Source organism: Gossypium hirsutum, chromosome D13, assembly GCF_007990345.1.
Source record: "Gossypium hirsutum isolate 1008001.06 chromosome D13, Gossypium_hirsutum_v2.1, whole genome shotgun sequence".
Taxonomy (NCBI): domain Eukaryota; kingdom Viridiplantae; phylum Streptophyta; class Magnoliopsida; order Malvales; family Malvaceae; genus Gossypium; species Gossypium hirsutum.
In genome coordinates this window covers 24,267,026-24,339,114 of record NC_053449.1, presented here as the reverse complement: position 1 = coordinate 24,339,114, position 72,089 = coordinate 24,267,026, and the positions used below count along the sequence as shown (strand labels likewise).

General features: G+C 34.2%; 1 protein-coding gene across 1 annotated transcript; it reads left to right on the top strand.

The window, feature by feature from the left end:
- Nucleotides 1-40,524: 40,524 nt before the first annotated feature.
- LOC107918655 (polyprenol reductase 2) lies at nucleotides 40,525-50,675 on the top strand. Its single transcript, XM_016848239.2, has 6 exons — nucleotides 40,525-40,822; nucleotides 40,908-41,185; nucleotides 41,283-41,499; nucleotides 50,114-50,203; nucleotides 50,284-50,355; nucleotides 50,457-50,675. Exons 1-6 carry the CDS (start codon nucleotides 40,676-40,678, stop codon nucleotides 50,559-50,561), a joined length of 909 nt encoding a protein of 302 aa, XP_016703728.1. The 5' UTR covers nucleotides 40,525-40,675; the 3' UTR covers nucleotides 50,562-50,675.
- Nucleotides 50,676-72,089: the final 21,414 nt, after the last annotated feature.

Sequence of the window (72,089 nt, the reverse complement as noted above, 5' to 3'; positions counted from 1 at the left end):
GATTTGTATCCTATTTATATGCCACACAGCCTGGACACACGCCCATGTCCTCTGCTCGTGTGGTTTTAAAACATAAATAGTGAGTTACACGGCCTAGACACACACCCGTGTCCTTGCTCATGTGACTTACATGGCTTGGGCACACACCCATATCCCCGGTCGTGTGGTCTTAAGTCACAAACAAAGAGTTACATAGCCTAGACACACGCCCGTGTCCTTGCCTGTGTGAACCTTGTACTAACATGGCCACACATGGCTTGGACACACGTCCGTTTTGCTCAAAATGGATGAATAGTGAGTTACACGACCACCCACATGGCTTGGGCACACGCCATGTGCCTGGCCGTGTGGGGTCAACTGCCTTATTTTTCGGCGTCCAAAATTCACAAAATTTAAGGTTTTCGGTACGCAATTGAAGAGATTTTGAAGGGAAAATAGCGTGGAGAGTCTCCGAAGCCTAAAACAACCATACAATCACTCAATCAACCAAAATTAATGACAAAGAAGTACAATTACAGATAGAAATTTATGTCGAAAACTTTGACATGAAAACCTCCAATGGAATCGACACTTACCGAAAGCTTAACTGAAATTACTCGAATTGTCCTACCGAGGCTCGTTACTTCCAACTCTTATTCCTAAAATAAGGAACCAACATTGCTTAATAACTAGAACTCATCCATTATCGTAACTATCGACAATACCACACCATTGTTTCTTAGAACTTTAACAAATTAACACAATTAACATCACAGAGGGCGTACTTACCCAACCTGTACAACAAATCAAAATGAGAAGTTCAAAAATTGAAAACGGTACGGTCAAACGATGTAAAAAAATGAAAACGAAAAGGAAAAAGAAAAAGAAAGAAAAAGAAAGAAAAGAGAAAGAAGGAAAAGAAAAAAAACAGAACGTTTAAAAATCTTGTTTTAAGAACAAGCATATTTTTGACAACAAGCAAAATATTTCCTAGTACATACGATGGGACTCGAACTCGAGACTAGATAGAATACAAATGCCTAACCAATGAACTAGCAAGCTCATTCTTGTCATAGATTTACACAGAATTGCACATAACTATATAACGCATGGATAGGGATTGTTTCAAAAATATTAAAACTTTAAATGGTGCAACTCGAACGCCAGACCTTAAAAACAATAGCAGAACACAGGGCCACAGATACAAAATTTTAATTACTGCAGATTCTCACAATCAAATTCTCAAGATTTTGGGGCGTTACATTAACTAATTCCCCATCATACCAATTTGCACACATATACACAATTTTCCAAACACTAAAATTATCCAACTTTTTGAATTAATTTTTTTATTACTATTTTCTAATAACCAATTTTTATAATCTAATTGCTTTAGATCAAATAAATTTTACATGTGACACACCAAATTTTTCTTTTAACAATAATTTCCTAACAGGAAAATTAGGGAACTAAAAAAAAGTTAATCTTAACATCATTAATTGAGCCTGATTTAGTGAACCAATCTGCTACCATATTACCCTCTCTTGGAACAAACTGGAACTTAACTTCTTGTAACTTTCTTCTGACCTCATTAATCCTTTGTATAAGTGTCATCGAAGGAATATTCATAGAAATTTCCAATATCATCTCAATTGTATACAAACAGTCGCTTTCAACAATAAGCTTAATATAGTTCCTTAATCGAGCCACTTGAAGTCCAATTAAAATATCACATATCTCAAACTTAAGAGCAGAGCCCCTTTTGGTATATTTCTTGAAACCTTCTAACCAACTCCCCACAGAATCTTGCACCACTCCACCAACCATCAACTAGTGTCCATTCATGTTTGAAGACTCATCAACATTGACCTTAACCCATCCCAGACTTGGACACCATTTTACCTTTACACCTTGATTCACTCCCAAGGACCTTGAACTCTTTAATGACTCGCAAATATTAGAAACAAAGTGATCTACCCTGCAAACAATCTCTTTAGACCTGCTTGCTATTGTTGGAAAATCGGGTTTGGAAAATGCATCGGAAAATAAATTTAAGTAAAAACCAAAGTTTTAATTTTTTTTTCCAAAACAAGAACCTGGTTGTGATATCTAAAGTAATAAACCCTTAATCAAAATTTTACCTTTTTGATTTTTAGGATGAATTCTTTGACCGAGTAGTCTTCTCCGCTATCCTCAAGCTTATGCTTACCGAGTGTGGGCTCTCTTCGAATCAGAAATTTTTTCACAAAAATTACTAGTGGAGTAATTTCGTAATTTTTTTAAACTTTTGGGCCAAGTTGTAGATAAGAAAAATATCTTTAGAAATTTTCTGAAATAATCTCCTTAGAGAATTTTCTCTCTTCAACTCTTTTTTGAATTCAAGTTTATGAAAAATAGTGACCCAATACTCTCTTTATATAGGGAGAGTTTAGAGAGTTCAACTATGATTAAACTTAATCACCTTAATACTAAAGTTAATCTAACATTTATCTTGATAAGTATTATATTAATTAAATATTAAGATAACCACTTTAATATTAAATTAATAAAATACTATTAAGATAAGTATTACATTAAATTTAATATTAAATCATACTAAAATAATATTATTTTTGGAATAGTTAATATGAAATCAAATTCTCTAGTAGAGTCTTAGTAGCAGTGTGATTCTTCCATTGCTCAACCACCGAACACCCGCCACCGTCGACCATTTGTTAGCCATCGGAATGCCGCCGTCACTCTGAGCTGGTTTAATTTTTACCAGTTCAGTCCAGGCTAGTGATGGCCCGACTGATCCGATCTAGCCACTGGTTAAACCCTTTTGTAACACCCCAAATCTGGCCTAGACGTTATGGTTGAATTAGGCGATGTCACATGGAATGGGATTTGAAGACAAGATTTTCGAGTTAAAACCGTTACAGTTAGTTAGCTTTTATTTAATTTGGAAAAATAAGTACTAGTTGATTTGCTTTAAAACATGTCTCTTAGCGAAAGCTTTTGTAACCAATTAATTTAGGGAAAATCGTTTCTATTTACGAAAACCTTAGTTTTTAGAAAAACTGTGTTTTCTTGAGTTGCGGTTTAAAAAAAATCCATAAAAATAGTATAAAGTCCCATATTTAAAGCTAATCAGTCCATAGTCCAAAAGTTATATCAAAAACCCCAAATAAGTAATAAATTCTGGACATTAACGGAAAATTGTCGAGTCCTCCGCTGCACCAACCCGTCAAGTTTGGGGATTACCTATACAGATTAAACAGAAAAAGAGTGAGTTTTCACAAACTTAGTGTGTAATCCCCACAGAAAACATGCATACAGTTCAGCTAGATATTTTCTGGGGCTGGGCCCATCACAGAATCAGTTTGGGCCTTAGCCCGTTTAAATACAGTCTCAGAAATACATTAGGGCCTTGATCTATATTAGATACAAAATACAGATACAATAAATCAGAATCCTACCCACTAGCCTCTACACACCATCGTTTTCCAACTTTACACACCATGTGGGTATTAAATCAACCCACCCATCCCTACACACCATGCTATATCGAAATGCGGCACATAATCAGAAGGTTGCAGCTGAACTACCAGATAATAGGCTTAATAGCCTTTTAGACACTTCCTCCAAATATCATCAACCCACTCCGATGCAATGCAACATACAAAATATGTCATGCCATTATGCAATTAATAGTGCATACGTTCAGATATCATAAGTCATGCTCAGTATAGAATCAGTCAGATAGATCACACAGATAGGGGTCTAAGTAAAGCTTACCAACCCTACAGTAGGTCCACAGTCGACTTGGGTGACCCGTGCAACCTTACAGAACTCTTTAGAAAAATGGGCTCACACGCCCATATGGCCCACTCGGCCCAAATTGGCCTTGGCCGCGTGATCCATTTTTAATGTAACCCATGCTAGTTAATTATCCATATATGTTTTCACTATTTACTTATATGTTCCTTCAAAGCTGTCTACTTGAGTTACTGTTACTAAATTATTTATATATTGAGCTACAAAATTCTGAATTAAGATCCGCTTGATGTCTTTGAAACTAGACTTAAATAAATTTCTACCATAAAATATTTAGAATTTTTTGTTAAGTCAATTAGTACAGTAAAATCTTCAAACTTACCCCTGTTCTGCTGTTTGATAGCTTCGACCCTTTTTTTTCTAAAAATTCATTATTTCTTAGTACAAAATTTGGATGAATTTTCTATTTGTTTCTAATAAAAATAGACTCATTAATAATTTAAACATGTAAATTTTAATGCCTAATTATTTTTCTCCATTTTTTTTATGATTTTTCAAATTCAAAACAGGGGAACCCGAATTCATTCTGACCTTGTGTCACAAAGTTCATTATATCTCATGATTTCCAATTTCATTACTTACACTGTTTATTATATGAGAAACTAGACTCAATAAGATTTAATTCCATATTTTTTCTCATCCTCTAATTCGATTTACACAATTTATGGCGATTTTTCAAAATTAGCCTAGTACTGCTGTCCAAACAGTAAGCAATTTTGGCTTTTCACCGAATCCCTTTTTTTGCTTTTCGGGTACACACCTGATTTTGTTTTTTGTTAAAACAGTCCCCGAGCACTCTAAAGCCTATAATCAAGATACTTAACATCAATTTAATGGATTTACAAGCGAATTGACAACCAAGAACAAACAGAAACCCAACTTACCACCAATGATGACCCTCCATTTAACTATTGTTAAGACGAGAACACTGAATCCACCAGTCTGAGCCTCCCCCTACGCCCAAATCACAGAGAAAAAATTATCACTTTAGTCGCTAAGAGATTCATGACAGAAACGAAGAGAAACACTTACCGAAACTTAGCGAGCACTAACCGTGTGTGAAAACGAAGGAAAATAAATGGATTAGGGAAAAATCAAGAAGAAGAAAAAGAAAAGAATGATGGAAAACTCAGAGAATTTCAGCAAGAGCAAAAGGGAGAAGAATATACGACAAAATTTTTTTGGAAAAGAGAGTCAAAATTTGGTTATGGGAAAAAAAATAAAATAAAATTCCGATAACCCTCAAAATCCCTTAATCTTCTCCCCTAATTCCCACTACAGATCCACTACTCAGAATCCCCCTATTACGTAACTCTATCCCAAAATTTGAGCAAAAAAATAATACCCTTGCCTGCATAGGGATTCGAACACAAGACCTCCACCATAGTAACACACAATTTAACCACCAAACAAGCAAGCCCATTCTAATATAATTTACCCAACAATCAAATAAAAGCCTAATGAACAAGAGTAAGACCTAATTCATTAAAAATACCAAAATTTGCCCAAGCGAAGGCTTGAACTTGGGACCTCCTAAACACTCCCAGAACACATAACCACTAAACCTGACAAATATTTGTGTTATATTTTTAGAATAACAAAATTAGAAATTTTGGGGTGTTACACCATTGGACCAATTTCACATACTTAGCCTGGTTTAATCAGTTTTTTGGTCTTGGTCTCAATTTTGGGCTCCCGGACCCAATTTACGATCTCAGGTCCAACTTTCAAGTTCAATTAGCCATTGGGCCAATTGCCTAACTTGAAAGTTTAATTTGAAAAATATCATATTAATTTTAATTAATTTAATTTTACTTGATCAAAATTAATTTTCCCAAAAATCACTTAGATTTTTCAAATTAATTTTTCAAGAAAATTCTGTAATCAAATTCTCTAGTTGAACAATTCTTACGACTGCCCAATTTAATTCCACATCGAACAAATCAACTCAACTAAATTATTTCCAAAGTTATAGAATTTCCTTCTGATTCAAATACAGTTCGATCGAGCTTTTTTTGAGTTAGTAGAGGGACCAGTCGGACATATACAATTAAGCTCTAGTAATTGCAATTATATCCAGAAGTATCGTTTTGTTAATTCACAATTACATAATCATAGAGTCAGTCCTCAAGAAGTACCATGTTTTAAAACTCCTTATCGTATACTCTTTATGAAAGCAATTCATCCACCTTTCATGCAAAAACTGATTCTAAAGGAGAAAGAAGAGTGAACGCTTGGCTTTAAGGTTTTTGAATTTCAAGTTTAAATTTGGTTAATTTAATTTAGTTTTTTTCCTTTTAATTTTGATGTTTTTAGAATTTTGGAAGCTTAGGCTAGCTGACTCATGTTGTAATTTTTGGTACTGTTTAAGGTTGAGGATGTTACCATTGTTGAATATGAATTTCGATGTGTTATTTTGTTAGGTTTTAAGTTTAGTATTGAAAAAAAAAGACTAAATTGTAAAGTCAATTGATGATTTTGTGTAATAGGGACTAAATTGCATAAATTTAAAAATTTGTGGTAGAAATGAAAAATAGGAAGTTAAATTAGGACTATAGTGAAATAAAAATAAAAATTTGAGGCTTAATTTGAAAGTTATGTTAGTTTTGGTTTTAGGGTCTAAATTGAATAAAATGAAAATTTTGCATAAATTAGCAATTAAATGTGAAAATGATTATGTATTGATGATGATTTGGTGTATTTGTTTTATTCCATAGCTAACGTCGACTCAGATTTCTCAAAAAAGGAAAGGAAAAGATAAAGTCATCGACAAATTGCTTGGAGTTTACGATTTGTATTTTTATAACCCGAATCTTTTCAATTGCTGTATTTATGAACTATGTTGCATGATAATAACTTAAGGTAAGCTGGAAATAATAGAATGATCAGAATTAAATCGATTCGAATGAGTTTTCATGATAAAGATTAAATTGAATAGATTTGAAAATATGATATATTGTTATAATCATGCAATTGAATTGGATTTGTGATGAATTGTGTTGGAACTTATGTGATTTGATGATTGGTTGTTGAAATTATGTTGTGGAATTTATAAATTGATTATTAAAAATTAAAATGAGGATGGATGGTGGATATCAGATTATAGATTCGAAATTGTAAAACTTGACTATATAAACTAGTTATATATATTTATACATGTAGATAGTCATATTAATTGCATTTGAACTCTCATTTGTTGATTCATGCATTACATGATTTATATTATGATTTAAAATTCTAATATAGAAATACCACTGAGTTATACTCAGAGTACGATTTTGTTCCTTGTGCGCATGTTAGGTACTTTTTGATTTGATCTTCAATTTTAGCATCCAGCGACAATCCCGAACTCAAGTGTTGGTGATATTTTTTGTTTTGGTCATGGCATGTACCTAAGGTGTCATTGGTTAAACAATGTCTATTTGGATTTGTTGGCATTTTGAAGATCAAGTATATAAAAGAATATGTATGTGTTGGAAATGGTTATGTTAATATTATCTTGTTGAAATAGTTGAACATATATGCATAATGATTTAATGGTTGAGAAGATAATATGCTAGGTGTGTATTTGGTTGGTGCATATATGTGAAAATGATGGTTGGTACATTTGTTTTGGTTTCTCAGTGAATGAAAAGTTTGGTACATGTTTTATAGTTGAATTTAAATATTTTATTATGTATTTAAAAGGTTAGAAGATGCATGCTTAGTTGAACATGTTGAGGTGCCTTGATGGCATATTGGTATGGTTCGGTTGAATTGTGTATAGAGGTGTCAATTGTGGCATATTGGTTAGACACTTAGGATGGTTGTTGTAAATGATGTTTTGGCATGATTATAATGTATTTGGAATTGATTGTGACATGGTATATTTGGTTGCTAGTGGAATAAATGAATTAGGATTATAAAGTTTGTTTTAGAAGGTATTTTTTAGGTACACACGGCCTAGCAGACGGTCGTGTCCCCTACACGACTTAAGACACGATCGTGTGGTCTGTAAGTTTTTAGGTGATTTTGTGCACATGTCCACAGTTTGTTACATGCTCCAGTGATACGACTGTGTGACCCACCTCACATGGGCTTAGCTTTCGCATACAATCAAGGAACACGACCATGTGACCACTGTTTTCAGATTTTTCTCAACTTTTTGTTTAAGCTTCAAATTGCTCTGTGTTCGTTACCGAGTCGATTTTAAATTTTCGTAAGCTCAATATTTATCCGATATTTATTGAAACACATGTTAATTTGATTATTTATGAATTGTATGATAATTAATTGAGATTTTGATATATTATTTGTGTGTAAATGGTTTATAATTGTTTGTAACATTCTATTACTCTGGTTTGACAACCGAACTGGGTATAGAATGTTACATTTATTGGTATCAGAGCTATAGGTTTAGTTGATTCTCGGACTAAATTGAGTTTAGAATTGAGTTTAAAGGTACATGCCATTGTTGATTCGAGTCTGAGTTGGGATTTGGATGTTGATGAGTAAATTCTTTTGTTTTATAGTTGAAACTATTAGGGGAACTGAGAAACGCTGATAATGATGACATGAATAATAGTGGTCACTCTATTGAGAGCGAAAACATGATTGGAGTCGATGCAATTTAGCTAGTGCTCGACAAAATAAAACGATGAGATCTCGACAAGAAGATCGAGGTAATGAGGGATTACCTCACAAGATAACAAAAATCTTTCAGAGAATAACGAGAACTGCTCCACAAAATACTATAGCATCCATTAGTAAATGATCCCCAATAAAAGAACTAAAAAAGTTCGATGCCATAAAGTTTATGGGAGTAAAATGGGTCGATCCCTTGACGGTTGAGATATGTTTAGAGGCAACGAACCGAGTACTTCAACAGTTAGAATGCACGCCCCATTAATGTGTTATATGCGTCGTTTCTCTTTTGTAAGGGGAACCATATAATTTGTAGCAAATTGTTAATCGTCATGTGGTCGCTCATTGGATTGACTGAGATTTCTTTCAATCCGAATTCCAGAAAAAGTATGTTGGTGAACTATACTTAGAGTACAGAAGGCAAGAGTTCCTATAACTGAAGCAAGGCGAGATAACAATAATTGATTACAAACGCGAATTTTTGTGACTTAGTAACTACACTTTAGAACTTGTTTCATCTGAAAAACAAAGTTGTAAGCGATATCTCTGGAAATGTGAGATGAGCTTTAAGTTTAGTTGGTCTCGCACAAAATTAAAGAGTTTGCTGATCTAGTTGAATGAGTGAAAATGGTCGAATAAGCCTTGGGTTTAGATAAGAAAGACAAGTTTCTTTGAGTATTTGAGAAAAGAGTAGAGACTATAGGCTCACAACCTCTGCTTAAATGAAATAGAGAGTCTCAAGGTTTTGAGAAATCAGTTCCACTGAATCTAGAGTCTGAGAAAGATCAGGTTAAACAACCATTAATATCTATTGGAAATATTAAGAAGTCGAAAAAGGACATAACTATTCCAAACTATGAACTTTGTGGCAAAAAAAAAATATATAAGTGAATGTTGGAGGAACACGAGAGCATATTTTCGATGTGGATCTTTAGAGCATATCGCTTGAAATTGTCCAAGAAATGTTAATAATACTCCTGGTGCTACCCAGAAAATTATTTTGACAGAAAGAGGTCGGGGAACCATTATGAGTGAATCATTAGCACAAAGATTGGGTATGTGTTTTAAAGGTTTAAAATCAAGTTTACCTATTTATAAAATTATGTTATTCGTATGATGGTGAATTAAATTAGTTCATAATTATTGTATAAATTGAATATTGACTAGGGGTACTAAATATAGAGAATTAGACTGAATTGAATAAAATAGAAAATAATACGATTTAATTGATATGAGGTACATAGTGTTAAACCGAGTTGAAATATGCTACATTTAACTATATCGGAGTGTGAATTAAATTTCTATGGGGATTGAAAAGTTGTAGCATATTAAATGTTACGATTAGGCTTCGGTTTATCCGATGATGCACTATATGTGCTAGTATATATATTTTGGTTTATCCGATAATGCACTGTGTCTGCTAGTTAGATACTTCGGTTTATCCGATGATGCACTATGCGTGCCAGTATAGATACTTCGGTTTAGTCGATGATGCACTGTATGTGCTAGTATAGATACTTCAGTTTATCCGATGATGCACTATGTGCGCCAATATTTTTCAAGTCCATTTTTAAGGCATTGTATTTTTTTTCAAATCCTTTTTGTTAGAATGAACTGAATCCTTATTTAAATAAAATAAAGTGGTAAAATAAAATAAAATTAAAATCCCTGTAGAACTACACTTCTTTTATTTTATTTTAGAATAAGATTTTTTAAACCTTATTAAACTGCATCCATTTGATATTGATTAGAATAAGGTGTTTCAATCTTACTACACTCCTATTAGAATATAGTTTTACAAGCCTATAAATAGACATAATCTACTCCTCTTGTAATTATTCAAATTCGACATAGTGAATTTTCTTCTCCTTTACTCGTGGCTTTTCCTGAAAGGGTTTTCATGTAAAAATTTGTGTGTTCTTTATTTTTATTTCTCTTTTCTTTGTGATATATTGTCATTACCGACATTCTATTTTTACAAATTATTATCTGAGCTTCTGGGTTGTTTATCTTAATCACAGTAATAGCGTCTTTGAAGTATGAAATTCCGCTGTTGGATCGCAACACCAGATTCGCGTTGTGGCAGATAAAGATACAAATAGTTCTTGCATAGATGGACTTAGAGGAAGCCCTGCTAGGGGTAGATAAGATGCCTTCGATATTGACGGAGGAAGAGAAGAAGCACAAGGATCGAAAGGTGTTAACACAATTATATCTGCATTTTTCTAATGAAATTTTGCAAGATGTGATGAAGGAGAAGACCGCCGCTGGATTATGGAAGAGGCTGGAACAAATACGTATGTCGAAAACTCTAACCAGCAAGCTGCATATGAAGCAGCGTCTTTATGCTCATCGTTTGGAGGAAGGTGCGTCTGTTTACGAACACTTAATAGTGTTTAAAGAAATTCTCTCAAACTTGGAGGCCATGAAGGTGCAGTATGATAAGGAAGATCTAGGGTTGATTCTACTTTATTCATTGCCCTCGTCTTATTCAACCTTTATAGACACAATTTTATATAGCCGCGAGTCTCTCACAGTTGATGAGGTTTATAATTCTTTGACCTCATATGATAAGATGAAGCATCTTGTGGTTAAAATCGACTCTCAATAAGAGGGTCTTATTGTTCATGGAAGACAGGATCAGAATGATGATGATGATTGTGGAAGGACACAGGAACAGAATCCTCGTGGTAAATCTAAGGGTAGATCGAAGTCTTCAAACAGAGGTAAATGTTGTAACTTCTACAAGAAGAAAGGGCATATTAAATATGAGTTCTATAAGCTATAGAATAAGATCAAAAGGGAGGCTGCGAATCAAAAGGGAAAACAACCAAAAAATTTATGTAAAGCTGATGTTGTAGAAGACTACATCGATGGTGAACTTCTAGTCGCTTCTGTCAACAATTCTAAAGTGAGCGAGGAGTGGGTCCTTGATTCGGGCTGTACCTTCCACATGAGTCTTAATCAGGATTGGTTTACAACTTACGAAATAGTGTCTGAAGGTGTTGTTTTGATGGGCAACGCTTCGTGTAAAATCGCAGGTGTTGGAACAATTAAAGTTAAGATGTTTGATGGAGTTGTCAAAATACTTAGTGACGTACGACATGTTCCAGAATTGAAGAGAAATATAATTTCGTTGAGTACTCTTGATTAAAAAGGGTACAAATACACAACTGAAAGTGAGGTTTTGAAGCTTTTCAAAGGTTCCCTCGTTGTGATGAAAGGGCAGAGAAAGACTGCCAAGTTATATGTTTTACAGGGTTCTATTGTTACTAGTGATGCAACTGTCACTTCTTTTTCCTTGTCAGGTGATGATATTACTAAACTTTGGCATATTTGCCTAGGGCATATGAATGAGAATGGCATGACAGAATTGAACAAAAGAGGACTTCTTGATGGGCAAGGAATTTGCAAACTGAAGTTCTGTGAGCACTGCGTTTTTGGGAAGCAAAAGAGAGTTTGACTCATCAGTGGAATCCGTAACATGAAGGGAATGTTAGAGCATATTCATTTTGATCTGTAGGGGCCATTCAGAGTGCCTTCGAGAGGTGGAACTAATTACATGCTAACTCTTATTGATGATTTTTCCAAAAAAGTTTGGGCGTTCTTCTTGAAGCAGAAAAGTGATGTGTTTTCTGTATTTAAGTCTTGGAAAACTATAATTAAAAAACAGATAGGAAAAAAATAAAGCACATCCGCATAGATAATGGCTTAGAGTTCTATTCTGATGAGTTTAATAAATTGTGCAAGTCAGAAGGGATCGTGAGACACTTGATAGTTCGTCATACTCCACAGCAAAATGGTGTTGCAGAATGAATAAACAGAACGATCATTGCGAAGGTTCGATTTATGTTGTCAAATGCCAACTTACCAAAGTTATTTTGGGCCGTAACAACCTCTACTACATGTTTTTTGATCAACCGATCTCCATCCATTGCCATTGAGAAAAAGACTCCGCAAGAGGTATGGTTTGATAATTCTACTGACTATTCTGATTTAAAGATCTTTGGGTGTCCTGTGTATGGTCATGATGATAATGGAAAATTGGAACCGAGATCCATTAAATGTGTTTTTCTTAGTTATAAAACTGGTGTAAAAAGGTATAAATTATGGTGTCCTGAAAATAGAAAAGTTGTGATTAGTAGAGATGTTGTTTTTGATGAAACTGCTATGCTACCTAACTTATCTCTTAAAGCTCTTCCAATAAAGAAAATCAAAAGCAGGTGGAACATCAGATTAATCCAGAATCTACAACAGAGTCGACTCCTCAAGCCAGTACAAAAATTCAGAATAGAGTTGTTTCTTCACCATAATACTCTATCGCCAAAAAGAGAACTAGAAGAGAAATTAAACCTCCAAAGAAGTATGCCGAGACTGATCTAGTTGCTTATGCTTTAAATGTGGCTGAAGATATAGATGCAAACCAAGAGCCATCTAATTATTCTGAGGTAGTTAGCTGTGAAGACTCAGAAAAGTAGATGTTTGCTATGCAATAGGAGATGGAATCACACCATAAAAACAAAACATGGGATCTTGTGAAACTTCCTAAAGGTAAAAAGGTTGTTCGTTGTAAATGGGTGTTTAAAAAGAAGGAGGGGACTCTAGGAGTTGAAGAACCCAAATATAAAGCAGGACTTGTTGCAAAGGGTTACAGTCAAATTCTAAGAATGGACTTCACATTTGCGTTCTCCCCAGTTGTGAAGCATAGTTTGATTCGGGCTTTGCTTGGTATTGTAGCCATGCATGATTTGGAGCTTGAGTAGTTAGATGTAAAAACTACATTTTTGCATGGAGAACTTGAGGAGGATATTTACATGCAACAACCAGAGGGTTTTAAAGTCTTAGAAAAAGAGGACTATGTTTGGTTGTTGAAAAAGTCCCTTTACGGTTTGAAACAGTCAGTAAGACAGTGGTACAAGAGGTTTGATTCCTTTATGACTTATGATTTCAAAAGAAGTAGCTTTGACAGTTGTGTTTGCGTTAAGAAAAACAATGATTGTTTTTTTGTGTATCTACTATTTTATGTTGATGACATGTTGATAGCAGCGAAAGATAAATGAAAGATAAGAAAGGTCAAAGCCCAACTAAGTGAAGAATTTAAGATGAAAGATTTGAAACCAGCAAAGAAGATACTTTTTATGGAAATTCTCAGAGATAGAAAAACAAATAAATTGTACCTAAGTTAGAAGGGGTACATTGAGAAAGTTCTTTGCAGGTTTAATATGCAGAGTGCTAAGCCTATTAGTACTCCTTTAGCAGCCCATTTTAAACTTTCATTGACTTTGTCTCTACAATCAAATAATGAGATTAAGTACATGTCACATGTTTCATACTCTAGTGCAACGGGATCTCTCATGTATGCTATGGTTTGTTCACGTCCAGATTTATCATATGCAGTTAGTGCAATTAGCAAATACATGGCGAATCCGGTAAAGAACATTGGAAAGGAATTTAGTGGATTTTAAGATACTTACGAGGTACTACTGATGTTTGCTTACAGTTTGGAAGAACTAGAGATGGAGTCATTGGGTATGTTGGTGCTGATTTTGCTCGAGACCTTGATAGAAGAAGATCTCTTACAGGTTATGTCTTTACAATCGGAGGTTGTGCAATCAGTTGAAAAGCCATTTTGCAAACTACAATCGCTTTGTCTACCACTGAAGCTGAGCACATGGCGATTACTCAGGCTTGTAAAGAAGCTATTTGGTTGAAGGGACTCTTTAGTGAACTCAATGAAAACCTTCAAATCAATACAATATTTTGTGACAGTCAGAGTGCCATCTTCCTTACAAAAGATCAAATGTTTCATGAGAGAACAAAACACATTGATGTTTGGTATCATTTTGTTAGTGATATTATTCCTCGTGGTGATATTGTTGTGAGCAAAATTAGTACTCATGAAAATCCTATAGATATAATGACTAAGTCACTTCCTATAACCAAGTTTGAGCATTGCTTAGACTTGATTGATGTTCATTGTTGAAGTTAAACCCTTCAGGGGTTTTATGGAAGATGTGGAGAACTTATTCATTGAGAATTCGTGTCAAGGTGGAGATTGTTAGAATTAAGTGACTCGAATCCTTTTTTAAATAAAATACAGTGGTAAAATAAAATAAAAGTAAAATCCCTGTAGAGCTACACTTGTTTTATTTTATTTTAGAATAAGGTTGTTTAAGCCGTATTAAACTCCATCTATTTGATATTGATTAGAAAAAAGTGTTTCAATCTTACTACACTCCTATTAGAATATGGTTTTACAAGCCTATAAATAGACATAATCTACTCCTCTTGTAATTATTCGAATTCGACATAGTGAATTTTCTTCTCCTTTGCTCGTGGTTTTTTCTCGAAAGGGTTTCCATGTAAAAATCTGTGTTCGTTGTTTTTATTTCTCTTTTCTTTGCGATATATTGTCATTACCGACATTCTATTTTTACACTTTTATTTTTCAAATAAACCTTCAGGTGTAGACAGATGACCTGATGTATGAGTAGGTCTAGTTATAACACTCCACCATACATGAATATAATTTATTTTTTAAAAAGTGGTGGTGAATGAAGGGAAACCATGGAGAGTTCCAATAAAAATGAGTGTAACTCCCCCTCCCAAGCATATGTTTATTTATTCTTATTTAAAAAAAAATTACTGCTCCATCAAGTATTGTTTGTGTGAATTCATTTAATTAATTGTTTGTTTATGATATTGAATTATAAATTAATTTTGCAATGTTAAATTAAATTAATATGGAAAGGTGAATCTTCCGCAAGGGTTCAAATGAATGTTTCTATTCTATCAATGAAATAGTTTGTTATTAATTTTGTTGTGATTCTTGTTTATTTTAAACTAGAAAGAACCTAGGACTGACGTTTTCAAGTTTGTCTCTACAGTTTTATACTGTTAATTATCCATTTATAATATAGATTTTCATAAATTTGAAATTTATAGGTAAAAATTATTTTTTCCTTTATGTTCTTTACTCGTTCCGATGATCGATACAAACAAGAGATACTAATATAATATTTTCAAAGCAAAAATCAATACTTTATTTCGGAAATAAATAATAAAATATTTTTATAAAATCATAGAAAGTAGATAAAATCAATTTTAGAGTTTTAAAATATTGCTAAAATCATTTTGAATCAATTTGTGAGTGTTTGGAGGTGTTTGAGACTAGTTTCGGGCCTTAGAGGCCTTTTTTGCACCAAACAGTACAGTAGCTCAAAAGGTACAGGGAGTGCGGTACCTAGGGCTAAATGAACCAAACCTAAGCCCTAGTATTGTTTATTTTGGCATTTTTCCAATTAGGATGCGGTACCTCTAAGGTTAGGTATTGATCCCTCTGTCCCAAAAGTTAAAAATCACTCTAAAAGACCCTTATTTCAACCCTAAACATTACCAAAACCAAAACTAAACTTTATGAGCCTGAAAATCACATTTTTAAAATTGAAATCAACCTCTAAAACAACTCCAACCAAGGTATACACGACATATACATCAAATTTAACAATTTTGCGAGAAAACTCTACTTAAAACTTAGTAAAAAATGGATCATTCATGTTAAACACTTCAAGAATTAAATAAGCAATGTAAAACATATGTAAAATCATTCAAATTAGTTAAAAACATGACTATAATCTAGCATGCATGCAATTGTACAAAAGATAGAGCCTTTTAGCTCAAAACCAACCATGTAAGTTTAAAGATGGAATTTGGAAACACATCCATTACATAACAATAATATGAAACTAGTTTATAAGAATTAGTTGAGATCCTCTAGTACATGCCACTAGAAAGCCAAAATGGAAATACATGGGCTTCAAACTCTTTAATAATAACAATGGTGTGAGCTGGTGATCCTCTGGTTGAGTTGGCTTCCAAACTGGAACTACCTATGCGCAAAGAACGACAACGCGTTAAGCATAAAGCTTAGTAAGTCTCTAGGAGCTTAAATGAAGTATTATACGATGATACATGCAAAGATGGTGCAAAATTTATTAAAAATTTAATTCAACCAAGCTATCAATTTTCAAGCTAAAAAAATCAGTCAACTTGTGATGAATTTTTGGATGGGATCTAGACATTTTTAGGCTAATATGTCTGCATAGCATTTTAAGAGTTATATTTTAGCTTCAAACGCACTTTTAATTACTCAATTTCAAGTTTGAGAAATCAAGTTATGATTATTTTATTGAAAATCGTGCGAGTAGAATTTTTGGACAGGACTATTATGGAAAATTACGAGTTTCAGGCATTAATTCAAATTTAAATAATATTGGAGTTTAGGAGTTTTATGTTTCTTAGTCAACAAGAAAGTTTAGTCCTATTAAAACTACTTCTTGGTTAAATTAATTAGAATTTCATTATAGTTGAAAGTTTTATTTAGATGTAATTAGCTAGCTTATATAAACGCCTCTTCATTTTTCATTAAAGACATAAAAATTGGTCAATTCATTCATTAATAAATTTTCAACTCTCGGAGTTAATTTCTTTCATGTAAGATTGCTTTCTTGTAATTTCCAGAAGTGATTTTTCTTCTCGATTTTCTTGAAAGAGTCAAGGGAATCCATTCTTAATCCTTCAATTTGCCAAAGATTATTTCTTGGAGGGTTGATTAGAGCCATTAATTGAATTTCTTGGGGTTTATATATTAAAGGATTCAATTGGACAACTATCTTCTATCCATATCCACCGGTTTATTCGATCCATCTTTCACCATTTAATTAATTAATTAATTAATTAATATTTTGAATATTTATTCTTTGTTTTTAATTGTTTTATTTTAGTTGTTTTTCATTTTTTCGGGTTTTCTCCTGGTTAGTTTATTTTGTTTGATTCTAGCCTTAGATTTTTTTTTTGTTTTTAACTTTTTTTTTATTCTACCACGCATTCTAAAACAATTTTGCTTCTTATGTTAATAGGTACGAAAAGAGTTGCCTTTCCTTTCTTCGCAAAACTTACTTCCTTTGGAGTCGATTTTTTCTTTGGTTTTTTAGAGACTTAGGTCAACTTTGTTAGAGAGTGATCCCACATCTTTTCGACCGAATAGTCCTCTCCACTATTCTCAAGCTCACGTCTGCCGAGTGTGGGCTCGCTTCAAACCAGGAATTTTTTCACAAAATTACTGATGCGAACCTGGTCGCATCATGTTTTGATACATCTCGACGACATCAGGATTGACCTAAACTTGAACGGCCCAAGTGCAAGATGAAACTTCTCTTAGGCCTGATTGATTATTGGGCCAATGTTTTTAAGGGCTTTTTTTTTTAAATTCAATATAGTTTTATTTAAATTAATAAGTTTGAATATTTTTAATTTTAGACTTGCATTTTGTGTGTTCTGCATTTAATAAAGTTATGCATTTTGTAACTTCCATGCTAGTTAAGCATGCATCATAAATAATGACATGCATTATGTAACTCACGTGTTAGTTTAAGTCTGCATCATTAAATTAAGTCTTGCATTAAGTAACTCATTTGTTCATTTAGTTTGCATTTCAAACCATGCATTTAAGCATCTTAGTTTAATAAATGAGTTGTTGGACATTTATTCAACTCATCTTAGTTTAATTAATAAGTGTTTTTGTTGAAATTTATTTAATAAGTGTTGCTCTTAATTAATCTAGTTACTAGGATTATTTATTGATGCATGAGTTAAGTTCATTTAATTATGCTTATTTAATTAACTAGTTGCTGGAATAATTGATGCATATGTTTTAGTTGATTTACTTAAGTTAAGTATTAATGTGTGTTATGTTTAATAAGTGCTTACATGTGTTTAATAAGCTCATTTTAATGTGTTTATTGCAGGAGTCTTTTCAAGTCATAACCGTTACAATTCAAGGCTGTTAAAAATTAAATAAAGTGGCTGTTCAAGTCATTTTCGGTTACAAAGTAAAAGGGCTGTTAGAAAGGATTAAGGAGGTTTTAAGGAGCATTATAGATCGGGCAACTCAAATACGACTCGACTAAACACCGAGTCGGATCGTATAAATTACCAGTGAGGCAATTTCATAATTTCTCTAAACTTCTAGTGTCAAGTTGTAAATAACAAAAATATCTCTAGAAATTTTTTAAAATAATTTCTATAGAGAATTTTCTCTCTACAACTTTTCTTGAATTCATGTATATGAGAATAATGACTCATGCTCTCTTTATATAGGGTGAGTTTAGAGAGAGTTCAACTAGAATTAGATTTAATCACATCAATATTAAATTAATAAAATATTATCTAGATAAATATTAAATTAAATTAAATATCTCATACTAATATCTAAATAAATATTAAATTCATTAAACTAATATTTTCTTTAGAAAAGTTAATATGAAATCAAGCTACCTGGTAGAGTTCCACTAGGAGTCCAATTTTTCCATTGCATTACCACCGAAGAACTACTGTTACCGACCATCCACCGGCCGACGGGTCATCATCATCTCAGCCACCATGCCCGACGGTGCCATCTTCAGCGCGACTCCCTCGAAACCTTGAGCCCTTTCCATTTTGCCCGAATGGGCCTGCTTGGTTCGACTGTTGCTGGTTTGATTTGGTCAGTGACGACCGGATTGGTCTGGTCCAAACATCGGTTGGACCGTCAACCCAATTTCATACAAGGGGCCCGATTCAACTTGTTTTGGGGTTTCAATCTTAGGTTTTTATTCTCGAGTTAAATTTTCGATCTTGGGTCCAATTTTGAAGTTCAATTACCCACTAGGCTAATTGTCTAACTTGAAAATAAATTTATGAAAATATTATATTTATTTTAATTAATTTGATTAGTTTAATTTTACTTGATAAAAATTAATTTTTCCAAAATTCACTAAGATTTTCTACATTAATTTTTCAAGAAACTTCTTTAATCAAATTCTTTAATTGAAAAATTCACATTACCACCTAATTTAATTCAACATTATATAAAGCTACTCAATTAAATTATTTCCAAAGTTGTAGAATTTTCTTCTAATTCAAATGTAGTCTGATTAAGCTTTTGTTGAGCTAGCGGATGAACCAATCAAATATATACAATTAGGCTAGAGTAATTGCAATTATGTCTAGAAAAATCATTTTGATAATTCACAATTTACTTAATCATGGAGTCAATCCACAAGAAGTACCATGTTTAAAAGCTCCTTATTGTATACTCTTTACGAAAGCAATTCATCCAACTGGTTTGTCTAATGACCTTGTTATGTGTGTATTACCCTCATATGATATCCTTGATTCCTTTAAGCTAAATCTGTTCACTCAATACAATCCTATTTTAACTTATTGTTACCATTGTGTCTTCTTAATGATTAATATGATCACTATAAATTAATGATTGTGATAATTGCTCGTTCAAGAAAAAGCAACCTGTGACCACGTTACGTATTTATTAATCCACAAAATGCCGATGAGAGGATATATTTAACTCTTTAATCGAGCTATGAATTCCATTGTTACTAGTAAATTCATGTTATACACAAGTCATGTACCCAACATACCAGCTATCGGCTCGATCATCTTTAGAGTATAAGTTTCTACTTATATCAAAGCACATGAGTTATATACACATGGTTAGTGACTAACTCAAGATTTAAGTAAGTCACACCATTAACATCACAAGTGAATTAATTCATAAACGAATTCAGAACTAATTCAACTTGGGTCTAGTCCAAAATATCATTCTTCCAATGAGTACATTTATGTCTCTTCCCATGGAGTCAACTATTTTGATAGCCAAGACTAGTCATCTCCCTAATTGGAATTGTAGACAATATAATAATCCTTAGTATTTGAATCAATGCTCATAAAATTCTTTTATGGGATTACGAGCTCATTTAGCTTATTAATTGAAGTAAATGTTCTTACAGTGCCTCTTATTATCAACTTGAACTTAGATAATCAATAAACTAATATTTGTTTGTCACAATTTCACTATGTACGCAAAATATTAAAGATAGAAACACAAAAGACTAATTTAATTCATGTGATAGTTAAGCACAATACCAACTGTATCTGGATTCTGTTCACTTCAACCATAGGGTGTGACCCTATAGGCTCTTGTAATGTTGGTAGTAATACTAGAATATTTCTAATGTCACAAGCAATGTGTAACGCCCTCATTTTTTTTTAAAAAATAATTTACAATTTCTCATATATTTTAAATATGTTATTTGAAGTCCAAAAGAAAACCGAACATTTGAGAACTTAAAGTGAAATACATGTTAAACAACTTATTACAACATATTTGATTCGAATATTTACAAGTTTGAAATTTATTCAAGACAAAATCAAAATAAAAATTTCAACACTGTGCCACAATCCTCTGTATATATAATAGCCCAACTCGCCACCAACCTAGCATACTCCTAGTGCCCCTCTAGGTGAAGCCTCTTTTCAATGAACTTGGAAAGAATAATAAACAAGTACAAAGGTACTTAGTGATCCCATTAACCATACTTCAATAGGGGCTTGGTAATATTGTAGAAATTTCTATGAGTCTGCTTCTACTCTGCATCATTTACTATGACTAATACCATACGACTTATCACTCATGTATACGCTAATTATCATACCCTTGTTATACTTAATCTTTCATATTTAATTATTTAGAGGATTCTTCCCATCGCTTCATAATTCTCTTATCCCATGATACTTTCTTAACAAAATATACCTTTAGAAACCACCTCCAACAATCCATAACTTAACTCATGTTCTTCTTTCAAACAATTGCTTACTGACATTGTCTCGGGCAGATCCATACATACGTTAGATACTTATGTAACACCCCGAACCCGAGACCGTCACCGGAGTCGAACATGAGGTGTTAACAGACTTTAAACCACTTATAAAAAAATTTCCCAGACACTGCCAATCTGCATACTAGTCTCTTAAAAAATCATATCTTGAGTTCAGAAACTCGGAATCCAGTTCCGTAAAATTTCCCTGAAACTAGACTCATATGCCCATCTACATATTTTTTTCTAGAATTTTTGGTTGGTCCAATTAGTACAGTTTATTAGTCAAAGTCTCCCATGTTACAGGGATCGATTACACTGACCTTTGCGCATTACGACTTGGATATCTCCCTGTACAGGGCTTCAATACTGATGTCGTTTGTTTCTATAGAAACTAGACTCAAAGAGGAATCTATACATATATGGCATGACTCGTAATTATCTCTGGTTAATTTATAATGAATTTCCAAAGTCGAAACTGGGAATCCAGAAACCGTTCTGGCCCTGTCTTACGAGAACCTGAATATCTCTTAACATACTGTCCATATGATCGTTTCGTTACTTTCCTATGAAAATAGATTCATCAAGGTTCGTTTACATAATTTATTCACTATTTAATTCCATTCCTACTATTTTTAGTGATTTTCCAAATCTACATCACTGCTGCTGTCAGCATCTGCCTTTAAGGTAGACTTTACCTATTTCATAGTTTCCATGATTCAACTAGCCCTTTTAGCATAAATAGCACAAATTATGATAGTGATTAACCATTCCCATGGCCAATCCTTGTTAAGCATATCCACACCTCTCAATAACCATATCCATACCAAATGATTATAACATTATACTCAAACATATATAAGTCATTTTCGCATGGCTATCCAAAATTATACAAGTCCAAAGGGTCCATGACCCCCAACAAAAAGGGTAGTCCTATACATGCCATTTCGAAGTTCAACCAAAATTGTACCAAAAAGGGGGGGGCTTTGATAGTGTGGGCGACTTCGACTTCAAAATCCCGAGTCCGATAGCTGGAGAACCAAAATCTATAAAACAGAGAATCAAGGAGACGGAGTAAGCAATTTATGCTTAGTAAGTTTTGAGCAAGGGATTCTAGCACAACAAAAGTATAGCATTCATGTAGCTAAACGGATAATTTCATATGCACAATTTTTCAATATCATACTTACTTCACATTACCAACCCTTTTATTCATACACAAAGATCAACTTAGCCAAAGGTCGGTAGCTCATTTATCAACTGAGCGAATACTTATTTGTAAGGGCTCAACTAATTCAAAGCACATACGAAACATACCTTAATGTTGGGATGTTTCAAGCGTATTAACTGAAATTTTTACAGCAAGATCATTCATTCCCAAATCACGTACCTTCGGAATTTAACCGGATATAGCTACTCGTTCAAATGCCTTCGGGACATAGCCCGGTTATAGTAACTCGCACAAATGCCTTCGGGACTTAACCCGGATTTAGTAACTCGCACAAATGCCTTCGGGCTTAGCCCGGAATTAGTATCTCGCACAAATGCCTTCGGATCTTAGTCCGGATTTAGTATCTCGCACAAATGCCTTCGGATCTTAGTCCGGATATGGTCACTTAGCACAAAGCCTTCGGGACTTAGCCCGGACATCATTCAAATAACCATGCACATTTAACAATAAATCATGGCACATTCGTATTTCGTTTTCGTTAGCAAAACTCAAACACAAGACACTTATCATTCTTGCAATTTCGGCTCAATAGCCACACACAAAGAGCATGATTTTGATTTGCTTAAAACATGATCTAATCAAATCATAATTTAAGCTCTTTTACTCAAGAACTTACCTCGGATGTTGTCGAACGATTCCGATAGCTATTCGACCACTTTTTCCTTCCCTTTATCGGATTTAGTTCCCCTTTGCTCTTGAGCTTAATTAAACAAATAAATTGATTTAATCATTTGAGCATCGAAAAGAGGAACACAAGGCACTTAGCCCATATTTATACATTAGACATTAAAGTCACATATGTACGGAATCATGAATCAAACTCAACATTTTAGCTAATTTTCCCCCTTGGCCGAATTTTCTAAGCCAAGACAAAAGCATCAATATGCTTGCCTCTAACCGAATACATGCAACACCAATCTCCTTCCTATGGCCGAATATGCATGTCTATGTTGGGGCCGATTGCAACACTTACTACATTCTACAAGTATGGTCACTTGTATTGACTAAACACCATTTTGTTTCAAGTTCAAAACTTGGCTAATACACACATATATACACTAGTAAAGCATCCTCTCCCTTTCCATCAATTTAACACATGCATTACTCATTAATATACAAAAATTATATTCGGCCTTAGCACACAACTTGCTAGCCGATTCTTCTCCATCTAGCAACCAATGCACATATGTGCTCACTCAAAAATGCTAAAAAGAAGATTCAAGAATCATCAATCCACCATCACATGCATCATTAACAAGCTTCATATTTAGCATGCAATGGCATTAACACAAAATCCACCTAGGCCGAATATCATCCCCATGACATAGCAAAGATTTGAACCATGGGCTAATTAGAACTCAAGCTAGCAACTAAAAACATGCATGAATCTCATGGCACAACCTCAAACATACCTTGATCTAGATACAAGTATGGCCAAACCTCCTCTTAATCCTCTTCCAAACCAAACATGAAGCAAGAACTCCTTCCTCCTTCCTTAGAATTTTCGGCCAAAAGAAGATGAAAAAGGATGAACAAAATTTTTCTTTTCTTTTCTTTTACTCACGGCAATGGGGGGGCATGGATGAGACCATTCTTTTTTTTTCATCACTCCTCCCTTTCATTATTTAATTACCATGCTCATTATTTTATTGTTTCCACCCATGATGCACCAACACAACATGTCTATGACATGTCTTGCCCATCACACTTGGTCTACCATACTTGTCATGGCCGGCCACTACTAATAGAGGGGGGAAAATTGAGATGCAAGTCCCCCCTTTTTCAACATGCACTAATAGGTCCTTATGCTTTGACCTATCACATTTCAAAATTTTCTCACATAAGTCCTATTTACTAAAACTCACATGCAATCGACTAAATCGAAGCTTGAAATTTTCACACATTCATAATTACATATTCTAGACAATAAATATCACATTCGAACATTTTGGTGACTCGGTTTACCGGTCCCGAAACCACTTCCCGACTAGGGTCAATTTTGGGCTGTCACAACTCTCCCCCACTTAAGAAATTTTCGTCCCCGAAAATCTTACCGGTAAATAGGTTTGGGTATCGTTCTTTCATCGAGCTCTCGGTTTCCCAAGTAGCTTCCTCGATCCCGTGTTTGAGCCACAACACCTTAACTAACGGAACCCTTTAGTTTCGCAACTCTTTCACTTCACGAGCTAGGATACGAATCGGTTCTTCTTCATAACTCAAGTCAGATTGAATTTCAACTTCTGAGGGATTAATCACATGTGACGGTTCGGATCTATAACGTCGAAGCATCGAAACATGAAAGACATCGTGAATCTTTTCAAGTTCAGGGGGCAAAATCAATCTATACGCAACCGGACCAACTCGTTCGAAGATTTCGTACGGCCCAATGAATCTCGGGCTCAACTTGCCCTTACGGCCAAATCTGAGTACCTTTTTCCAAGGCGAAACTTTAAGAAACACTTTATCTCCCACCTGATATTCAATGTCTTTTCGTTTCAAATCCGCATACGATTTTTGACGATCTGTGGCTGTCTTCAGACTTTCACGGATTACCTTTACTTTCTGTTCGGCATCTTTAATCAAATCAACTCCGAAAATTTTACTTTCACCGAGCTCGGTCCAAAACAATGGTGTACGGCATTTACGACCGTACAAAGCCTCGTAAGGTGCCATCTTAATACTTGATTGAAAACTATTGTTGTAAGCGAATTCAATCAAAGGTAAATACCGTTCCCATGAACTACTGAACTCGAGGATGCAACATCTCAACATATCCTCAAGTATCTGAATTATCCGCTCAGATTGACCATCGGTTTGGGGGTGAAAAGCAGTGCTAAAATGCAGCTTGGTACCCAAAGCTTCTTGCAATTTCCTCCAAAATCGTGAGGTGAATCTCGGATCTCTATCCGACACGATAGAAATAGGTACCCCGTGTAATCTCACAATTTGAGAAACGTACAATTCAGCTAGTTTATCCAATGAAAAATCCATACGCACGGGGATAAAGTGAGCCGACTTAGTCAGTCTATCGACAACAACCCAAATCGCATCATTCTTACTTGCTGACAATGGCAGTCCGGACACAAAGTCCATTGTGACTCGATCCCATTTCCACTCAGGTATCATGATCGGCTGAAGTAATCCTGAAGGCACTTGATGTTCCGCTTTCACTTGTTGACATATTAAACATCTCGAAACAAAGTCGGAGATGTCTCGTTTCATACCATGCCACCAAAACCGACGTTTCAAATTGTTGTACATTTTCGTACTCCCTGGGTGAATTGACATTCGGCTACAATGGGCTTCGTTCAGAATCATCGAAATGAGTTCTGAATTTCTTGGAACACACAACCGACTTCTGAACCTCAAACAATCGTCATCACCAATTTGAAATTCGGATTCCATATTCGGAACACATTCAGCCCGTTTTGCAACCAATTCATCGTCGACTTTCTGAGCTTCACGAATTTGACGAATCAATAATGGTTTGGCCTTTAATTCAGCTACTAACACATTGTCGGGTAGAACAGACAAGTGCACATTCATCGCTCGTAAAGCAAACAGTGATTTTCGGCTTAAGGCGTCCGCAACCACATTAGCTTTTCCCGGGTGGTAATCAATGACAAGCTCGTAATCTTTCAACAACTCAAGCCAACGTCTTTGTCGCAGATTTAAGTCTCTTTGAGTCATCAAATATTTGAGACTGTTGTGATCCGAAAATACATGGCACTTTTCACCAAATAAGTAATGTCGCCATATTTTTAAAGCGAATACGATGGCAGCTAGTTCGAGATCATGGGTTGGATAATTTTTCTCATGTGGCTTTAATTGTCTCGACGCATAGGCCACCACTCGACCTTCTTGCATCAATACGCAACCCAACCCAAGTAGGGATGCGTCACTATAAATGACAAACTCTTTGCCTGATTCGGGTTGCACTAAAATTGGAGCTTCAGTCAAATAAGTTTTCAGTTGATCGAAACTTTTCTGACATTTCTCCGTCCATTCGAACTTAACATCCTTTTGAAGTAGCTTCGTCATTGGTGTGGCTATCATCGAGAAACCTTTTACAAATCGTCGGTAATAACCGGCGAGCCCCAGGAAGCTCCGAACTTCGGTAATATTTCTTGGAGGCTTCCAGTTAAGTATGGCTGAAATTTTGCTCGGGTCAACTCGAATACCCGATGCGGATACCACGTGACCCAAGAAGCTAACCTCTCATAACCAGAACTCACACTTACTGAACTTAGCATATAACTGCTTATCCCGCAAAATTTGCAACACTAATCTCAGGTGCTCAGCATGTTCGGTCTTATCTCTTGAATAGACCAAGATGTCATCAATGAACACAACTACAAACCGATCCAAATATGGTCTGAAGATCCGATTCATCAAATCCATAAATACCGCAGGGGCATTAGTGAGCCCAAACGGCATCACTAAGAATTCGTAGTGACCATATCTCGTTCTGAAGGCAGTTTTGGGTATGTCCGAATCTCGAATTCGCAACTGATAATAGCCCGATCTCAAATATATTTTTGAGAACACTGAGGCTCCTTTTAGTTGATCAAACAAATCATCAATACGCGGTAACGGATATTTATTCTTTATCGTCACTTTATTCAGTTGACGATAGTCAATGCACAACCTCATGGTTCCGTCCTTCTTTTTCACGAACAATACTGGTGCACCCCAAGGTGAGAAACTTGGTCGAGCAAAACCTCTATCCGTCAATTCTTGCAACTGAGCTTTCAACTCTTTTAACTCGGTTGGTGCCATACGATACGGAGCTATCGAAATCGGCGTAGTCCCGGTACAAGCTCAATACCAAACTCTATCTCCCGAACAGGTGGTAAACCCGGTAATTCTTCAGGAAAAACATCCGGGTATTCACAAACCACCGGCACAGATTCGGGTTTCTTTTCTAATTCTTTGTCATCAAGTACATACGCAAGGTATGCTTCGCACCCTTTTCTTACATATTTCTGGGCCAACATTGAGGATATTACAGTTGGCAACCCCTTTAAGTCCGTAGACTCAACTCGGATTATCTCGTTATTTGCGCACCTCAAATCAATAGTCTTGCTTTTGCAATTCACAACCGCATCATGCGCGGTCAACCAATCCAAACCAAGAATAACATCAAATTCATCAAACGGCAAAAGCATCAAGTCCGCCGGAAAACAGGAACCTCGAATTACTAGGGGACATTTCTTACACACTTTGTCGACAAGCACGTAGCGACCCAAGGGATTTGACACCCGAATTACGAACTCAGTAGACTCAATGGTAAAGTCTTACTGGATGCTAAGGTTTCACATATGTAAAAATGAGTAGAACCGGGGTCAATCAAAGCAATTACATTAGTATCAAAGAGAGTAAAAGTACCGGTAATAACATCAGGCGAAGAAGCATCCTCGCGGGCACGTATAGCATAAGCTCTAGCAGGCGCACGAGCCTCGGATCTGGTCGTAGCATCTCTAGATCCTCTCTGACCACCACTAGCATTGCCCGTATTTCCGGATGGTCTACCTCGAGCAGTGGTAGTACCCGGTTTCCCACTCTGATTTACATTCTGTTCAGACAACCTCGGGCAATCTTTAATGAAGTGGTCAACTGATCCGCACTTGTAATAGGAGCGGTCAGGGAATCTACAACTCCCCGAATGCCATTTACCGCAATATCGACATTCCGTTCTATCTCGACGTTCATTCCCAACACTGGCGACCGAAGTGCCTCGTGTACCCATAGGGGGTCGATCACGATCTCGTCTAAAAAGGCCCGAAGTGCCTCTAGACCGGCCCACATCATCTCAAAATTTCTTCGATGCCTGTTGAAGAGACTTTCCCGAGGATCTTTTACGAAACTCTCCAGTTCCCACATCAACTTTTTGTTTTTCTTTTCTAAGCTCTTCGGCTTTACAAGCTCGCTCGACAAGTACTACGAACTCTCGTATTTCAAGAATGCCAACGAACATTTTTATATCTTCATTCAGCCCATCCTCGAAGCGTTTACACATGATAGCCTCAAACGAAACACATTCCCGAGCGTATCTACTAAGTCTAACAAATTTTCGCTCGTAATCAGTAATTGACATAGAACCTTGCTTAAGCTCAAGAAATTCCTTCCGTTTTTTATCAACAAATCTCTGACTGATATACTTTTTCCGAAACTCAGTTTGGAAAAACTCCCAAGTTACTTGCTCTCGGGGCACAACAGAAGTCAGAGTACTCCACCAATAGTAGGGAGAATCGCGTAGCAAGGAGATAGTACACTTTAGGCATTCATCGGGTGTACAAGATAGCTCATTGAGTACCCGGATAGTGTTGTCCAACCAAAATTCAGCTTGCTCGGCATCGTCGCTATCCGTAGCTTTAAATTCAGTAGCCCCATGTTTTCGGATTCTGTCAACTGGGGGCTTATTTGACCTTATTTGGTCAGTTTCCGGAGGTAGTGTAGGTGCGGGGGTGGTATTAGTCGGGAATGGAGGTTGTGGAACAGCCGTTTTAGTTCGAATGTATTGGTTGAACCAATCATTCATCACGCTATAGAAAGCTTGTCTAGCTTCATCATTTGGGTTACTAGCATTAGGTTGAGAGTCTGCCGGCGCTGTCCCTTGTGCGGGAGCAGGCGCTACACTCTCAAGATCATCAGCTACCACTCGGTCGGGATCGGGATCCATTACTATAAATAAACACATTTACAATTGTCAGAAATCACCACACTATCAAATAATCACATAAAATGACATGTATAGCTAGACCCAACGCATTACGGTAGTCCTAAAATCGACTAAACCGTAGCTCTGATACCAATCAAATGTAACACCCCGAACCCGAGACCGTCACCGGAGTCGAACACGAGGTGTTAACAGACTTTAAACCACTTATAAAAAAATTTCCCAGACACTGCCAATCTGCATACTAGTCTCTTAAAAAATCATATCTTGAGTTCAGAAACACAGAATCCAGTTCAGTAAATTTTCCCTGAAACTAGACTCATATGTCCATCTACATATTTTTTTCTAGAATTTTTGGTTGGGCCAATTAGTACAGTTTATTAGTCAAAGTCTCCCATGTTACAGGGATCGACTACACTGACCTTTGCGCATTACGACTTGGATATCTCCCTGTACAGGGCTTCAATACTGATTTCGTTTGTTTCTATAGAAACTAGACTCAAAGAGGAATCTATAAATATATGGCATGACTCCTAATTATCTCTGGTTAATTTATAATGAATTTCCAAAGTTAAAACAGGGAATCCAGAAACCGTTCTGTCCCTGTCTTACGAGAACCTGAATATCTCTTAACATACTGTCCATATGATCGTTTCGTTACTTTCCTATGAAAATAGATTCATCAAGGTTCGTTTACATAATTTATTCACTATTTAATTCCATTCCTACTATTTTTAGTGATTTTCCAAATCTACATCACTGCTGCTGTCAGCATCTGCCTTTAAGGTAGACTTTACCTATTTCATAGTTTCCATGATTCAACTAGCCCTTTTAGCATAAATAGCACAAATTATGATAGTGATTAACCATTCCCATGGCCAATCCTTGTTAAGCATATCCACACCTCTCAATAACCATATCCATACCAAATGATTATAACATTATACTCAAACATATATAAGCCATTTTCGCATGGCTATCCAAAATTATACAAGTCCAAAGGGTCCATGACCTCCAACAAAAAGGGTAGTCCTATACATGCCATTTCGAAGTTCAACCAAAATTGTACCAAAAAGGGGGGGGCTTTGATAGTGTGGGCGACTTCGACTTCAAAATCCCGAGTCCGATAGCTGGAGAACCAAAATCTATAAAACAGAGAATCAAGGAGACGGAGTAAGCAATTTATGCTTAGTAAGTTTTGAGCAAGGGATTCTAGCACAACAAAAGTATAGCATTCATGTAGCTAAACGGATAATTTCATATGCACAATTTTTCAATATCATACTTACTTCACATTACCAACCCTTTTATTCATACACAAAGATCAACTTAGCCAAAGGTCGGTAGCTCATTTATCAACTGAGCGAATACTTATTTGTAAGGGCTCAACTAATTCAAAGCACATACGAAACATACCTTAATGTTGGGATGTTTCAAGCGTATTAACTGAAATTTTTACAGCAAGATCATTCATTCCCAAATCACGTACCTTCGGAATTTAACCGGATATAGCTACTCGTTCAAATGCCTTCGGGACATAGCCCGGTTATAGTAACTCGCACAAATGCCTTCGGGACTTAACCCGGATTTAGTAACTCGCACAAATGCCTTCGGGCTTAGCCCGGAATTAGTATCTCGCACAAATACCTTCGGATCTTAGTCCGGATTTAGTATCTCGCACAAATGCCTTCGGATCTTAGTCCGGATATGGTCACTTAGCACAAAGCCTTCGGGACTTAGCCCGGACATCATTCAAATAACCATGCACATTTAACAATAAATCATGGCACATTCGTATTTCGTTTTCGTTAGCAAAACTCAAACACAAGACACTTATCATTCTTGCAATTTCGGCTCAATAGCCACACACAAAGAGCATGATTTTGATTTGCTTAAAACATGATCTAATCAAATCACAATTTAAGCTCTTTTACTCAAGAACTTACCTCGGATGTTGTCGAACGATTCCGATAGCTATTCGACCACTTTTTCCTTCCCTTTATCGGATTTAGTTCCCCTTTGCTCTTGAGCTTAATTAAACAAATAAATTGATTTAATCATTTGAGCATCGAAAAGAGGAACACAAGGCACTTAGCCCATATTTATACATTAGACATTAAAGTCACATATGTACGGAATCATGAATCAAACTCAACATTTTAGCTAATTTTCCCCCTTGGCTGAATTTTCTAAGCCAAGACAAAAGCATCAATATGCTTGCCTCTAACCGAATACATGCAACACCAATCTCCTTCCTATGGCCGAATATGCATGTCTATGTTGGGGCCGATTGCAACACTTACTACATTCTACAAGTATGGTCACTTGTATTGACTAAACACCATTTTGTTTCAAGTTCAAAACTTGGCTAATACACACATATATACACTAGTAAAGCATCCTCTCCCTTTCCATCAATTTAACACATGCATTACTCATTAATATACAAAAATTATATTCGGCCTTAGCACACAACTTGCTAGCCGATTCTTCTCCATCTAGCAACCAATGCACATATGTGCTCACTCAAAAATGCTAAAAAGAAGATTCAAGAATCATCAATCCACCATCACATGCATCATTAACAAGCTTCATATTTAGCATGCAATGGCATTAACACAAAATCCACCTAGGCCGAATATCATCCCCATGACATAGCAAAGATTTGAACCATGGGCTAATTAGAACTCAAGCTAGCAACTAAAAACATGCATGAATCTCATGGCACAACCTCAAACATACCTTGATCTAGATACAAGTATGGCCAAACCTCCTCCTAATCCTCTTCCAAACCAAACATGAAGCAAGAACTCCTTCCTCCTTCCTTAGAATTTTCGGCCAAAAGAAGATGAAAAAGGATGAACAAAATTTTTCTTTTCTTTTCTTTTACTCACGGCAATGGGGGGGCATGGATGAGACCATTCTTTTTTTTCATCACTCCTCCCTTTCATTATTTAATTACCATGCTCATTATTTTATTGTTTCCACCCATGATGCACCAACACAACATGTCTATGACATGTCTTGCCCATCACACTTGGTCTACCATACTTGTCATGGCCGGCCACTACTAATAGAGGGGGGAAAATTGACATGCAAGTCCCCCCTTTTTCAACATGCACTAATAGGTCCTTATGCTTTGACCTATCACATTTCAAAATTTTCTCACATAAGTCCTATTTACTAAAACTCACATGCAATCGACTAAATCGAAGCTTGAAATTTTCACACATTCATAATTACATATTCTAGACAATAAATATCACATTCGAACATTTCGGTGACTCGGTTTAGCGGTCCCGAAACCACTTCCCGACTAGGGTCAATTTTGGGCTGTCACAACTTATACATATTTTTATACTATGTTGAGTTGTAAGGAAGGAAAGTTTTGTAAGAGTATCGAAAATTTTATATGTTGGAGTTATCGTTGAGGGTATTGTATGCCAAGTTCATTGAGCTACTGTGATAGTTACGTTATAAATGATTTGGTTAGATATGGATAGAACTGAAGAACCAAGTATATAAATTATTGGATTTTTTAGACTCTCTTTACAACTGTAAACCATTTAGGCAGGAATTTTAGAAAGTTGCGACACATGTTGAGTTCCAATAAGGACTCAGGTTATATTAATAGATATTCAAGTTAAAAAAGGGGGAGTTTTTCTTCTTCCTTCTTCAAGACGTACTTTTGTTTAAATTTTAAGGAACCTAAAGTATTTCTTTCTCCTTAAAGCTAGAGTTGTAGATCTGGATCTCCATCAGTGGTTACTCCATGTCAAGTGATTGCTGTAGTTTCTTGTTGGATCTAAAGTTCAAGTTGTTATTTGTGGTTGTCAGATGAGTCTCTATACTAACTCTTGTATGTGCACTGTTCATACAAAGAGATTTTAAGGATAGTAACTAAAATATGGAACTTAAATCACGAAAGGTATGGTATGTTATGTATATGGCTATATGAGTAATTACCAAAGGATATCTATGAATGCAAGATTCTTTGCTGAAAATAGTATGTATATCTGATATGGAAATTGATTGCTTCAAGTATATGATGAATGGTGTATAAATAATGTGATGTTGAAGTATGGTTATGTATGTATGCTTGGAATGTAAATAGTAAATGCATGAATGGTCTGTAAAGGGGGTCTATTTTTGTTCTCTGCGAAGTTGTCAAAAAAGGGGTCCGTCAAAACTTTAAACATGAACTTTGAAATGGAAAGTCTATGGTCATAACTTTTTCTGAAAGGAACTAAAGGATGGTTATTACCCAATAGGGTTCCCTGCGTGTCCCAAGACGATGATGGACAAACATCACGTAATGTGAGTTTAGGCAAATCCATATCGTAAACATGCCATGAAAGAAAAGTCTTTGTGGTGAATCATGAAAGAAAAACGTTTGTGATGAATTATGAAAGGATCGCCTCAGTGGCGTGCTCTGTCTAATAACTCATATGATGTATTCTGCTAAGTCTATATGGCGTGAACTGTCAGGAATATCTGGTAAGCCATGAATCTAAATGTCTATCTCGATGGTAAAATATTAGTAAGTTCTAGTAGTTCTGTAACAAGTATAACTAAGACAAGGTATTGATATACTTTGGAGTAATAGCTGAATAAAGTCTTAAGGGTTCTCCATGAAAAGGAAATGTTTATCTGTATGCCAAGAAGGATGTCTATTATGATGATCTGTAAGTATGAAAAAAAAGGGTATCATATCTTCTTCAACATTTATTTTGGTTCTGAGTCAATACTAATTTGAGTTATGAGATCCTGATATAGAATGATATGGAGTTCATCTGGATGTTATTCATAATGAATTATCAATATGGGTATGTGAACAGAACTGAAATAGGGTAGGTCTAAGTGTGAACCAGAATATGTTCAATCCTCACATAATATTCTAACGTCTGCTATGCACCTGATCTATCTGACAAAACAAAAATTGGATGGATAGAGCAACGTCACGAATTATTCTTAGCCTACTCGCCAGAACTTAGGACCCGCCAAAGCTGGGTATTACACAATGTGTGATATCTAGCAATGCATCATTGGTACCCAAGTTACAAGAAGTTGTGATTCAACATAACCTTTCGGTGATAAATTTTTCATGTATTATATCCTTTTATCCTTTATATCTAGATTGGACACAAGTCATGGAATAGTCACACTTGTATAGTTCAATCTCACATTTCTTGATATTTTGAGTAGACTACAATAAATAAATATGTGTAATATCTCATATCAAGTTATTTGAGTATGACCATGCATTTATAGTACCACTCCATCAAGTGGTCTAAGATATTGCTCTCATTATGTAGGAGGGACAAATCATATCTTGATCAATTATATCCCACTACATAAATTGTGGCATATCCAATATTAGTCTTTATAGTACAACTGTATCAAAATATACAACTCATGATATTGGGACAATGATGATCTCAAGTGTAAGGATCATATACATAGTTATCACTATGAGTAATGTTGTAAATATTACATAATAATCCAAAAAACATACTTATAGCGGGTCAGTCCAGTATGTTGTTCTTTAACACATACTCATGTGTTGATTTTGACATCCCTATGTCAATAATAACACTTTGTCATCAATCAACTACACATTAGTCTCAATGCATTATTCTTGTCCAATCCCACAATAATACTTGACTAAGGACCTTTTAAGAACAATCCCACAAGTAAAAGTGGGAACTAGTAATAAATAAAAAACAATGAGAGTTCTCAAGATAACTCTTCAAAGGGTAAAAATAACCTATGTTATCAATGTGATATGAAATATTTTTGGCCACATATATGCCCAAATATTTTGTTTTTGTTAATATTCTTTGAGGAAGGATATTAGAATGTAGTAATGAATTATATTATTACATATAGAAAATATTTATCTTATCTGGTACTGAAACAAACAAATATTATTCCAATATTTGATAGTACAAAATTAGTTGAAAGCTCCAGAAGAGCTAATATACCAATATCTAAAAAACACAAAATTTGTGATGGTTAATACATTAGTTTTAAAATATATTCATTATAATGGATATCATATTAAGATTGTGAATGAAGAAAATATTATATTTCATATGAATCAAAAGAGGATTGGGTTATTGATTTATATTTATTACCCTTGTTATAAATTGAATTGATCGTGACTATCTTTGTAATCATCTTTTGTCATCATCCCCATTAAAGGGTTAAAAGTGAAATATTTGACTGTGAAAGATCTACTTATGCATAATATAATATGATAAATCTATCTAAAGCTTGTTATGGTTGGATGCACTTGAAGTTGCAAGTTTTTTTTAAACTGTAAGTATAACTCTACAGTATTTAGAATAAGTTCTCAATTAAAATTACGTGGAAAAATATAACTGATAAGAACCTTGCAAGAGAGAACTTATTTAAATTTTCATGATTCAAATGTGCTATTACGATAGCAACATCATGAAAAAAATTTACTTATGATTGAACAAAAGTTTTTAACCATGAAACCTAACCATTCCCTGAAGAGAATGTAATAATATGTAATAAATTTGAAAGATATAGTCTTTGACATGAATGTAGTAAATTAGACTATAATAATAGTCATAGGGAATGGTCGTAATAAATTTTCTCACCACTAGAAGTGGAGAAATGAAGAAAGCAAGAAAAGAACAAGAATTTCCAATAACTTTTTAAGAAGAGACACAATTTTTTTATGAAGAGTCATTGGTTATGTACCTATTATATACTTGGAAAAGAAGACTCGCTCTCAAAGTTTCCTATTAATGGTACGTCCATTAAATCAACTTGATATATGACTTAAATATTTTGAGATGGTCTTCTTTTTAAGTTTTGATTACATGTGTTACATATTGTTTTAAGCATCTCATTTGTTCATGAAAATGAATATTAATTAATTTATTTATGTTGCTATAGTAGGTTTTATAATTAAATAATATATTTGATTAAAACATATCTAGTATGAAAATTTATGTTAACAAACCAATGAATTTTACGGTTATTCAAATTTGATTTAGTTCAAAGAATTGTTAAAGGTAGTAGTTCATATGTTTTATATTATTCCATTTATTAATTATTTAGAGAAATGACATGTGCAATTGTAAATGAAAAATTCTATGAGTTTAAATGGTTGGATTTTGAATTAAATTTCATGCATGTATATGATGATGATTATGAAAAGAAAATGCTAGTTTTTCAGGATGTCATATTTTTATGTTTGAGATGTGACGCTTATTGATATATTTAGTATAGGCTTGTTTCTATACATGACCTAGATAGTTATTCTTGGTATTTAACTGATTATGCAAAACTCTTATTAAAGGGTTTTAAAAGTATTTTGAATTGAACTCAGGACTTCTCGCATCTGAAGTAAGAATCATACCACTAGACCAAATGCCCTGCATTTAAAGATTTTGACATATTCCTTGAAGCGAATATTGCATATAATTATTTGGAAATTATATTTATTGACTTAATGACATTATAGACCTCACATTGATTTAGACATTTCCAGTAGTTTATGTCATGATAGTACTTATATGTGGATACAAATTAAAATGAATGATAGTAAAATTATCAATTTGTTACAATTTAGTACAATTGAAATGCATGTTAAAATAAACTAGAAGTTTACTGATACAAATACATTTACTACTTGGTCTGACCAGTTAGACCATCCTAGATCATATATGATGCAAAAATTAATTGAGAATTCATATGGACATTCATTAAAGAACCAGAAGATTAATTAATTTAAAGAATTCTCAATGAAAATTGATTTTTAGAAACTCACTAGCTAAAGTTGAGATTTAATGTCTTACATTTTTGAAATGAATATGGGCCCATTCATCAACCATCTGGATGGTTTTGATATTATATGATTCTAGTAGGTGCATCTACAAAATAATCACATTTGTGTTATCAACTCGTAACCTGTCGTTTGCATGATTGCTTGTTTAAATAATTAATTTCAGATCATGCAATTAAGACAATTCATCTTACTAATACTGATGAGTTTATATCTCAGTCTTTATTGATTGAGTTTGAATTTTTTTTTTGTAAAAATTTGTTATTTATACGCATAGTGGTTTAGAGAAATTATTGATTGAACACCTTTGATTATTGTTTAAATCATTACTTATGAGAACTAAGCTTCCTATTTCAACATGAGGCTATGTTGATTTACGTGTGGTATGCATCAAGCCAATAACTTATAAATACTCCCATTACAATTGGTTTTTGATCAAGAGTTAAATATTTCTCATCTTTGAATTTTTGTATGTGCGTATATGTTCCAATTGCTCCACCACAACGCATAAAGATGAGTGAATCCTTAAAGAAAGTTAGGAATATATATTAATTGCAAGTCTTTTTATATTATTAGATGTTTTGAATATATTGGAGATTCAAGTATGATATGATTTGTGATTACAATTTTGATTTGATAGTTTTCCCGACATTAGGGGGAGAGAAATAATAACTTGTAATGAGTTAGGGGGAGAGTAATTTGAACCAGAAGTTCAACAATGATAACTCATTACAAGGTAATTGTCAAATGTATTTACAAACTTAATGAGAATAACCAAGTGTTATATACCATCTAATATTTTAATTTGAATCAAAGTCCCAATAGGACAACCAGTTAGAATAAATAATAGATTGATCGGTTCCAAAGATGACAATTCTTTTAGATGGTCATATAGTGGAGGTGGGTGCTCTAAAAAAGACCTAAGACATAACTAATAAGTAAAACTTTAGAAGAGATCCAGGTACATGAAACTAAAGATTAAAATAGTGAAAATAAGAGATATCGATAAGTTATATCAATTCGAGAAAATGTGGAACCGAAAATAAAAGTGGTCGACAATGATTTTACATGTAATATTATTATTGAAATAATGAAATAAAAGGAGGGTCTTGAATAAATCTATTGAGAAATATAGATATGAAATAAATTTATCAAAATAGAAAGACGCAACTCAAGTACAATTAAATTTGTGGAGTTTTTGGACCAGTAGTCCAAATATCTAAAGGTATAAAGCCAGTAAGGGTGCAAATGAAGTAGTTTTGCAAAAACAGAATAAAAATATGAAGTTTTTCACTAAGTTTTGGCATTGATTATGAAAAGATATAATATTCTTTTGTGGTGGATGCTATAACCTTTAGATATATTATTTTGACAATTTATAAAAGATTTAACTTGCGTCTAATGGTTGTTGTTACAACCTTTTATGAACCACTATATATTAAAGTTTATATTAAAATCCTTAAAGGATTTAGTCTGCTAGAAGCATATTGAAATTCTCGGGAAATTATTCATTTATATGAATTGAAATTATTTAAACATATGTGGTAAATAGTAGTTAAAGGAGGATTATAAAATGATCCAAAATACCTATTTGTGTTTTTATAGAAGAATCATGATTAAAGTTTGCTATGATTATTGTTGAAACTCCTGAAGAGATCAAAATATATTTCCCCAAAAATTTCCCTCACTTATGACTTTCAAAAGAATGGTGATATAAATGCTTAGCAAATACATTCAAATAGTCATTTGAAAAACTAGTATTCAATATTGACTACGTAGAATATGAGAAAGTATGTGATGTTTTGATGAGGGGATGTAAATATGTGCTGTACTCTTTTTTCCTTAATCGAGGTTTTGTCTCATTCGGTTTTCCTGGTAAGGTTTTTAATAAGGTAGCATATTCTGCGTTTTTAATGTGTACTCGTTTTTCTTCCCTAGGATTTTTTCCCCAATGGTTTTTATCTTAGCAAGGTTTTAATGAGGCACATTATCTACCAATAGACATTTAAGGGGGAGTGTTATGAATATCTTATTAAGTGGATGTCCATCAAGATCAAGATAAGTTTTGATGTACTTTAAATTCTTATGATCTCTACTTTATTTATACTTCTTATGCCTATAAATATAGACTTTGAAGAAGTTTTGTAGATATTCCAATTGATCAATAAAATACGCTCTCTCTTTACTTTCTCATTTGCTTTATTCTTTACTTTCTGTTCTTTTATTTTATAACAATTGATACATTTTTCTTTATATATAATTTTTATATGTCAAAGTTTTTTCATGTACATTATGGGTATGATAAATTCTAATATTATAAAATTAAATAATTATTTCAAATATCAATTTTTTCACCTATATTGCGAGTCTGGTAAATTCTAATACATAACCAACTGAGTCTTAGCTTAGCTGGTATCAACTTTGTTGTCAATGTAGGAGGACGTGGATTCAAGCACAGTTAAGCCTGTTTATCATCTTATTTAAGAGTTGAGGAAGAATTATGGATAGTTCTAGGCATTGTATAAAAAAAAGTATTATATAAAATCAATATATTATTATTTTTATATGTAAAATATTTTAAATAATTATTTCAATTATCATTATATTTTCACCTACATGGTGGATATTGTAGATTCTAATATTGTAAAAATTATTATTTCAAATGTCATTATTGTTATACATGAAAGATTTCAACTAATTATTTCAAATGCACTTACAAAAATACATAATACTAAAATTTGGCATCAATATAGAAAATCAATTAATTATTTCAAATATTTTTATTATTTTTATATGTAAAATATTTCATATATCATTATCCTTAATAAATATATATAAATAATTGATGTTTTTAAAAAATAAAATATATTTAACATAATGATATATATAAAATATATATTTCATTATATAATTACATATTTATTATTTTGTTTATATAAATAGGGCAGTTATTAAGTAAAAACGTGAATATAAAATAAAATAAACTTAAAAACATGTTTGTTAATTAAAAAAAAAACAAAAAATCTAAAACAACATGCTTTAGAAAAAAATATATGCAGACGAGAGAATTCAAACCTAGGTCATGCTGCGGAAAAAGGCAAGCATATAACCATTCAATCACGGGAGCTAAGCTAACACATGAAAGCATGTTTGGTATAAAAATTAAAATAAGTTTGGATTTCAAAATTCTAAAAATAAATTTAGATGTTTGTGTAATTATATTGAAGAGTTTCAAATTTTGTAAGTAATTTAAAGAGAAGATTTTAGTAGCTTGATTACTTTTCTCAAATTGAGTTAAAAAGATGGTTTTCCAATATTCCCTATAACTTTATTTAATTTAATACATTATTAAAAGTTATTAAATTTATTTATAAAGTTTTACAAATATATTCATATCCCTTTTGAATATCTTTTAAATTATTTATTTTCTTCCTCTATACTTATTTTTTTTTTAATTTATAAAATTCTAATAATCTAATTTTTTTTAAACCAATTATTTATCCCAACAAAATAATTACAAATTTTAACAACTGTTACATAAATCTCATTTGTCACGCATTTATGAATGAAATACTGAATGGGTTAATATAACTTTTGGGCTAATGCAACTCAGCCATGGAATCAGCAATAAAATGCCAATCTCAATGCAAGTCTGCAACCACCCGCACCTAAAACCATTATGGCTCGACGACCTTGCATTCATTGCCGATCTCAGTTTTTGAAGCTTCATTAAGGAGCCTTCCGTAAAAGGAAACTTTTGAAGCTTTCGTTTTTGATCTGATATCTTTGTTTTTTGGGGTGGAGATCAGAAAATGGATGTTGGACTTGTTGCATTGCTGAGACTCACTTGGGTTGCTGCCATTCTTCCCATTATCTTAGCTTCACTGCGTTTGAGACCCTTTCATCAAACTATATTAGGGTTAGCAAAAAGAGGGAAGACAATGCATCCATCTTCCTCTGTGAGTGTTTTTACTTCTTTGCATGTTATGTTCCTGCTGTAAACCAAATACCATTTTTGGATCTTACTGGCTCTGTCGATTGCAGAAGTTCACAGTTCCTCAGAGATTCTTCTCTCATTTCTACATGACGGGTACCCTGTGGACAACCCTTTTGCTACTCACCACATGGCTATATGCATGCACTGCTGGCTCAACCTCATCAACCATCTTTGCATTGCACAAATCCCACAGGGTATGGCGTGCTGTGTTCCTGCTTTGGTTGATGGAAGCTCAAGTCTTGAGACGCCTTTACGAGTCATTATATGTATTCCATTATCGGCCCTTAGCTCGAATGCACATATTCGGCTATTTCATTGGCATGAGGCGAGTAATTTCTTAAACACCTTTCACCATATTTGTTTTCTCTTGCTATACTATTTTCAAATGTTGGATGGTCAGATACATACTTTTGCATGGCCAGTTACTACATAGTAGCACCATTGTCACTTTGCTGCACTTGTGCCCCGGAGGTGTTTGAGTTTACTTTGGATCTGGTGTCTGAAGGAAGGAAACAATGGCAGCCGTTGGAAGTGATAGGTGGGAACAGATTCCCTTTGTGGCTTAGATGGAAGCAGTGGGTTGGCAGTGCTATATTTCTATGGGGTTGGATTCATCAGCTCCGTTGTCATGCAATTCTTGTAAGTTAACAGTCCATTTCACCAACTTGTTTGAAAGATCTAGTTGGGAAAATCCGAGAAATATACACTGTTAGATAAAGTTTTGGATCATTAAAAAAAAGTGTAACAATAATTATTTAAAATATGACATTACAACATTTTTTTTTAATAATTAAGTAATTCGTTGAAAGAATTAAATAAAATATGAAAATGTTTGTAAGAAATTAAGTAATTTCTTAGAAAAATTACTTAAAACATAAAATTAATGCATGAAAGGGTTACTTAAAATATAAAAAGGTTTTTAATAAATTAAGCAATTCGTAAAGCATGAAATAATTTAAAAAAATTAATTTATGATACATGCTGTTAAAAAAATTACTTATTACATTAAAGAGTTATACTTTTTTTTTTTGAACAAAAAAAGAGTTATACTTAGAAATATAAAAACATGAAGTAATTCGTTAAGAGTTATTACATGAAAATGTTTCTAAAATTCGTAAAATATGAAAAAGAATTACTTAAATTTTTAAAAATATTGCATGTTTTAAGTAACTATTAATGTATTAAGCATTTCTTGAAACATGAAAGATTTACTTAAAATATAAAAAGATTTCTAAAAAATAAGTAATTCATGAAAAAAAATTCTAAAAATGATAATTCGAACTCTCAAATTTTCTCTTTTTGTAGAAATCTCTAACTCTTTTGTATCCCTATATGAATCAAATTGAAACTTGATTAATTTTATTTAAAAAATGATAAAGTTCATAATGAACTTAAAACCATCATGTATATCAAAATGACTGGTATTATTATTACTGGTCAGTAAAATTCACATTTAAAAAAAGGGGGGAAACTTTTTGGTTTTAAGGTAAAAAATTCATTCATCTCAATTATTTTTCAAGAAAAAGAAAAAAGAAGATAGGGGTTTGTTGAATTTCAAATAGTTAGTTTCACCAATAAGGTACGAAGACTTACTTCACATTTGGAATTGCACAAAAAATACTACTTATGTAACACCCCACACTCGTTTCCGTCGCTTGAATTGAGTTAAGAGATGCTACGGTAAATAACAGAACGAGAACATGCAATTTAATTCAAATATTTTATTTAAAACAATCTTAAATCATCAATTCATCAAATAAATCATGTCTTGCATAAAAATTTGAACTTAATTAGAGCTTACGAAAGCTTTAAAATCAATCTCGAAACAAACAGAGACTAATTTAAAACATTTCAAAAAAAAATTGAGCAAAAGTGTAAAATATGGTCACACGGTTGTGTGGCCAGTCAGAGGCTGTGTAGTGCTAAATCACATGGCTGTGTATCCCAACCGTGCCACAAATTGAAGCTGTGCATAACACAGTCACAAGGTCGTGTCACTAGACCATGTAACAAACTGAGACAGTGTGGGCTTAAAAGTAAAATCCTACAACCATTCACACGGTCGTGTAACTAAGTCGTGTAAGAGACTGAGACCGTGTTTAAACAACACCACCCTGATCATACAAAGTACACGATCATGTCACTTGCCCATGTGTGACACAAGGTCGAGTGTCAGCCCTTGTGAACAAATATATATACCTTTATTATCGATTTATCTACCTTTACAATCGAGTTGCCCACCTTTACAATCTATTTATTTACCCAATTTTTATGTAGGCCATGTACATGCAACAACCAACTCTTAAACTTGCTCAAAATGCATCACAATCACATTTAAAGACATAAACCAATCCTATTTCTAACCAATATACCTCAAGGCACCTCAATCAATAAGTATAAGCCATCACAAATCAATCTATAATTCATATACATAACATGCCATAAGCAAAATCAATGTAACTAAACTTCAAGGCTTGATCACTCACATGAACTAATATCCATTCATCATCTCATTAAATTGCCATAAGCATATACTTATTTAACCCAAGTTCAACAATGCCAAAACTTAAACACATCCATTAAATTACAAGTATTTGACCACCTATATTCATTCCACATATAACCAAGTTTGAAACATTCAAAAGTCTACCAAATTGGGAGAAGAAGAGTGTAGGCTTCTCGTTGATCCAATTGATACGTTCCAACATCCAAAATCTACAAAGTAGTAACACAGGTAAGTATTACAAATACTTAGTAAGCTCATATATTATAAAAAATATATATTACATTTATCAATTTAACAATTACAATTCATTATACCATAATTTCCACCTATCATAAAATTCACAACAATATCAACCAAATGAGATTTAGGCCATAACCACATATATAGCTTCAAATTGTTAAACACCGATTTCAACTTAAATACTTTATGAATCAATTTTCTAAATTGCCATTTTACTCACATTCACCACATACCTTTTGACATTTCATATGTGTCAAATAACAACATTTATTTTGTAGCATCATTTTAATTTTAATACAAGTTCTACCCGATGAAACATAGTAAAAGAGTTTAGTACATAGGTGAAATTAATGCCAACTGCTCATCCGAGCTAACCATAAACACCAGTATCTGATTACCTATCCAAGTTAAACCTATTTGCAACAAATGCTGGAGCTCGATACCAACGGGTATCAACCCGCAACCTTATATACGAGACTTTTACTAAGTTCATCGAGATTTAACCTCAACATTAACAATTCCATATTATTTCATTATCAATCCAAAAATTTCAATAAAACATTAACATACATTCAAATATGATCAACAAAAATTTAAACTTATTTATATTATATGAACTTACCTAGAAAAACAATAACAATTTACTTGTCAAGGACTACTCAGTAGTTTTCCTTTTTCCTCGTAAATCCTTCAGTTATTGTAATTCTTGATCTAAATAATAATTTAACTCAATTATATATTCCACACATCATTTAACAGCGTATTAAATTTATATAACAACTCAATTTCATTTATGCACCTGTTTGACAATAAAAGCTCTAAAAATACATCAATGATAAGTTTAGTAAACTTTAACAGTTTCTCTAATTTGTCTATTAGCTAGCTAAATCAAGCTTCCGAGATTCTAAAAATATAAAAATTAAAAGAAAAAGGATAAATTGCAATACCTAAATAAGTGTTGAAAGCTACAAAGCCCTAGAGAGCTCTTCTTCAATAGTGAAATCAGTAGAATGGAGGAAGATGACCAAAAATGCTTTCTCTTTCCTTCCACCATACATATTTTTTTCTTTTAATTTTCAATATTTTTATGTTATTTAATTATAATTTATAATAATATAACATACAAAACTAAACCAAACCAAACCGTCCATTAAAAATTCCAATGTGGAATATACCATATACCACATTGGTCCCTAATTAAAGTTTTCCACTTGCAATCTATAGTAATTTAACTTTTACCACATTTATGATTTAGTCATTGTTTCACAATTAACTATTCAATAATAGAATTACCTATCTGAAATTCAATATAACCCTAATATCACTTCGTAAATGTTAAATAACAATATTAATTGACTTGATCATTGGAATACAAGGTTCCAAAATCACCGTTTCTGGTACCACTCAAAACGTCATATTAGGGTGAGTGAAATTCGAGAAAAACATCAATGGCTACTGTCTTATTTATTAAAGACAAATAAAATATCTAACACCTCACACTCGGCTCAGACGTTATGGCTGACTCTGGAGAAGTTACATCAACTCATTTGAAAAACTAAAATCTACCTTAGGAATTGTGTGATCTGAAATCTTAATTTAGCTATGCTCATGCGAGTTTTAGAAAATTCTCAAGTTTGAAAAAAGTTATTTCACAATATGATCTCTTAAACATTTACTTATAAAAACAACGAAAACTTTCAAAAATTTCACTCTAATTTTAGTAATCACGTGATTTGGAAATATTAATTTCGGTAAAACCCTTACAAGTTCTTTATGAAATCTCACGTAGAACTTAATTATTTTTTGGAAAAGCATTTAGTTTGATATTAAATTTTGCAGTGGATATTTTTAGAGTTTTTAAGTTTTGAAAACTAAATTCCAATATGTCAAATTTGTATAATTTTGCAGTTTTACGTTTAAGAACACCCAGAAACAACACCAAAAACTTAGTCCGAAAGTCAAAATTTTAGAAATCTTAATTAAAATAATTCGAACCATATTATGTGGAAAACCAATCCGAGCTCCTGCACACCGTCTGGTCCTAAACTTGTTCATTACCTAAGAGAATAACAAACAAAGAGTGAGCTTTACAAGCTTAGTATGTAACACATCCCAAGCAACAAATGTAACACCCCGTACCCGAGACCGTTGCCGGAGTCGGACACAAGGGGTTCACAGACTAAATTCGCTTACTATCGCAGTCCATTTAAAAAAATTTCCAGGCAGTTGGCTAACTGCATCACCGTCACCTTAAAAATCATATCTTGAGTTTCACAACTCGAAAATCAGTTTCGTAATTTTTCCCTGAAACTAGACTCATATGCCCATCTACATATTTTTTTCTAGAATTTTTTGTCTGGCCAATTAGTACAGTTTATTATTCAAAGTCTCCCATGTTACAGGGATCGACTACACTGACCTTTGCGCATTACGACTTGGATATCTCCCTGTACAGGGCTTCAATACTGATGTCGTTTGTTTCTATAGAAACTAGACTCAGATAGGAATCTATACATATATGGCATGACTCCTAATTATCTCTGGTTAATTTATAATGAATTTCCAAAGTCGGAACAGGGAATCCAGAAACCGTTCTGGCCCTGTCTCACGAGAACCTGAATATCTCTTAACATACTGTCCATATGATCGTTTCGTTACTTTCCTATGAAAATAGATTCATCAAGGTTCGTTTACCTAATTTATTAACTATTTAATTCCATTCCTACTATTTTTAGTGATTTTCCAAATCTACATCACTGCTGCTGTCAGCATCTGCCTTTAAGGTAGACTTTACCTATTTCATAGTTTCCATGATTCAACTAGCCCTTTTAGCATAAATAGCACAAATTATGATAGTGATTAACCATTCCCATGGCCAATCCTTGTTAAGCATATCCACACCTCTCAATAACCATATCCATACCAAATGATTATAACATTATGCTCAAACATATATAAGCCATTTTCGCATGGCTATCCAAAATTATACAAATCCAAAGGGTCCATGACCCACAACAAAAGGGTAATCCTATACATGCCATTTTCAGAGTTCAACCAAAAGTGTACCAAAAGGGCTTTGATAGTGTGGGAGACTTCGACTTCCAAAAATCCCGAGTCCGATAGCTGACGAGCCAAAATCTATAAAACAGAGAAATAAAGAAACGGAGTAAGCAATTTATGCTTAGTAAGTTTTGAGCAAGGGATTCCAGCACAACAAAAGTATAGCATTCATATAGCTAAACGGATAATTTCATATGCACAAATTTTCAATATCGTACTTACTTCACATTACCAACCCTTATGTTCATACACAAAAGATCAACTTAGCCAAAGGCCGGTAGCTCATTTATCAACTGAGCGAATACTTATTTGTAAGGGCTCAACTAATTCAAAGCACATACGAAACATACCTCAATGTTGGGATGTTACAAGCGTATTAACTGAAATTTTTACAGCAAGATCATTCATTCCCAAATCACGTACCTTCGGAATTTAACCGGATATAGCTACTTGTTCAAATGCCTTCGGGACATAGCCCGGTTATAGTAACTCGCACAAATGCCTTTGGGACATAGCCCGGTTATAGTAACTCGCACAAATGCCTTCGGGACTTAGCCCGGTTATAGTAACTCGCACAAATGCCTTCGGGCTTAGCCCGGAATTAGTAACTCGCACCAATGCCTTCGGGCTTAGCCCGGAATTAGTAACTCGCACAAATGCCTTCGGATCTTAGTCCGGATATGGTCACTTAGCACAAAGCCTTCGGGACTTAGCCCGGACATCATTCAAATAACCATGCACATTTAACAATAAATCATGATACATTCGTATTTCATTTTCATTAGCAAAACTCAAACACAAGACACTTATCATTCTTGCAATTTCGGCTCAATAGCCACACACAAAGAGCATGATTTTGATTTGCTTAAAACATGATCTAATCAAATCATAATTTAAGCTCTATTACTCAAGAACTTACCTCGGATGTTGTCGAACGATTTCGATGGCTATTCGACCACTTTTTCCTTCCCTTTATCGGATTTAGATCCCCTTTGCTCTTGAGCTTAATTAAACAAATAAATTGATTCAATCATTTGAGCATCGAAAAGAGGAACACTAGGCACTTAGCCCATATTTATACATTAGACATTAAAGTCACATACATGTGAAATCATGCATCAACTCAACATATTAACCCACACTCCCTTTTAGCCGATTGTCCTAACCAAGATATAGGCATCAATATGTTTGCCTCTAACCGAATGCATGCAACACAAATCTTCTTATGTGGCCGAGTATGCATGTATATGTTGAGGCCAATTATATGCTTAATACTTCCCACAAGTATGGTTACTTGTATTAGTTATATACTGTTTCGTTTCAAATTCAAAACTCGGCTAATACGCATTTATACACTAGTAATCAAATACTAACATTTTGCATTTTATCTTACTACCATTTCACTTCTACTTTCTACCATGGCCGAATGCATCAAGACACCATTTACCCTTGCAAGGCATAAATTTCATCATCAAAACTAACAAGCTTATAATCCCATGACCGAAACTTCTAACAACACCAATTAAAATACTTCATGGGTTTGAGGTAAAACCAAGAAAGAAACTCATGAATATCGAGATATAAGCACTAACATTGTTCATCTAGATTTAGCATGACACAACATCCATCACCCTTATATTTACCATAGCCGAAAACCTTACTCATTCCAAAAATTCAAATCTCAACTTGGTCACAAAAATAACTTGGTATCTCACCAACACAACATCAACACCAAGCAAGAATGATGCATCCATGGCCGAGTGTCATTTCCATCACATAGCAAGATTTAGACCATGGGCTAGGTAGAACTCAAGCTAACAACTAAAACATGCATGCATCTCATGGAACATCATCAAACATACCTTAGCCTAGTTACATGCATGGCCGAACCTCTTCAACCTTTCTTCTTCCTTCCTCCTTAAAATTTTCGGCCAAGGATGAACCAAAGGATGAACACTTTTTTTTTGTTTTTCTTTCTAGTTTCGGCAAAATGGGGGAACAACCACACACTTTTTTTTTGTTTTCATCATATTCCCTTTCATTATTTTATTCCCATGCTCCTTATTTTATCATACTTCCCATGAAACACTAACTTAACATGTTTATGACATGTTCTTGCCCATCACACTTGGTCTACCATACTTGTCATGGCCGGCCACTACTAATTGGGGGGGGAATTGACATGCAAGTCCCCCCTTTTTATTTCATGCACTAATAGATCCTTATGCTTTGACCTACCACATTTCAAAATTTTCTCGCATAAGTCCTATTTACTAAAATTCACCTACAATTAAACAAAATTCAAATATGATATTTTCACACATGCATATATACATATAATAAGCATCAAATATGACAGCTAATTATTTTTATGACTCGGTTTAACGGTCCCGAAACCACTTCCCGACTAGGGTCAATTTTGGGCTGTCACAACAAATCATATATACATAAATAAACTATAACACGCCTAATACGAATTCGTCGTCGGATTAAGGTTATGGAGTATTACCAATCAATTAAAACCTTTAAACATCATAGCATTTAATAAATTCAAAAATATCATAAACCAGCCATTCTCATACATTTCATCCCTAACTTGAACCCTCGAGTCCCTAAAAATAATTTAGGAGCAATTCGGGACTAAATCAAAACAAAATATATAATTTAGGAAAATGAAGTAAATTTTTAAAAACAGGGACACACGACCGTATGGCCAGGTTGTGTGGAACCTCCCATGCCATGTCTCAACTCGTGTCCTCACCCGTGTGCCAGGTCATGTAACTTTCTAAGTTGCCCCACATGCCCGTGTCTCAGGCCATGTGTTAGGTAGTGTAACTCACTGACTTGCATACAAAAGACTCTCAGATGAAACACGACATTAAAGAAATAGAACTTGTGCCATGGACATCATTTCATGTTAAAAAATAGGTCACCTTTCTCAATAAGGTTTTGGTTTTTTTGGCAAAGGCGAAGGTATTCAGTTTTAAGTACTTAGATTTGAGATTTATCATATGCAATTCTATACTTGGGTCTCCAAGTTACATCATGTGTGAGTTTTAGTCTAGTCCATTGAGTTTTAAGCACTTAGATTTGAGATTTATCATGTGAAATTCTATACTTGGGTCTCCAAATTACATCATATGTGAGTTTTAGTCTAGTCCAATTAGTTTAGTTTGTTGGCTTTAGTATGGATTGTATTAGTTTTTAGTCTGTTCGTGTTTGTAATTATTTTATTCTACTTTGTGATCATTAGGACAGTTTGTGTTGTAACAATTTAATACTTGTGGCCACTCAAACATGTATATGTATTGTACTTGTAACACTTTCAAAAAAAAAAAGATCACCATGATGTAAATGATGAAAAAATTGATCTCAAGATTGAAAATACATTTTATACAATTTGACCAAAGAAAATAACATATATTGTGGGGTGTTGGAATTGGGTAGGGTTCAATGCGAGCAGGAGGTGAAGAGTATGTAATCCCGAAAGGGGATTGGTTTGAAATTGTTTCATCTCCACACTATTTGGCTGAGATTGTAAGTTCACAGGCTCTTCCTCCCTTTAGTTACCACATTTTATTTTGCTAATAATTTGCATGGTTTTAATGATGAAAAAGGTCATTTATGTTGGCTTGTTGATTGCTAGTGGAGGAGCAGACATCACCATTTGGTTACTCCTAGCATTTGTGGTAAAAGAAAAAAAGAAGAAGCTTTCATTTAATTTTGTGGCCTTTCTAGGATTGTTCAATGACCTGAAATATTTGTATATTTGCGTGGTTGGCGACGGCAGGTCACAAATTTGGGGTTTGCAGCAGCTGAAACACAAAAGTGGTATATTGGTAAATTTGAAGATTACCCAAAACATCGATATGCCATGATTCCCTTCATCTTTTAATGTTTTAGGGCAGGAGTAATAATTCGTCCCACATTGAATGCCAAGTGGTGTTTGAGAACCTTACACTAATTGATGGGCTTGTTACTTGTGTAATACTAAAACCCTACTTTTTCCTTTCTTGGCATCATTTGATCCTAGTAATTATGCCTGCATACCTTTTTATATCAATTTCTTTTATGTCATATTAAGTATTACTAAAGTATATTAGTGAGTATTTTCTTTTAGGTAAATGAAATTTATCCTATTTTACTATAATGAAATGTTGATTTTTTTTTAATTGTTACTATTGAATTAATACTTGTAAGTTAAGTGATATCAAACCCCACCAATTACTTTTGTAATAAAATATATTTAAACATTAAAATAGGACTATTTTTAATGAATTACTATTAGCAATTCATGTATGAAGTTGTGTAATGCAGAATTAAATATAAACATTATATTTACTTTTTTGTGGATTTTAATATTGGGCTAAATAAGGGTATGTCAATTTTTTTATTTAGCTTTTTAGGTCGTTTTTTTAATTTAGGGAAATAGACCGTTTTTGGAGAGATAGTGTAAAAGCGTGTTTGCATATTTTTTTAGGGTTAGGGTTTTAGGGGTGAAACTACAAAAGTTTATAGGTATATTTAAAGGGCAAAGGATGCGATAACACAAATCAAAACACATACATTTCATATGTCATGCCGGGATAGGACCATTACCTCAAAAACACATTCTATGGAAGTCAGGTTTTAGGGTGACAGGGCTTGATACGATCATGGGTTGAAGTCTAAGTGGAGGTCCCAGTCGGCGACTGTGATACGATCACGGGTTTGAGTATAACCGGGGGCCAATTGACGGTTGTTATGTGGTCACAAGTTCAAGTTTTTTTGGGTACCTGCAAATGATCCCTTATATATACCATACATAACATTGATGTCATAATCATAGGGAAAAACTGATACGAGTCTCCAAGGCCCAACCCAAGAACACGATGGGCTCTAATTACCACAAGGCCCAATAACGAGAGCAAAGGCCCGACAAATGCGTTCCAAACTAAATGGGACCATTCAAGAGTTTGTTAGCAAGGCCTTAAATGCGTACGCGAAAGAACAAGAAAATCAAGATTCACTTTCTTGTTTTCAAGAAAATTAAGAAACCGAATATTGTCCCAATTTTGTTGTTTGGAGCGATTTCAAGAATCGAGAAAATCAAGATTTCAAATCTTGGAAATCTTGGTCCAAGAAATCGAATCTTGCAGCCAAAGCGCATTGGATCTCCGTTACGAGCGTCAGTGACCCAATTTTGGTAGAAGATGGATCACAAGCCCAAATTCTTGAAGGCGAGGCCCAATAAGAAAATTCCAGCTCAATCAAGAAATCCATACATACTTAGTTAAAAATCAGGCCAAAATTGTCAAAGGGCCCAATTTGTAGAACTTTTTAATTGTTAATTTAATTTTTAGGCTCTAGGAATAGGATATGTTAAATTCGACCCAAAACAGCCCATTTAAAGTGTTTGGCCGAAATTCTCTTATTATTTTATTAATTAGGGTTAATTTTTAAGTTTTCTAATAAGATTAGGATTAGTTTGTGGCCTATATAAGTGATGGTCGGCCACCCCTTGTACTCATTACTTAATACATTAAAATTTCAGTTTTGATAAAGTGCAGAATTTTCTTTGGGGTTTTCTCCAAGAATTCTCTCTTGAGCTTTCTTTAGAAGTTGTTTTAGCAATCTTGTGATTGTGGGAGCCATCTTCAACATTCTTCTTGCCATTGATATTCTTTGGAGGGGAGATTAGAGCCGTTTGAAAGGATTTGTGAAACCTTTCGGGATTTCAAGGATTCTTAGGACTTTTCTTTAAATCTTGCTGTTCAATTTATTTTCTTTAATTCTGCTTGTGCCGATTCTTCTTCTAATTCTTTTCCTGTTCTTGTTTGTGTTTCAGCCTTGATTAAACTCCAAGAACTCTTCGTTTAATTGATCTCTTGTTGGCAGCTCCTAAATCGATTCAAGTTTTCCCCAATTTCTAGGGTTTTGCCGATTGCTATTTCCACGTGTTGGGTGAAATTCGGCTGCTGGAATTTGGGCATTCTTGGCCAAATCAATTTGTTGGCCAATTCACATTCTTTCTATACTTCCAATTTCGTTTGAGTCATCTATTCTATTTCTTTGTTTCTTGCTGCTCTTTTAATTGAATTTGGGGATTTAAATTCAAATCTGATTCGGTTTAATCTTAATCTTTGTTTGTGTTTTCAAATCTGTTCGCTTAGAGCCTCGTAGGAGTTTTCCTCGTGACTTGGCAACTCGATCTTGGTCCGCGCGCAACCCTATATCATTTGGTATCACATTTTGGGCGTTTTGGATGTTCTTGGTTGATTTCTAAACTGATCTCAATTTTTTAAAGCAAAAATAGCAGTTTTACCCAGAAAAATCTTTCAAAAAAATTCATTTGAGTGCATAAACGTTGTCCGATTGATCTGAAATTTTACATACATATTTTTGGCACTATGATTGAATATAAAAAATTTATCCCCGCAAAAAATCAGTTAAAAAAGTCAAAAAATCGAAAAAATACGAAATATAATAAAAATTTTAAAAAATATTCAGCGGGTTGAGTTTGGTGCCCAAAATTTCCAGATCAAAAAGTAAATATTTAAGGACATTCCAGATTTAATTTTGTGATTTTTTGAGATCGGGAACACCTTGAACGAAGTTGTCAAGTTACTCCGCAGTTTTTCAGGTTTTCTATTTTCAGCAATTTTTATTGATTCTTAGCTGTAGATTTTCATTTGTTTGCTTTTTATTCTCCCTTTAAAATATCTAACACCTTCTTGTTTCTTGTGTTAGTAGGATTTAAACGTGTACACAATCCTTCCTCGGTGCAACACGAATCAATTGGTGTCTCGTCAATTTTTTAGCATCCTAGTGCAAATTAGGATTCTTTGGTAGTTCGGTTCATACACTCTCTAATAGGTTGATATAAACTCTACTAAAGAACTCACAAGACTGAATTCTACCTCATTGAGAATTTGATTTTTCTTTTTGAGTGATTAACGGTGAGGTTTGCTAACTTTTATTTTTGAGTGTTGAGTGTTTATTTTTGTAGGTTTATTTTTTTTGAAAATATCTAAAGGTGATAATAATGATGACACATTTAGAAAATTCCAACAACAGTTGGAAGAACAGGCTGCTGCACTTCGAGCATTGACTGCTACCATCAATGAGGTGCGATTGAATCAAGAGTCTCAATATCGAGACCCAATTAAAGAAGATATGGATAATCAGCCTCCTGCTCATAGGCGCGATCCTCGACGTGTCACTAGGACTAATTTTGATGTTCATGATCGTGGACAACCTTCTTTAGCAAAACTGAAGTTCACAATTCCCCAATTTCGTGGTAAGAATGATCCAGAAGCTTATTGTGAATGGGAATCTAAGAATGAACTTATGTTTAGGTACTATAAATGTCCGGATGATGAAAAGGTTGCATTAGCAACGCTGGAATTTTTAGATTATGCATTAAGTTGGTGGACTCAACTTGGGGTGAATCGTCATCAGAATTATGAAGGTGAGATTTCAACATGGGATGAGTTGAAACAGATTATGCGTAAAAGGTTTATTCCACCTCACTACTATAGAGAGATTAAAACAAAGCTGAGAAGACTTATTCAAGGTAGTAGGACGGTGGATGAATATTTTAAGGAGATGGAGATGCTCATTCAGAGAGCTAATGTGGATGAGGATGAGGAAACAACGATGGTTCGGTTTATTGATGGCTTGAACAGACCGATAGCTAATACTTTGAAGCTACAAACTTACATTGATTTGGAAGAAGCAGTTCATAAAGCCATTGAGATCGAGCAACAATTAAAGGAACAGAGGTTTGGTTCCTTCTCTTCTTCACAATATTACCGAGGTAACAATTCCAATTCTGATTTTAAGAGTTCAAAATCACCTTTTGTTACTAATAAATCTTCTTTGAGCAACGGAAGTAAACAATCAGATTGGAAAAAAGGGGCTCCTATTAAAACGCAAACACCTTCTAAGCAGCCCAATTTAGGTGATTCGAGTGTGAAGAGGACTCGTGAGATTGAATGCTTTAAGTGCAAAGGGCGAGGTCATTATAGTAGGGAATGCCCTAACACGAGATTACTTCTTCTGAAAGATAATGGTGAGTACACTTCCGACTCTGATAAAGCAGATCCAGATATGCCAGAACTTGTGGATGTCAGTGATAATGGCGAAGAGTTGGTCAAACCACCAAAAGAAGGGGGACTTTGCAGATTTTCAATGCCTTGTAGTTCGCCGAACCCTTAACATCCAGATGAAAGATGATGACAACCAAAGGACCAATATTTTCCATTCTCGGTGTTTTATTAAAGGTAACTTATGTTCACTCATTATTGATAGTGGGAGTTGCTCGAATGTAGTGAGTAGCTATTTGGTGGATTCTTTAAAGTTGCCTCGTACCAAGCACCCAAAGCCATATCACCTTCAATGGCTTAACGAATGTTCTGAAGTTAAAGTTACGAAATAGTCCTTGGTCACTTTTAAGCTCGAGAATTATGAGGATGAAGTATGGTGTGATGTGGTCCCAATGCATGCGACACACTTGCTCCTTGGACGACCTTGGCAATTTGATCGTGATGTTACACACCAAGGTAAGCTTAATCGATACTCCCTTGTGTTTAAAGGTAGGAAATTCATGTTTGCTCCTTTAAATCCCACTGATGTATACAAAGATCAATTGAAGATGATGAAATTTTGTGAGGGGGTAAGGGAGAAAGGGCAAGTACAAAAGACAGAGAGAAAAGAGACTAGTAGTAAAAAAAGTCAAAATTTCAAAATCCCAAAGGTGAGTGAATCCACAAGTGGTAAAATGAGCGGAAAAATTTTTTTGGCAACAAAAAAAGATGTGAGGAGAGCCCTACTCAATAAACAGCCTTGTATCCTTGTGAGGTTTAGGCAAAATTATTTATCTTTATCTAACATTGACGAAAATTTGCCTAGTGTGTTTCAGTCTCTTTTGCAGGATTATGAGGACGTTTTTAATGAGGCCCCAAAAGGGTTACCACCTTTAAGAGGGATAGAGCATCAAATTGACTTAGTACCTGGAGCTTCAATACCAAATCGACCAGCCTATAGGTGCAATACCGAGGAGACAAAGGAATTGCAAAGCCAAGTTGAGGAATTACTAGACAAAGGGTACATTCGTGAGAGCCTAAGCCCTTGTGCCGTTCCTGTCTTATTAGTACCAAAGAAAGATGGTACGTATCGAATGTGTGTTGATTGCTGCCCAATCAACAAAATAACGGTAAAGTATCGACACCCAATTCCTAGACTTGATGATATGATTGATGAATTACATGGTTCAGTCATATTTACTAAAATTGATTTAAAAAGCGGTTATCATCAAATTCGAATGAAGGAAGGGGATGAATGGAAAACAGCCTTTAAAACAAAATTTGGATTGTATGAATGGTTAGTTATGCCTTTCGGTCTTACTAATGCACCTAGTACATTTATGAGATTAATGAATCATGTTTTAAGGCTTCACTTGGGTAAATTTGTAGTGGTTTATTTTGATGATATCTTAATTTATTCCAAGACATTAGATGATCATGTTTTCCATGTTAAAACCGTTTTGGATATTCTGCGAGCTGAAAAATTATTTGCCAACCTTGATAAATGCACATTCTGTTGTGATAAACTAATATTCTTAGGTTTCATAGTTAGTGCTCAAGGTATTCATGTCGACGAGGACAAAGTGAAGGCAATTAAGGAGTGGCCGACTCTTAAATCGGTAACTGAGGTGAGATCTTTCCATGGATTAGCTAGTTTTTATAGACGATTTGTGAAAGATTTCTCTACTATTGCTGCCCCATTGACAGAGGTTATAAAGAAATCAGTGGGTTTCAAATGGGGTGAAACCCAAGAAAAGGCTTTTCAGACCCTGAAAGATAAGTTATGTTCGGCTCCTCTTCTTAAATTACCTGATTTTTCTAATACTTTTGAGCTTGAGTGTGATGCTTCAGGAATTGGAATTGGCGCCGTTTTAATGCAAGATAAGCAACATATTGCTTATTTTAGTGAGAAATTGAATGGTGCACAGTTAAACTACTCAACTTATGACAAAGAACTATTGGCATTGGTTCGTGCACTTCAAGTATGGCAACATTATTTGCTGCCTAATGAGTTTGTCATACATACAGATCATGAATCCCTTAAATGGTTAAAGGGACAAGGTAAGTTGAGTAGACGACATGCCCGATGGGTAGAATTCATTGAAACATTCCCTTATGTGATAAAATATAAAACAGGTAAAGATAATGTAGTTGCCGATGCTTTGTCTAGACGATATACTTTAATAACTACATTGAATGCTAAAGTTTTAGGGTTTGAACATATTAAGGAGCTATATGATGATGATGATGATTTCAGCCATATCTATAAGAATTGTGGACATACTACTTTTGAAAAATTTTATCTTGTAGATGACTTTCTTTTTCGTATAAACAGGTTATGCATACCTAAGTGTTCCATGAGAGACTTATTGATTCATGAAGCCCATAGTGGGGGTTTAATGGGACATTGTGGAGTGGCCAAAACACTAGACATCTTGCAAGAACACTTCCATCGACCACATATGAAGAAGGATGTCGAAAAGGTATGTTCCAAGTGCATTACATGCAAACAAGCAAAATCTAAGGTAATGCATCATGGCCTTTACACTCCTCTAACGATTCCTACTTCACCTTGGGTAGATTTATCAATGGATTTTATTTTAGGTTTGCCTCGAACTAAGAAAGGAAGAGATAGTATATTTGTTGTTGTTGATAGGTTTTCAAAGATGTCACATTTTATTCCTTGTCACAAAACAGATGATGCTACACATGTGGCAGACTTATTCTTTAAAGAAGTGGTAAGACTTCACGGCATCCCCAAAACAATTGTTTCTGATAGAGATGTCAAATTCCTTTGCCACTTTTGGAAAGTATTGTGGGGTAAACTTAGTACTAAATTACTTTATTCTACTACATGTCACCCCCAAACTGATGGCCAAACTGAAGTAGTTAATCGAATCTTAGAGTCTTTATTGCGATCTGTTGTGGGAAAGAACATTAGAAATTGGGAAGAATGCCTACCATTTGTTGAATTTGCATATAATAGATCTATTCATTCTACAACTGGTTATTCTCCATTTGAACTCGTTTATGGTTTTAACCCACTAACAGTACTTGATCTTGCGCCACTACCTCTTGAACACATTATTAATTTAGATGGAGAACATAAAGTTGAGTTGGTGAAATCCCTACATGAGAAGGCTAGGTAATGAATAGCCAAAATAAATGAAGCCAACACCAACAAAACAAACAAGGGGCGCAAACGGGTTGTACTAGAACCCGGAGATTGAGTTTGAGTCCATTTGAGGAAAGAACGATTTCCTACAAAAAGGAAGACTAAATTGGACCCAATGGGCGATGGGCCTTTCCAAGTACTCGAGCGGATCAACGATAATGCATATAAAATTGATCTATCTGGTGAGTACAATGTTAGTTCTACTTTTAATGTGGCTGACTTGTCCCCTTTTGATTTTTCAGATTCGAGGTCGAATCTTTTTTAGGAAGGGGGGAATGATACGAGTCTCCAAGTCCCAACCCAAGAACATGATTGGCTCAAATTACCACAAGGCCCAATAATGAGAGCAAAGGCCCGACAAATGCGTTCCAAACTAAATGGGACCATTCAAGAGTTTGTTAGCAAGGCCTTAGATGTGTACGCGAAAGAACAAGAAAATCAAGATTCACTTTCTTGTTTTCAAGAAAATCAAGAAACCGAATCTTGGCCCAATTTTGTTGTTTGGAGCGGTTTCAAGAATCGAGAAAATCAAGATTTCAAATCTTAGAAATCTTGGTCCAAGAAACTGAATCTTGCAGCCAAAGTGCATTGGATCTCCGTTACGAGCGTCAGCGACCCAATTTTGGTAGAAGATGGATCACGAGCCCAAATTCTTGAAGGCGAGGCCCAATAAGCAAATTCCAGCCCAATCAAGAAATCCATACATACTTAGTTGAAAATCAGGCCAAAAATGTCAAAGGGCCCAATTTGTAGAACTTTTTAATTGTTATTTAATTTTTAGGCTCTAGGAATAGGATATGTTAAATTCGGCCCAAAACAGCCCATTTAAAGTGTTTGGCCGAAATTCTCTTATTATTTTATTAATTAGGGTTAATTTTTAAGTTTTCTAATAAGATTAGGATTAGTTTGTGGCCTATATAAGTGATGGCCGGCCACCCCTTGTACTCATTACTCAATACATTAAAATTTTAGTTTTGATAAAGTGCAGAATTTTCTTTGGGGTTTTCTCCAAGAATTCTCTCTTGAGCTTTCTTTAGAAGTTGTTTCAGCAATCTTATGATTGTGGGAGCCATCTTCAACCTTCTTCTTGCCATTAATATTATTTGGAGGAGAGATTAGAGCCGTTTGAAAGGATTTGTGAAACCTTTCGGGATTTCAAGGATTCTTAGGACTTTTCTTTAAATCTTGTTGTGCAATTTATTTTCTTTAATTCTGCTTTTGCCGATTCTTATTCTAATTCTTTTGCTGTTCTTGTTTGTGTTTCAGCCTTGATTAAACTCTAAGAACTCTTCGTTTAATTGAGCTCTTGTTGGCAGCTCCTAAATCGATTCAAGTCTTCCCCAATTTCTAGGGTTTTGCCGATTGCTATTTCCACGTGTTGGGTGAAATTCGGCTGCTAGAATTTGGGCATTCTTGGCCGAATCAATTTGTTGGCCGATTTACATTTTTCTATACTTCCAATTTCGTTTGAGTCATCTATTCTATTTTTTTTGTTTCTTGCTGCTCTTTTAATTGAATTTGGGGATTTAAATTCAAATCTGATTCGGTTTAATCTTAATCTTTGTTTGTGTTTTCAGATCTGTTCGCTTAAAGCCTCGTAGGAGTTTTTCTCGTGACTTGGCAACTCGATCTTGGTCCGCGCGCAACCTTATATCAAAAGCGAAGAGCTTTTTGGTGTAATCAACGTAATTTAATTCTCTATTTGTAGGTAGCCAGTATCTTTAACCTCTCATTCTTATTCGAAGGATGACATTGAGGTGGATATAAGAGTGCTCTTAGGCAGAGAGCGGATGTTCCGTTAGAGTATAGGTCAGAATCAGGTTTAACATAACAATGGTTGTAGTTATTAGTGGGTTGTTTAATAACATCAACTGTTGTTGCCCTAAAAGGAGATCCACCTTTACCTCAACTTCATAGTCACTGCCTGCTTGAGAGTCCTCCTGTGTCCATAATGATGATGGCCTTCAGATAAGAAGGAAGGTTAAAGATATTAGCTGCATGGAAATGGAGAAATAAAATAGACTGATTATAACGGGAAGTCCTATAGTTTTTCCCTATAATTATACCCTTAAACTTATGTATGGTATTTATGAGGCAACATTTTCGGGTATCTGAAAGTTTGAGATCGTGGCAGCGTAACGACTGTCAATTGGTTCCCCCATTATAATCCGAACCATGATCGCATAACGGTCGTTGATTGAGACCTCTATATAGACTTTCACCCATGACATACAAAGTAAAGTAACCCGGAACTCGACTTCCGTAGGATAGGTTTTGGAGGTAATGGTATCATCTCAGTAGGATATATGAAATGTGTGCATCCTGGAGCAATATCGCATCATCGACAACTCAAGACTACCTTGAATCAGAAATTATATTAGTGGCATAAATTTTTAACAATGAAGGAAGAAGAAAGCAGAGAGAGAGAAATATTGTAAAGTGGAGGGATAAAGGGCGGGAGAGATGATGTTTTTGGGATGATAGAGTTTAGAGGGGAAGCCCCCTTTTATAGGCACGGGGGAAGGGTGAGATTGTAAAGCTTAAAATATCGTGGTCGAAAACGCGTTGTAGGACCAGCGTTTTCATTGAATATCTTCAAAATGTGCTTCAAATCTACCAAAAAATTGTTGGGGTCAGGTACTTTTTTTTTCAGGCTCTATGAAAATGTTAGTGAAAACTCGTCCAACTGGTCAAGCTTCCCTCCTAACATGGTAGGAAAGCGCACCTAGCTGGACGAGTTTTCACTAACATTTTCATAAAGCCATAAAAAATGGACCTAACCCTGACAATCCCAAGTAAAATCTGAAGCATGTTTTGAGGCACTGAATGCCCTTTGAAGCATGCGTCTAATGACAATTAGGGATATGTGAAATGTGTTTTCAAGCACCAAATATTCAGAACTTAGGCACGTTTCATTATCATTATTTGAGGAAAGCATTTCATCAGAAAAAAATTCTGAAGCACCAATTATCTCTCTCATTCTGTTTTGCTATTAAAGTAACGAAATATTCAAAACTTAGGTAAGTAGAAAATTCATATCAAACATTGAATAGTTGAGTTGTGAGAGTCATCTGCGTTTCTTTGGATAAACGCTTGAAGATTTTTTGGGTAGCATTTGTAGAAGCTCAATCTATGGAATTGGCTATCAACTATACCATTCAATTGTGTGAGCTACGAATTAGAATAAGGAGGAAAGTTGGGGGTTTGACTCGGGGAATAAGTTTGAGCTTGCAATGTAGATATTTAGCATCGGTTGACCCATTTAAGTACATGATCTTTGATATGAAAGGTGAGGCCAAGCTGGAGGCAGTCACATCATAGCATTCCTCAGTCGAAACTTTTGTACTCAAGTTATATATCAAGTTTGTGGAGGCTGATGAAGCTGGTCTATCTTCAGCCACCGTTGTGACTAATGTTGGAATCGAAGCTGAAGCTGAAAGTCCTACAACACAATTGTACGATGGGTTCACTGATTTGTTTCCAAGCTCCTACTATGATGACCCCAAAACATTATTGGGTAGACATTCTTCAATTTTTGACACTGATTTTAACTTTGACGACCACTATAAGTTAGGGTATGAGTGTAACCTAAACCTCAACACCTAGGCACTACATTCAATTAGTAAATTTGATTTCAAGTTTGGTGGATTGATGTTCTAAGGTGGAAGAACTTATATAGGGGGCTATCAACCTACATCGGTTCGCAATCTAGAAGAACCGGTGACTTACTCCCTATGATCGGGTCCTATGAGGATACATCGAATGCTTTGGTTGAAGATGATAATTAAGGCACAAATTTGGAAAAAGGTTCAGCTGATGGATCAGAGTCAGAACCTGGTCCAATCTGACAGTCTGATCCAGGTGATTCAGAAATAACACCTTTTTTATAAACCAAAGTAGGTTCCAACTGAGCCAGAACCTTGAGGTTCTAACAATGGCGGTTCGAACAATACTTTAGATCCAAATCCATTATTTAGGGCATATGAACCTTCCCACCACATGACCAACATCGACCTTTTCGCCAATGGTGGTTTAGAGTTTCGGCAGTTACTGCACAGAGCACTTGGCCATGAAAGTTCATAGTCAGATGTCCAGGTATTGGAAGTTGGCATGAAATACCCCAACAAAGATGTTTTTCTTGCTAAATTGAAGTGGTACAACTTTAAGAATGGTGCTAACTATCATGTCATAAAATCTCGTTCAAAGAAATCTGAGAGGAAGTGCAAAATGTGTGACGGGAGGTGAAAATGGAAATCATGGCATCTTTTCAGAAGAAGGTGTCTAACACCCCAACCCATCACTATTACCGGATTAAGGTTACGGAGTATTATGACACATATTGAATCAAATGATAGCATAAAAAATTCAATTATTAAATTAAAGATCAAATATTCGAAACCAATTATCATTCTTAGCATATATACAAACACTAGCCTTATAACGAGCTTACGGAACCTAAAAATATTTAGAAACAATTACGGATTAATTAGGAATAAAACAAAAAAATGTAAAAAAATTGAAAGCAAGGGTCCTACGACTGTGTTGCTAGGCCGTGTGACACAGTCCAAGCCGTGTGGTTAAACTATGTACAATTCGAAAATAGGGTCATACGGCCGTGTCGCAAGACCATGTGCAAATCGAAATAGGGTTATACGTTTAAATAAAGTCACAGGGTCATGTCTCCAGGCTGTGTGCAATAATTCTGCACCAAAATTAAATAGGCAATACGACTATGTGGTGCTGTCGTGTGTGGCACACGATCGTGTGACAACCCGTGTCCTAAGCCATGTGTACCCAAAATGACTTCCAAAACAAGCCAAAATAATACACATTCTGTAACAACCCTACCCGTATCCGTCGTCAAAATAGGATTACGAAGCATTACTGTAAAAACTTAATTTTAAAACATACATTACAAACCCCAATATAAACATATCACAAATCATTTATAAATTCGCATATCATCCCTTAATCGAGCCATCGGGACCTTAAAAACACTTTAAAAACAATTTAAGACTAAATTGGAATCAATACGAAAGTTCATGAAAAAAGTTAGAAAATTTGAACTGCCAGGGTCACATGGTAGTGTGACTCACACAGCTGAGACACATGCCCGTGTCTCAAGCCGTGCAACAATCGAAATAGGGATACACACCTGTGTTCGTGCCCATGTAACTTTCGAAGTTGGGTCACACGGCCAAGCCACACACCTGTGTGACAGGTAGTGTAACTCTCAAAATGGCCTCATAGGCCCATGTGCCGGGCTGTGTGCTAGGCTGTGTAACTACCTAACTTGCATGCTTTAAAACCTACAGGCCGTGTGTCACATAGAGCTGAGTCGCACGCCCGTGTCTTAGGCCGTGTGGACATAAAATTGGCCAAATCAATCCATTTTCATCACCCAATCAAGCATGTACCTAAAAGCATTTTGTACACATGACCAAAGCATCAAAACCTTACCAAAGCATGCATGAAATAACCAATTCAATAAACCATAAATCCATCCAACCAATACGCCAACAAGGCACCTCAAATGCATTCAACCAAATCTTACCTAAACATAGAAAACATTACCACATTTCATACATACACATCAAATCTAATAACATTTCAAAACTTACCCTATCTTGACCACATTAAAACTATACCATCACATACCATATTGGCCATGGAAACATGCGTTAATACTTAGCCATATTGACACATATTATCAAGGCATCAAAAGTACATCAACCAAAATAATATATGCATGCCAAACTATCAACCAACATTCAAACACAAGTCCACCTATATGACATTATAACCTTGGCCAAAACATCAAAAACTATCGATATAATCGTTGGACAGTGTGATAATCTTCGACGAGCTTCCAAACCGATTGAGCTTTCGATTATCTAAAAAACATAGGAAAGAAAATTATGTAAGCATATAATGCTTAGGAAGTTCGTAAAACATGAACATAACTTACCATTTCAATGCATAACCTTAAAATTTAAACATGATGCAAACAAACTATAAGCTTGGCACAAGACTAAGCACCATCAACTCATGTTAGTGCATCAACTCATAATTCACTTGAATTAACATAAGGTAAGCTACATCATCATTTGAAATTATCATTTTCATGAACATAGATATACTTTCATTGAACAATTCCTTTCAACCATTTTCATAGTTTCATGACATAAGTCATTTGAACACTTACCATTCCTTTCCTTTTCATGCCCTTGAACCATTTAGAATAACATCGGATGCGCGGGAAAGCTCACACAAATTGTACTAAACATATAACATTTCCTTTCCTTTTCCTTTACATCGTTTCTCACACGAGCTCTGACATGGGTCTGCTCACACAAGCTGTAGGTTAGAATGTAAGCTACATGATGCTGCTCACACAAGTTGTAGAGTATCTCTAACAAATGCAGGACCTCAGCCATCGGTAGGACATTCAAGACCAATACCCGAAACATGAAAACCCCAATGACATGTCATTTGTATCCTACGGATTCCTAAGGTTCAAACGAGGCTCGAAAATCATCGTAACATCATTGGATTTTCCATCATTTAATTACAGGGTGAATAACATAATGGCATATTTATCAAAATAACATTAAAACGTTATTTAATCGCATGAACTTACGTCGACAAACAAAGTGTAAAAACATAGTCGATCAATCTGAGGCTTTCACTTTTCCTCGATCTAAATCTGTTTGAGGTCTATCTTGATCTAAATAGATAAATTTAATTCATTTAATACTTCTATTATTCAAATCAGTACGTAATTCATATTTTTGAAAAATTATAATTTTGCCGCTAACATTTTAACCTTTTTACAATTTAGTCTTTAGGCTCATAAATTGAAATTTAAGCATTTTCATCCTCATTTCATGCTAGCCGAATTATCTAGGGATCTATACCAACCCATAAAAAGTAGCATCTCACAATTTTACCATGGAATTTTACAACTTTTACAAATAAATCCCTAAATGACATTTTCATCAAAAATCACTTTACAAAACTTATTTATTTAACAAAAAGAACTCATAATCTTTCATTAAACTTCAAGAATAATGTGAGAACATTCATGGAAAAACCCTAAACCTTTAATAGTTTTGCAAATTACTCCCTAGGATAGCTAGATTAAGCTACAACGATCCAGAAAACATAAAAATCATTAAAAACGGAATTGAAACCCATACCATGCAAGCAAAAAAGGAGTAGTCGAACCCCAGTTATGGCTTCTTTGACAATTTCGGTTGAAGAAGAAAACAAATGGAAGAAGATGATATTTGTTTACATATTTGTTTTATGGCTTATTTACCATTTTACTAAAAAACCTTTAAAAACTTTAATAATTTCAATAAAACCTTGTCATATAATTCCACTACATTATAAATGGTCTAATTACCATCTAAGTCCTCTTACAATTAAGTTCCATAACTTTTTAACACCTTTAGCTACTAGAACTCTACTTATGATTTAGAGCTTTTCACTTAATTAAGCATGAAAACGTCAAAATTTATTAACGAAATTTTTATACGACCTTATTAACACTCCACAAACATTAAAATAATAATAAATTAATAATTTACTTATCGTATTTGTGGTCTCAAAATTATTGTTCCGATTTCACTGAAAATGGGCTGTTACACATTCCTTAAGTGTCAAGCCAAACCAAAATCAACCATTCACTTGCCTTCAAAACACACTCAAGCAAGCTTCAAAAATACCAAAACATCCAACCTAAGTGCTTAACCAATATACCCTCATTAGCACCACATATAATCAACATTTATCAACCAAATCAATCCATCAATTCAAGCCTTCTAACTATCAATAAACATGTCGAAGTTGTCACCATATAATCATCCAAAAATATCATCCAAACATATCTTATAACTACATATTACCAAGATACCAAATATGAAATATATATACCAACTTTGCACATAAGTGCATTTACAACTAAAGTGTCAAAACATGTCCAACATTTGCAAAATAAGCATGCTATATACATGCCACAAATAACCACAATTCAAGACTTCAAAATCCACCAATCTCAGATGATGATAGTTGTGAGCTCCGTTGATCGGATCAACATGCTCTAAGTATTCAAAATCTACCTAGAATAATAACATAAATAAGTACATGAAATACTTAGTAAGTTCATACAATTCAATTCAATAACTTACCATACTCATTTAGTAGTTAATTTCATATACCCATTCAAGTATTAACCTTATCACAGCATGATTCAACAATTCCAAGTTAGTAAACAAAAATATACGGATACTCAGAGTTCATATTTTGTTCACTTTAATGAAACAATTTAACACCATACATCCATTATTTTTTCAATAGAACTTTGTAAAAGAATTTAATACACAAGTTCGGGATACAGATGATGCTTATATGAGCTAATTGGATACAGAAACATGTGTCAAGTTACCCGTCCGGGCTAAACCAATGATAACACAAAAGAAAAATAGCCTGGCCAGAGCTATATATACATGTAAGGTTACTAATCCAAGCTAAACCTTTAAAACAAAAACAAATTACCAATTCAGGCTAAATCTGTGTCACATCTATATCCGAGTCTGTGACGAATGCTAGAGCTCGGTACAGAAAAGGAAATATTTAGAAATCTTGTGTATGATACTTTTACTCGTTCAATTGGAATTATCTCAGGAATTCAATTTTATTATCATATAGTCTGATTTTCATTTCAGCAATATATATAAATAATTAACAACATTTAATAACAAATTGTAACCATCGAAGGTAGTATGAACTTACCTATTAAGTGATTCAACTATTGGGGACTAATCGATAATTTTTCCTTTTCCTCGTACGTCCTCCAATAGTTGAGATTCTTAATCTAAAGTATACTTTAGTTTAATTAAATCAATTCAAACCACATAAAAAGTCAAATTTATGCATTTAAGTCCTTTTAATCACAATTTATGAATTAACCCCTAAGCTCGAAACTATCAAATTGAACACAATTAAGCTTAAACCAAGCTAGCTGAATTTCCTATAATCCATGAACAACCCATATATTTCCCTATTTCACAATATTTTCATGAGATTTTACAACTTTAAATCCTTAAACATCAAAATCACTAAAAATCACATTACAAAATAATCATATTTAACAACCAAGCCTTATAATCTATCATCAAACTTCAAAAACACTTCAAACTCATCAATGGCATAATAAAAAAATTTAACAATTTCACAATTTAACCTCCGAGTTAGCTAGATTAAGCTAAAATGATCTTAAAAATATAAAAATCACTAAAACTGGGAGTTGAATACATACCATACAAGCAAAACCAGCTTGGTCGAAAGTTTCTTTAAACTATCAATGGTGTTTCGGTTTGGTAAGGTGAAAGAAAGAAGAAGATGATGGATATTCCATCTTGTTTTACAGAATTTTGCATTTATGGTCTAGTTACCATTTAGTCCTACAAAGATCAAGTTTCTAAAGCTATTGAACCCATTTTACTAATAGTAATAAACTTTCTCCACTTTTACGATTTAATCCTTTTCACTTAATTAACTATCTAAACATTAAAATTTCTTAACCAAATTTTCATACGACATTATAGAAACTCTATAAATATTAAATAAAAAATAACTACTGATTCACTAGTCATAATCGTAGTCCCGTAACTACTAGATCTAAAACCATTGAAAAATGAGATGTTACAACTCTCCCTCTAAAGAAATTTTTGTCCTCGAAAATCTTACCAGAGAATTGGTTCGGGTATTGTAATTTCATATTTTTTCTGGTTCCCATATAACTTCCTTAGCCTCGTGATGTTGCCAGAGTACTTTAACTAATGCTATGCGTTTATTTCTCAAATCGTTGATTTTCAGAGCTAGAATTTTAATCGGTTCCTCATTATACGACAAATCCAACTGTAGTTCAATCTTATCAGCATATATCACATGCGGCGGGTCTGAACGATATCAATGTAACATCAACACATGGAAAACATTGTGAATCTTTCCAACTCTGGTGGTAAAGCAGAACAGTATGCTACAGGTTCGGTTCTTTTAAGAATTTCATACGGTCTTATAAACCTCGGGCTAAGCTACCCTTTTTCGTCGAATAGTAAAAATTTTCTCCAATGTGAGACTTTCAAGAATACTTTATCCACGAATTGAAATTCAATATCTTTTCTACAACACCCCTAAACTGTCTCCGTCACTGAATTAGGGTTACAGAGAATTGCCGTATAACCGAAAACATTTAAACATTATGCCATCCAATAAATTAATCACAACATAAACCATTCATTCACACACATACTGTCCCTATATCGAGCTCTCGAGGCCCTTAAGGCCCTAAAAATATCTTAGAAGCAAATCGGGACAAATTTGAAACAATTTGGAAAGTTTAGGAAAAAGATGCAAAATTTGCAAAACAAGGGTCATACGCCTTTGTGGCTGGGTTGTGTGCCTCACACGGTTGAGACACATGCTCGTTTCTCAAGCCGTGTAACTATCTGAGTAGGGTCACACGATCGTGTCACATGCCTATGTGCCAAGTCGTGTAACTCTCGAAGTTGCCCCACACGCCCATGTGCCAGGCCGTGAGTTAGGCTTTGTAACTCACTGACTTGGAATCTTAAAAAATTCTAAAATGTCAGACGACCATGTCGTCAGGCCGTGTGCTTTACACAACTGAGTCACATGCCCGTGTCTCAAGCTGTGTGAACCCAAATTTCACCTAAATCAAGCCATTTCCTCACTTTACCATGCATGAACATTCAACTCATTTGCGCACATTTAAAAGAGGACCTAAACAACATCCAAACATACATCAAAATGCCATTTCAAGATCCTAGCTCAACTAACCAATATGTCATTCAAAACACCAAAAATATAACAACACAACATTTACCAAAACATGTGACCATTATCTAATTCCATACATAAAGGCCTCATTCTATTGTATGCTTAAAACACAACATAATTGACCATTTCCAAGTCAAGATCTTGTACCAGAATGCCATACACATCAATTAGAAAAATGTGACTAAAAGAACTTGCCTATTCATGCATTATAAGTCCAACAACCATACTTAAACATCAAGGCACAAACATACCAATTTACCATTTACATATTCATCAAAGAAAAATTATAAACCACCTTATACATGTTAATATTACCATTTTAAAACATAATAACCTAGTTCAAATATGAACTAAAACATGTCATAAATAACCATTTTCAAACCATCATCAACACGCCAAGAGAACCATATCAACAAGCACTCTAAAGTAACCAAAATCACATAACTTGGTAAGTCATCAAGGTGTACCAAACCAACATAGCTTTCCAAACCTTATACATTCCAAAACACCATTAACACATGCACCATAATACCATTAAAAATCACCCAATACATGCCATTATAAACCTTAACCAAATTACTCAACAACTACCAAATTGTCCACTGGATAGTGTGATAGATCTCCAATGAACTTCCAACCGATTGAACTTCCGATAATCTATAAAACAAAGGAAAATTACTACGTAAGCAATGAATGCTTAATAAACTCGTATAAACTTAAAACATAGCCTGCAATTTCAATAGTGAAATTTATAGTATAAGTATGAACCGTTACCAATGCCATAAGCTTAGTAGAAGCTTATATAACACCACAAACTCACAAGTTAGTACATTTGTTCATGATTCATATGAAATCAATCATGTATAAACATAACATTTCTTTCATCACCGTTACCATATGATCTTGATTCATTCCATTTGCATACTTACTATTTTTGATCTTATAATTTAGAGGTTAAGCATAAACCATTACCAATGCCTTGAGTTTAGTATAAGCCTATTCAGCATCATCGAACACATATGTTAATAGGTTCATCAAAAACACATATAAACTCATTTATATCATAAGTAGAATTTCATAAGATACATTACATAAGCATAAAATCTTTCATATAATCATGAACCTTTTCATTAAGTCACTTATTGTTCCTTTCCTTTTCTTACCCGTTGAACAATCTTGAATCACATCGGATACTCGGGAAAGCTCACACGAAGTCTACCTTTACATATAATCGTAACCTTTCTTTTATATGAATGCTCACATGAGCTGTGAAGTAGGCCTGCTCATACGAGTTGTGGGTTGGAATGTAAGCTACACGATGCTGCTCACACGAGCTGTGGAGAATCCAAAACAAATACAAGGCCTCAGCCATCAGTAGGACATTCAAAACCGACACCCCAAACATGAAAGCCCTAATAACATGTCATTTGTATCCTAAGAATTCCTAAGGTTAAATCAGGTCTCGATATCTGTCAATTCATCATAGTTTTGTTACATTTATATTATGATTCATTTACATCAAAAAAATATATAAACATTCAATTTAAACAACATTTAAGTGATTACAATTCATACTAACTTACCTGACTAAATTGCAACAACGACTAAGTACAAGGCTTGGTAATTTTCTCTTCTCCTCAATTTTCCACTCATTCTTGATCTAAAATAATAATTTCATTAAATTCACTAATTCTAACAGAAACATCAATTCATTTTATGCTATTAAGACATTTTTTATATTTTTACAAAATTTCCCCCAACATTTTACTTTTATATAATTTAGTCCCTAAGCCTAAAACATGCAATTTAACCATTTTAATTAAAATTCATGCTAACCGATTTTACCTAACTTTATAACAGCCTATATTTATCATCAATTTGCAATATTTTCCTTTAATTTTTCCTTTTTCATAAATCAGTCCCTAAACTTGAAAATCATCAAAAATCATTTAACAAAATATGTTCATTTGACAACCAAGCTTAACAGTCTATCATAACATTTCTAAAACATATTAAATTCATCAATGGAAACTTTAGAAATTTTTGACAGTTTTGAAAATGGAGGTATGAATTAATTAGATTAAGGGCCTACTAGACCCGATACATACTCATGCAATTCAATGCTTCATTTCATTTTCCTTCATTTCACAATTTCTCATGCTTACAATTCAAATCATATCACTAGCAATTTCCTTTTAATTCACTTACAATTCAATATCATTAAGATCAATAGTAATACGTATTTACCATTTAACTCAATGTTTATCGATTATACCATTCATTAACACATCTATGAAATTCTCAATTTTTGCAATGAAAATATCACTTTAGCTTAAATAACAACATCAATTCAACTCATTATCCCCTTTTTCGTCATTTCACACTTCAAGTATGAACTTACTATTTCATTACCTTTCTGTACCCATTTCCTATTCATATCGCACAAGACATAAATATATCATTCAACCATAGTCGCAAGCTAGTGCATTTAAACATAATTCTTTTTAGAACTAACCACATGATAAACCATTTCACTAGAGATTACATAATTTAAATCTTCTCACCCCTTTCTTGATCACACGCATATTTCCATTTAGGCACTTACCATTTCAATGCATAACTTATAAGTTTAACATGGCATAAACCAACCACAACTTGGCCAAAGCCTAAGCATACATGCCAAATATGTTAGCCAAATAAACATATAGCATAAGCATTATAAGCATGGATGAGCACAACATTTGTTCATGTGTCAAACTTACCAACATGAGTTAATTCATAAACCATTCATGACATTACTTCATGCCAAATCATATACCCAATATACCATACACACACACTATGAAACTTTTTTTCCCACATAAGCTTAAACCATGACCAATAATGCACAAATATAAGCGTCATTTCTATTTCATCGATTATCAATTATAATCGAACATATGACTAATTATACACAAATAATTCATATATTTTCCAATTTTCCTCCTTCTCCTCTCCATACCACATCCTTAATGTGTATAATACAGTTAAACAACATTATCCATACTTTCACTATTTTCCTGTAAGTAAATTCAAGTTGTCTATCTGAGTCAGAGTCACTAATTTATTAATATCTCGATAGTTCCGATCCCTCTTCACTAAAAATTAATTATCTCATTGTACAGAATTTGTATAATGTTCTCGTTTGATTCTTTTGAAAATAGACTCATTCAGGATTCTAAACATATAAATTTTAGCCCATAATTATTTTTGTACAATTTTTAATTATTTTCCAAATTTAGAACAGAGGATTTCGAAATCATTCTGGCTCTATCTC

Excerpts from the sequence above, each read along its gene's own strand:
- LOC107918655 (XM_016848239.2), top strand. The coding sequence starts at position 40,676 with ATGGATGTTGGACTTGTTGCATTGCTGAGACTCACTTGGGTTGCTGCC. Across the intron at positions 41,500-50,113 it reads TCCGTTGTCATGCAATTCTT|GGTTCAATGCGAGCAGGAGG; the intron begins GTAAGTTAACAG and ends GGAATTGGGTAG. Across the intron at positions 50,204-50,283 it reads CACACTATTTGGCTGAGATT|GTCATTTATGTTGGCTTGTT; the intron begins GTAAGTTCACAG and ends ATGATGAAAAAG.